The sequence below is a fragment of the Salvelinus namaycush genome, chromosome 3, assembly GCF_016432855.1.
Source record: "Salvelinus namaycush isolate Seneca chromosome 3, SaNama_1.0, whole genome shotgun sequence".
Taxonomy (NCBI): Eukaryota; Metazoa; Chordata; class Actinopteri; order Salmoniformes; family Salmonidae; genus Salvelinus; species Salvelinus namaycush.
In genome coordinates, this window is record NC_052309.1 from 92,321,078 (window position 1) to 92,391,540 (window position 70,463).

The 70,463-nt window shown below is 42.3% G+C and overlaps 6 protein-coding genes across 9 annotated transcripts; 3 read left to right on the top strand and 3 right to left on the bottom strand.

The window, feature by feature from the left end:
* Positions 1-9,419: 9,419 nt before the first annotated feature.
* Positions 9,420-21,950, bottom strand: LOC120044713 (cerebellar degeneration-related protein 2-like). Its single transcript, XM_038989391.1, has 7 exons — positions 21,737-21,950; positions 19,804-19,916; positions 14,695-14,843; positions 14,345-14,521; positions 11,116-11,421; positions 10,758-11,031; positions 9,420-10,552 (listed from the first exon to the last, which is right to left on the bottom strand). The coding sequence occupies exons 1-7, from the start codon at positions 21,816-21,818 to the stop codon at positions 10,283-10,285; spliced, it is 1,371 nt and encodes a 456-aa protein (XP_038845319.1). The 5' UTR covers positions 21,819-21,950; the 3' UTR covers positions 9,420-10,282.
* Positions 21,951-22,145: 195 nt separating this feature from the next.
* Positions 22,146-27,245, top strand: LOC120042729 (transmembrane protein 180-like). Its single transcript, XM_038987529.1, has 8 exons — positions 22,146-22,660; positions 23,109-23,423; positions 23,559-23,855; positions 23,998-24,120; positions 24,327-24,481; positions 24,711-24,794; positions 25,344-25,487; positions 26,539-27,245. The coding sequence occupies exons 1-8, from the start codon at positions 22,448-22,450 to the stop codon at positions 26,678-26,680; spliced, it is 1,473 nt and encodes a 490-aa protein (XP_038843457.1). The 5' UTR covers positions 22,146-22,447; the 3' UTR covers positions 26,681-27,245.
* Positions 27,153-30,673, bottom strand: LOC120042739 (immunoglobulin superfamily member 6-like). 2 transcript variants are annotated; one of them, XM_038987548.1, is made up of 6 exons: positions 30,558-30,673; positions 28,767-29,108; positions 28,493-28,593; positions 28,286-28,336; positions 27,839-27,949; positions 27,153-27,601 (listed from the first exon to the last, which is right to left on the bottom strand). In XM_038987548.1, the coding sequence occupies exons 2-6, from the start codon at positions 29,101-29,103 to the stop codon at positions 27,551-27,553; spliced, it is 651 nt and encodes a 216-aa protein (XP_038843476.1). In that variant the 5' UTR covers positions 29,104-29,108; positions 30,558-30,673; the 3' UTR covers positions 27,153-27,550. The 2 variants fall into 2 exon arrangements, with proteins under 2 accessions (XP_038843476.1, XP_038843468.1); XM_038987540.1 differs by lacking the exon at positions 30,558-30,673 and adding an exon at positions 29,255-29,638.
* Positions 29,697-33,822, top strand: LOC120042754 (ER lumen protein-retaining receptor 2-like). Its single transcript, XM_038987557.1, has 5 exons — positions 29,697-29,957; positions 31,293-31,393; positions 31,700-31,858; positions 31,996-32,248; positions 32,517-33,822. Exons 1-5 carry the CDS (start codon positions 29,867-29,869, stop codon positions 32,549-32,551), a joined length of 639 nt encoding a protein of 212 aa, XP_038843485.1. The 5' UTR covers positions 29,697-29,866; the 3' UTR covers positions 32,552-33,822.
* Positions 33,823-33,893: 71 nt separating this feature from the next.
* LOC120042764 (lipid droplet assembly factor 1-like) lies at positions 33,894-38,625 on the bottom strand. 3 transcript variants are annotated; one of them, XM_038987577.1, is made up of 6 exons: positions 38,570-38,625; positions 38,058-38,163; positions 37,746-37,914; positions 37,422-37,560; positions 37,256-37,321; positions 33,894-35,483 (listed from the first exon to the last, which is right to left on the bottom strand). In XM_038987577.1, the coding sequence occupies exons 2-6, from the start codon at positions 38,151-38,153 to the stop codon at positions 35,456-35,458; spliced, it is 498 nt and encodes a 165-aa protein (XP_038843505.1). In that variant the 5' UTR covers positions 38,154-38,163; positions 38,570-38,625; the 3' UTR covers positions 33,894-35,455. The 3 variants fall into 3 exon arrangements, with proteins under 3 accessions (XP_038843505.1, XP_038843497.1, XP_038843513.1); XM_038987569.1 differs by lacking the exon at positions 38,570-38,625 and adding an exon at positions 38,265-38,562; XM_038987585.1 differs by lacking the exons at positions 37,256-37,321; positions 38,570-38,625 and adding an exon at positions 38,265-38,562.
* A 14,935-nt stretch (positions 38,626-53,560) lies between these two features.
* On the top strand, positions 53,561-62,794 carry LOC120044129 (interferon-induced protein 44-like). Its single transcript, XM_038988719.1, has 9 exons — positions 53,561-53,697; positions 54,369-54,413; positions 60,401-60,434; positions 60,784-60,985; positions 61,153-61,305; positions 61,400-61,571; positions 61,715-61,815; positions 62,375-62,555; positions 62,693-62,794. The coding sequence occupies exons 1-9, from the start codon at positions 53,640-53,642 to the stop codon at positions 62,698-62,700; spliced, it is 954 nt and encodes a 317-aa protein (XP_038844647.1). The 5' UTR covers positions 53,561-53,639; the 3' UTR covers positions 62,701-62,794.
* Positions 62,795-70,463: the final 7,669 nt, after the last annotated feature.

Here is a 70,463-nt window from a genome sequence, read left to right on the forward strand (position 1 = left end):
GATTGTGCATTCAACCCGGGCACATAGTTAAAGACTGCCCGGAATTTAAGTGTTTCAAGTGTGGCAATCAAGGCCACTATGCGAGAGAATGTGTCGGAGAGAAGGAAAGGAATTTTTGTGGTGGATGCAGAAAGAGAATGGCGGAGTGCAACTGTGGAGAGGTGATGGCTGAAGAGGGGAGTCAAGCACTATTCAAGGAAGCAGGTGTATTGTCGCAAGAAGGAGAAGAAGATGGAGGAGAGGACGTGGTGGAGAGAAGGAGGAAGGAAGAAGGGAGAAGAAGGACCAGAAGATGACTAGCCTGGTTCCTCTCTAGGTTTCTTCCTAGGTTTTGGCCTTTCTAGGGAGTTTTTCCTAGCCACCGTGCTTCTACACCTGCATTGCTTGCTGTTTGGGGTTTTAGGCTGGGTTTCTGTACAGCACTTCGAGATATTAGCTGATGTACGAAGGGCTATATAAAATTAAAATAAACTTGAAAATAAACTTGATTGATTGACTGAAATTGGGAGCAGTATGGACTCAGAAATAAGAAGAGGGGGGGAGTGGACTGGGGGGGAAGCACGGGAGACTTACAGGTTTTGGGGGAAAGCACAGCACTAACAAGTACCTCGGGGGGGTGAAGAAATGGAGAGGGTTTTGGATTTGAGGACAATAATGGAGGCGGAGATGAGCACGGGGAGCACAACGATGATGGTGCCAGAGACGGCGATGAACACGGGGAGCACAACGACTATACCAGAAACGGAGATGAATACGGGGAGCACAACGGAGGTGGATGACAAGAGGGTGAGTTGGCTGGATAGCATGGACTTGGAGGAGATATCGGACACGGATGATGGGGAAAAGATGGAAAGAACGAGGGAAGGATACAGGAAGAGGAAAGCGGTGGGGAGAGGGGGAGAGAAAGGGTGGAAGAGGAAAGAAACTGGATAACAGGTAGAGGATAATGAAGTTATATTTAATAATTTTATCATTCATTAGAATGGTCAATATAATGTCAATAAATGCAAATGGTTTGAGAACAATGGGATTATTTGGAGTGGTGGGGAAATGTTTGGGTGTGAATGTGTACCTGTTGATTATTGTTTTGAGTTTTGTGAGGTATGCAATTTACTGTAGAAGGAATATGAAACATTTTGAAGGGAAAAAGTTGAATGTCTGGGTAATCTTTAAAGCAGGTTTAAGAAAGCAGATGGAAGTAATGTATAATGCAAAACTAGAGAAATTTGAAAGTATGTTCATAAAGGGAAGTACTTTAGTGTCTATGGAGGAGGGGGATTTAGGGTTAACTTCTGAAATGGTGTGATGGTGTAATTATGTTTAATTTGTTGTTTCGTTTTGTTGATTTTGTTTTTTTGTTATTAGGGTTGTTGGTGTTTTGGAAAATGTTTTTTTGCTGATGTACAAGGAATGAAATTAATTGAAGGATTGATAGTATTAATGTGATTTGGTTGTAAATTACTTTGACATTTTTATAATAAAAAAATACGCCCGATCTCGGAAGCTAAGCAGGGTCGGGCCTGGTTAGTACTTGGATGGGAGACCGCCTGGGAATACCAGGTGCTGTAAGCTTTTTGCTCCAGTAGAGGGTTCTCTTGTGTCATGCGTGTGTAGCGTGGTTCGTTCTGCGTTGTGTAATTTTAATTAGGACGCTGCCACAACTGACGGTCTGCTCGTTGAAATCTTTTTATTTGCCCTGCACACGAAGAGACAACACACATGTTACCCTTGGCGCAGTCACAGCTCTCAGGCACCTTGCTAGCCGAAGGTCAGGCAAAAGAGCGCCAAAAGGAATTAACAGGTGCTGCGTGCACACCCTCGCTGCACAACAGCACACCATACAAGTAAAACTATACAGAACATAATTCTGACAAAATAAAAGACATACCTGCACACGAAGAGACAACACACATGTTACCCTTGGCGCAGTCACAGCTCTCGGGCACCTGCGCGAGCACATGGACACTCACTCAACCACTGTCACAAGTACTCACAAGTTACAACAGATACCCCAGTCAGTGAGCTCTGTGAAACTTGTTAACATAAATTCCTACACTGTCCACACTATAACAAACTTATGGTTGCAAAACAGTACATTGTATAACCTTATGACGGTTGTATATTAAACAGTTTCAGAGCCAAGGACAACATACCTTGCTAGCCGAGGGTCAGGCAAAAGAGAACGATAAAAGGGTATGGGAATACAGATAACCCGCGATGGGCCAAACCAAAATATACAAAACTTTTACAATCACATGTATGTACAATATTGGTATGAAAAAGTGTTTGTACACCAAATAAAAACATTAGCTATGCAGCTGTAATTAAATAAAAAAATACACTGAATTATTATTATTATTATCAAATTATTAACATCCCCTCTTGACCTGGCCTATTTGAATTGGTCCTTGTGTGCAATTTGGTGCGTAATCTAGGGGAACAACATCACACTGCTACACGTGGAGCAACTGCCTTTTATTTATCGCCCTAATAATATCATCTCTTTTATAGGACTAAATGCAGTTTGTTAGTGCTTCCCTGCCCTGCCCTGATCAAATCAAATAATGGACAGTGCGTTTCCCTCAAAATGTAGGCAGTACATTCAGCATTTGTTTTTAGGCAAGGAGACTGTCAATGTCTGTAGTCCGTTAGGGCCCAGTAAAATCCCTTCAATGTTTTGCCTGATTTTGGCCCAGAGTCGTCCGGGTTAGGGGAGGGTTTGCCCGGCAGGGATGTCCTTGTCCCATCATGCACTAGCGACTCCTGTGGCGGGCAGGGCGCAGTGGTCGCTGACACTGTCGCCAGGTGCACGGCGTTTCCCCCGACACGTTGGTGCGGCTGGCTTCCGGGTTAAGTGGGTATTGTGTCAAGAAGCAGTGTGGCTTGGTTGGGTTGAGTTTTGGAGAACGCACGGCTCTCGACCTTCGCCCTCTCCCGAGTCCATACGGGAGTTGCAGCGATGAGACAAGACTGTTACTACCAATTGGATACCATGAACAAAACGGGGTAAAAAAAAATTTGGGGGAAAAAAATAAAATAAATGTTTGCTGATGACACAACAGTGGTATGCCTGATCACAGACAACGATGAGACCGTCTATAGGGAGGAGGTCAGAGACCTGACCGTGTGGTGCAAGGACAACAATCTCTGCCTCAATGTGATCAAGACATAGAGCACGTCCCCATTCTCATTGTCGTGGCTGTAGTGGAGCAGGTTGAGAGCTTCAAGTTACTTGGTGTCCACATCACCTACAAACTATCAAGGTCCAAGCACAAGAAAGTCGTGAAGAGGGCACGACAAAACCTATTCACCCTCAGGAGACTGAAAATATTTGGCATGGGTCCTCAGATACTCAAAATGTTTTACAGCTGCACCATTCCTTCGCTTATGGCCATACCAGTCTGAATTCGCCTGATCTCGGAAGCTAAGCAGGTTTGGGCTCGGGCCTGGTTAGTACGTGTATGGAGGACTGCCTGGGAATACCAGGTGCTGTAAGCTTTTTGTCCAATGAAATGCACTGCAAGCAAATAGTGTAGTTTGTGTAGGCAAATTTAGCAGGAAATAAATTACACATTTTTCCCATTCTATATTGTTTTATTTTCAATACAACTGGACTGAAATTAAAGCGCTCTCATATGCTTCTGAAATAGGCCGCATGATAGAACTTGAGATGAAATTCAGTTCTTCAAGATGAGATTACTGTTTCACCATTGTTCCTGCCAATGTGAGTGGCCTTATTGTTGATAGTGGATGAGAATAGATAAACACCAATACCTCAATCAAATCCAAACAATAGGCTATGTCCATAATGTCAAGCTGATCAATAATATATTCTCCCTATCCCAGTCTACTGTCCCCACATGTTTCAAGATGGCCACTATTGTTCCTGTGCCCAAGAAGACAAAGGTAACTGAACTAAATGACTATCGCCCCGTAGCACTCACTTCTGTCATCAGGAAGTGCTTTGAGAGACAAGTCAAGAATCGTATCACCTCCACCTTACCTGTAACCCTAGACCCACTTCAATTTGCTTACCGTCCCAATAGGTCCACAGATGATGCAATCGCCATCACACTGCCCTATCCCATCCGGACAAGAGGAATACCTATGTAAGAATGCTGTTCATTGACTATAGCGCAGTATTCAACACCATAATACCCTCCAAGCTCATCATTAAGCTTGAGGCCCTGGGTCTCAACTCCACCCTGTACAATTGGGTCCTGGACTTACTGACGGACCACCCCCATGTGGTGAAGGTAGGAAACAACATCTCCACTTTGTTGATCCTCAACACTGGGGTCCCACAAGGGTGTGTGCCTAGCCCCCTCCGGTACTCCCTGTTCACCCATGACTGTGTGGCCATGCACTCCTCCAACTCATTCATCAAGTTTGCAGACAACACAACAGTAGTAGGCTTGATTACCAACAACGACGAGACAGCCTACAGGGAGGAGGTGAGGTGTCAGGAAAACAACCTCTCACTCAATGTCAACAAAACAAAGGAGATGATTGTGGACTTCAGGAAACAGCAGAGGGAGCACCCCCCTATCCACATCGACAGGACAGCAGTGGAGAGGGTGGAAAGTTAAGTTCCTTTGCGTACACATCACAGATAAACTTAAATGGTCCACCCACACAGACAGTGTGGTGAAGAAGGTGCAACAGTGCCTCTTCAACCTCAGGAGGCTTAAGAAATGTCTTGTCTCCTAAAACCCTCAAACTTTTACAGATGCACAATTGAGAGCATCCTGTCGGGCTGTATCACCGCCTGGTACGGCAACAGCACCGCCCACAACCGCAGGGCTCTCCAGAGGGTGGTGCGGTCTGCACAACGCATCACCAGGGGCAAACTACCTGCCTTCCAGGACACCTACAACACCCGATGTCACAGGAAGACCAAAAAGATCATCAAGGACAACAACCACCCAAGCCACTGCCTGTTCACCCCGCTGCCACCCAGAAGGCAAGGTCAGTACAGGTGCATCAAAGCTGGTACCAAGAGACTGAAAAACAGCTTCTATCTCAAGGTCATCAGACTGTTAAACAACCATCACTAACGGAGAGGCTGCTGCCTACATACAACTTGAAATCATTGGCCATTTTAATAAATGGATCCCTAGACACTTTAATAATGTCACTTTAATAATGTTTACATATCTTGCGTTACTCATCTCATATGTATATACTGTATTTTATACAATCTATTGCATCTTGCCTATGCCGCTCTGTCATTGCCCATCCATCTTTTATATGTACATATTCTTATTCATTCCTTTACACTTGTGCGTGTAAGGTAGTTGTGGAATTGTTAGATATTACTGCACTGTCGGTACTAGAAGCACAAACATTTCGCTACACTCGCAATAACATCTGCTAACCATGTGTATGTGACCAATAAAATTTTATTTGATCTCTATAGATAATTAGAATAGGTAAGCCTACTGTAATGTTATAGGGTTGTCACACAGTGCAGAATTCATTAGAAATTGAAGCATGAATCACAAAAACATGTTCCTTACATTTTCCACAGTCGTGTAAATCTTGACAGGATAACCTCTGAGTGTTGTTGAGTTCCACCTGGCATACGTTCTCTGCTGAGGTCACAGAGCTGAGGAATGCAGTGTGGAGTCTATACAATGAACTGAGACATACAGCTATGCATTTGGGACAGAGGCATGAGGGCGTGCATAACATTCTGACTCCCACACCTCAGTCCAGCGAGCCAAAATATTTGAATGGAGTTCTGGCTCCAAGCTGGAATCTAATAAGACATTTTACATGTATATAGGAGCGCCATTGATAGGCTATAGCCTAGCCTACATTTCAGTCTCCACTTTGTGTTGCATTGAAGTTGTTTTAGGCCTGAAGAGAACATACGTCGCTTTTCCATTACAATCTTTTATCAGCAATCAATTTCATACGGTCTCCCAACCAAACGTAGGTCTCAATTGCAGGTTGATTTGAAAGCCAACACAAACTTCTCTCAGTGTCCACAGAGTCCAGAGTCTTTGCAAGACAGTCTCTTTATGGCCGAGATTAGCATGTAATCCCCTTTTGTGGAGGGTTAGTGGATTTGGGGGTTGTTGGGAGTAGGGCAGGAAACTAGTCGTTAAGTAAAAGCTATTAGCGGTCTGGAAGACAAAGTCCTATTATTGGCCTGAGAGGCGATCCCCAAGGACATTTGAGGACTGAGGTGCTCGTTCAGAATTAAGGGGTGGGGGACGAGATTTGTACCTTGATCAGAATGACTAATTTGTCCTATAATACATGTAAAGTAGGATATGTAATATACTGTATGACACAAAAGTCGTCATACCGGCTGTATTTCTGCCTGCTTGAACGGCGAATAGCTCAGATACACATGAAAACATTAAAATGACCCCGGGAATCGATAGAACATCGCTCAGAGATGCACAAATACGAAATAACATCAAAAATGGGTTTCCTTTAAGAGGAGGCCATTTTAAGAGTACTGTAGGTCTACATGTGTGACAGTTGTCTACCTTGTACCCTTTAGGATGGATTCTCTCACTATAGTTTGTCAGTTCACATGAATATTGAGAGAGATTAATGTACCCTATTTAATACAACAGACATTAAAACATGGAAGGAGGGCTGGCTGAGACAGCCCTCCCAGTAACTATGCAGTGACACGATGGTATCAATCTATGAAGCCTATTTTATCTAGCCAACATATAACCCAAGTTTGCTTGGGCATGTTCTCCATGAGGCTCTTGTATGGGAAAGAATGATAACACCTCTTACACAATTATTTTTTAATGGTTCACTGTAAGCATGTGTTAGTCATCATGGAGAACACTTGTAATGCTGATCTATGACATCATACTATAGGCTGCATCTATATATTAATTACAGTTGTATATTACTATGAAATTGTAATTTGTAATAGTTCTCATTTTCATTATATCAAGTATAGAATTAATAAATAGTTCAGCCATATAATATCATTTCAAGTTCTAATTTGATGTAAAACACAAAATGGAAGTCAAGTTTGAGTCTCTGTCCAGGATAAGTAACGTCATAATGGACCCTGGTCGTAGAGAGAGAAAGGGCAACTTGAAGTTCACCATTGTTGATGTACAGCTGCATTTTGAGCCCAGAGACTGTTATGGGGTTTATTCAAAACAGAACAGTCATGGAGGTAATGTAAATCTACACAACAGGTGAGGTGAAAATAAAGGTGAAATAAATAAAATAAAAAAACAGAGAACATAGAACTTGTTCTAACTGATCCCCTGGTCTATCTTCCACTGTTCTGAATAAACTCCTGAAACAAAGAAGTAGGCTATAACAGGTAATTCCTCAGCTGACCATTTGGCTACTGATCATCTAATCCAGATTGTATATTCATCTAATACACACAACTCCAGTCCTTGAAGGATGCAGTACTGCTGTTTTTATGTATCTCCTTGTCAAAATATAATTTATTTATATTCCTTATGTCTGCCCTGAGACACCAAGAAGCCAAGTATTTTGAAAGGAGCAAAAAGGATGTCAATATTGACAGGCTTTGTGTTTCTACTTTTCAGTCCATCACAAGTAAGAAACAGTAAACCCATCCGGTAAACCAGACACTGAGAAGCATTGGACTTGAGATGGAAAAGATGTCGATGTATTGATCTGACCTCTTGTTCTTGGTTATCTGAAGTGTCTCAGTGTCTGTATGACCGACTCCACTGCTCCTACCCTCATTTGTTGTGGTCTAAAGGCAGGATATTGCTGAGCAGAGAACCACCAGTCTACCATTCTTAGGGCTTTGAGATTAAGCACCTTTTGTTGAGGGATCCACAAATTAAAAGACAGCTCGCTGCAACCTTAATCATATATCTTCTTTTTTCTGTTGTGTTAAGCGTTTTGTAACACTTCCGCTTACAAAACGTAAGTTTCACATATTCAATTAAGAAGCACCTTAACATACTTTGAACCTCAGTGTCAGTCAAACTCAAAACCACTGAACTCCTCTGAATCAGCATTCGCTACCGCAACAATCACATTATAGATCTGGAATAAAGTGACAAATGACAAATATTAGCATAGGGAAATAAATACCATCTCATCGTCTAAATAATTGTCAAATAAATACATTTTTACAAAGTGTCCATCGGTCAGTGGAAAGTGCAAAGACGCGATGTGTCCTGTTGGCATAGGTAGCTATAGGGACACATTACACAAAGGACCATGAAACAGTGAGAACAGACTGGGCCTTTCCCAGTGTTCACTTATGGTTCTCTAGTATTACAGGCCAATCTATCTAGAAATCAATGTTGACTACTATAGGCCTAACCTCCATAAATACACTACATGACCAAAAGTCATGGACACCGGCTCGTCAAACATCTCATTCCAAAATCATAGGCATTATATGGAGTTGGTCCCCCCTTTGCTGCTATAACAGCCTCCACTCTTCTGTAAAGGCTTTCCACTAGATGTTAGAACATTGCTGTGGGGACTTGTTTCTATTCAGCCAAAAGAGCATTAGTGAGGTCAGGCACTGATGTTGGGCCTGGCTGTTAGTCGGCATTCTAATTCATCCCAAAGGCGTTCGATGGGCTCGGTGCAGGCCAGTCAAGTTCTTCCACACTAATCTCGACAAACCCTTTCTGTATGGACCTCACTTTGTGCACTGGGGCATTGTCATGCAGAAACAGGAAAGGGCCTTCCCCAAACTGTTGCCACAAAGTTGGAAGCACCGAATCGTCTAAAATGTAATTGTATGCTGTAGCGTTAAGATGTCCCTTCACTGAAACTGAAGGGTCTAGCCCGAACCTTGAAAACAGCCCCAGAGCATTATTCCTCTTCCAAACTTTAGTTGGCACTATACATTGGGGTAGGTAGCGTTCTCCTGGCATCCGCCAAACCCATTTTCGTCCGTCGGACTGCCAGATGGTGAAGCGTGATTCATCACACCAGAGAACGCGTTTCCACTGCTCCAGAGTCCAATGGGGTCGAGCTTTACACCACTCCAGCCAACGATTGGCAATCTTACGCTACCGTTATGGAAATTTCATGAAGCTCCCGACGAACAGTTCTTGTGCTGACGTTGCTTCCAGAGGCAGTTTGGAACTCGGTAGTGAGCATTCGGCGTTGCCGTTCTGTGAGCTTGTGTGGCCTACCACTTCGCGGCTGAACCGTTGTTGCTCCTAGATGTTTTCACTTCACAATAACAGCACTTACAGTTGACCTGGGCAGCTCTGCCAGGGCAGAAATTTGACGAACTGACCTGTTGGAAAGGTGACATCCTATGACGTTGCCACTTTGAAAGTCACGCAGCTCTTCAGTAAGGCCATTCTACTGCCAATGTGTGTCTATGGAGATTGCATGGCTGTGTGCTCGATTTTATACTGAAATAACCAAATCCACTAATTTGAAGGGGTGTCCACATACTTTGTGTGTGTGGAGATATATATATATATCTCTCCACACACACAAATATATATATATTAGTGCACCTATAAAGTACTTATTGAGTCTATAAAGTACTCCATCTAGTCCAGTACTCTTTAGTTGGCATAATAAAAAGGTACACAAATGTAGTTAAATCTATAATCTGGCAATATGTACAGTGTGCACAAAAGGTATGGCTCCCCCGACAGGCTTAACACTAAGCGGATTGAACACAGACTGCTAGATAGTCTAAGCAAGTTCAAGATCTGTACAATAGTGGTTCTGTACGTGGTATCAGCGTACAAACAAACACAGCGTAGGCCTACTCATTAAGCTGCAAGACCAAATCTATGGTACATACACATACCATTCTAATTGCTATGATTACTTGAATTTAGTAGAAAACAAAAGAATAGAAAAACCCTGGTTGTTAATATTATTGCACCCATTGACGTCAAGTGAAGAGGTGGTGCCATCTAATCGAGCTAAATGAGGCATAAGAGCAGTCGGATGCTAAGAGGTGATAGCATCAGGACTCAAACAATCCAATTATCAACATCTGACCTGGAAATGTTTGCGCCAAAAACAAACTTGTAGATAAGGATGATAAGTAGTCAAAGTGATGGACGGTAGATAATAGTGCTTATTGATGAAACCATCGGAGCGTGTCGAGGTGATAGCGTTGACAGGATTGAAGGAGACATGTTGTATAAGAGGTACAGGTGTTAGTGCACGTGCGCGCACACACACACACACACACACACAGAAAACACCCTTTGGGATCTGCTATTTGAGGCCCTCTCCTATAGCAATATCCTCTTGAGCAGTCCATTCAAAGGTGCAGAAAGAACAAATACTGCCATCACCGTCCCCAGAGTCAATGACCCTGACTCGGCCACTTGTTCTCACTTAGGTCCTCTTTGGTCTTCTGGATGCAGGTGAAGATCTCCTGGAAAAGGGCCTTGTACTCCGGCTGAGGCCCGTTGTCTTCGGGGACAGCTGGGAGCCCGATGGAGGTGGCCGAACTTGAGAGGCGCCGTCGAGGGTAACTGACAGTGCCGTGGGAACTGTGGGGTGTCTGCACGGCCTTGTGACTGAGCCCGTCTGCCCCCAGCTGGCAGCGCCGCAGAAGCTCCTCGTATTTGACCTGCAGGAGGCAAACGTTCAGTCACTCATTGGCAATTTCCACACTGTATAACAAACTCAAATTACTGTATAAAAATGTAATTTGCTTCACTTCCTAGACCTTTTGTTTGTCATTCTTATTCATAGGGCACATCGTAAACAAATTGAAATATTTCACCCTCGGTCTTTGTGTTGATTATGCAATAATGAGAAATGAAACCCTTTACCTGCAGTGCACTATACTGGGCATCCACCTCATTGAGCAGGGAAATTCCTCTCTGTTTCACCGCCTCTGCTCTTCTGATACATGTACGCTCATGCCCCCGCCGGATGTCGTCTGCTAGTGTCCCCTTCAGAACACTTTCGCTGTTGCACCTCTGCAGGCTGCGCCTCCCCTGCTCCCCCACCTCCTTCTCCTCCTCCTTTTGTACCAGACTGGGCTTCTCCTCTGGGGCGAAGAAGATTGTGTCAGGCAGCAGTAGCCGGTCAGGTCTCCTAACGCTGGTGGAGTAGAGTATTGTCTTTATTATGCTGAATATACAAACAACATGTACCAAGTATGAATAGAAAGTGTCATGATCGTACCTGTTGGCGTAGTCGGCCTGCCACAGCTGCCGTAGCTCCTCCACCTCTGTCTCCAGCTCCCTCTGCCTAGCCCGGCAGCCCTCCAGCAGGGCCAGTCGCTGCTCCAGAGCCCCGTTCTCCCTGGCAGTCAGCTCAGTCTCCTGTTCCGCTGCCTCCCGCTTCCCCCGCTCAGAGGCCAGAACAGCCTGCAGGGTCTGGATGGAGCGCTGGAGCACAGAGTTCTCCTCCTCGGGATCTGGGTCCTGACAGGACTCCTTCCTTGCTGTCCAGGAATGCTCCACACGCAGGCTCTCATAGGCCATGTACCTGGGACAGGGAAAAGGACTAAGGTTCAACAAGATGGTGAAAGTGGTTATAGAGGCCTGTTTTTTATCATGTACAGTACCAGTCAAAAGTTTGGACACCTACTCATTCAAGAGTTTCTTTATTATGACTATTTTCTACATTGTAGAATAGTGAAGACATCAAATCTATGAAATAACACATCTGGAATCATGTATTAACCAACAAAAGTGTTAATCAAATATACAGTGGCGTCAAACCTGGTCAAGAACTACAGGAAACATATGATCTCTGTAATTGCAAACAAAGGTTTCTGTACCAAATATTAAGTTCTGCTTTTCTGATGTATCAAATACTTATGTCATGCAATAAAATGCAAATTAATTACTTAAAAATCATACAATGTGATTTTCTGGATTTTTGTTTTAGATTCCGTCTCTCACAGTTGAAGTGTACCTAAGATAAAAAATGACAGACCTCTACATGCTTTGTAAGTAGGAAAACCTGCAAAATCGGCAGTGTATCAAATACTTGTTCTCCCCACTGTATATCAAATCAAGTTTATTTTATATAGCCCTTCGTACATCAGCTAATATCTCGAAGTGCTGTACATATTATATTTAAGATTCTTCAAAGTAGCAACCGTTTGCCTTGACAGCTTTGCACACTCATTCTCTCAATCAGCTTCATGAGGTAGTCACCTGGAATGCATTTAAATTATCAGGTGTAACTAGTTAAAAGTTCATTTGTGGAATTTCTTTCCTTCTTAATTAATGCGTTTGAGCCAATCAGTTGTGTTGTGACAAGGTAGGGGTGGTATACAGAAGATAACCCTATTTGGTAAAAGACTAAGTCCATATTATGGAAAGAACAGCTCAAATAAGCAAAGAGAAACGACAGTCCATCATTATTTTAAGACATCGGTTAATGTGGAAGGTCAGTCAATGTAGAAAATTAAGAACTTTGAAAGTTTCTTCAAGTGCAGTCGCAAAAACCATCAAGGGCTATGATGAAACTGGCTCTCATGAGGACCGCCACAGGAAAGACCCAGAGCTACCTCTGCTGCAGAGGATAAGTTCATTAGAGTTACCAGCCTCAGAAATTGCAGCCCAAATAAATGCTTCAGAGTTCAGTAACAGACATCTCAACATCAACTGTTCAGAGGAGACTGCGTGAATCAGGCCTTCATGGTCCAATTGCTGCTACGAAACCACTACTAAAGGACACCACTACGAAGAGACTTGCTTGGGCCAAGAAACACGAGCAATGGACATTAGACTGGTGGAAATGTGTCCTTAGGTCTGATGAGTCCATATTTTAGATTTTTGGTTCCAACCGCCTTGTCTTTATGAGATGCAGAATAGGTTAACGGATGATCTCTACATGTGTGGTTCCCAACGTGAAGCATGGAGAAGGAGGTGTGATGCTGCTTTACTTGTGACAACGTCAGTGATTTATTTAGAATTCAAGGCACACTTAACCAGAATGACTACCACAACATTCAGCAGTGATATGCCATCCCTTCTGGTTTGAGCCTAGTGGGACTATCATTTGTTTTTCAACAGGACAATGACCCAACACACCTCCAGGCCGTGTAAGGGCTATTTGACCAAGAAGGAGAGGGATGGAGTGCTGCATCAGATGACCTGGCCTCCAATCACCCGAGCTCAATCCAATTGAGATGGTTTGGGATGAGTTGGACCGCAGAGTGAAGGAAAAGCAGCCAACAAGTGCTCAGCATATGTGGAAACTTCAAGACTGTTGGAAAAGCATTCCAGGTGAAGCTGGTTGAGAAAATGCCAAGAGTGTGCAAAGCTGTCATCAAGGCAAAGGGTGGCTACTTTGAAGTATCTCAAATATATTTTGATTTGTTTAACACTTTTTTGTTTACTACATGATTCCCTGTTTGTTATTTCATAGTTTTGATGTTTTCACTATTATTCTACAATGCAGAAAATAGTACAAATAAAGAAAAACCCTTGGATAGTAGGTGTGTCCAAACTTTTGACTGGTACTGTATGTGTTTTATCAGTGGTTTTGTATTGCATGCTAAAACAGGCTACTAAACTATGTGTGTATGTTAGTGTGTGTATACAGGCTAGACTTAACCCCCTCAAAGATTTATCTGCAGGGGATTATGTCCGAAAAGCCTTGGCCCAGATTAGGTGGTCTGGGTCTGTGTGACCTGGGGACACCCAGTCAGCACATGGCTGATAATAGCGGTAATACATAGTCATTACACTATGGACCCATATCAATAGTCAAAGTGTCTCTCTGCCTGTCTCCTTTACTTAATGTGTACTGAAAGGGAATACACAGTAGGCAGATCACTATAAGGGGAAGAGATGAGAAGAGGCTCTATGACTGCTGGTTTGACACCATTGATGATCGATAGTGCAGTTTCTATAAAAACTTTCAGAAGGACCTGTAACTTGGCCAGACACACAGTTCCTGGAATGATGTACTTTAACTTGGCCAGTGACAAACATTCAGGCTAGCTGAAGTAAAACATTCCCCTCAAGGCACATGCTTGTTACTGTACTTTAAAATAACATTTACGGTAACTTCCTCTGTTTATTGTTTGTTATTGTGTTCCCTCTCTTAGCATGCACATAATCTCCAAATTGTTTAGTTACTATATCAGAGTGCAGGGAATTAGTGTTGTGACACAAAGCTCACTGTGACCATTCCCACTGGAGAATGAGAAACCAAATTAGCTGGCCTTAGAGTTGGTCTCTTGTCTCCATCTACTCTCTTCTCAGCCTAGTCTTGGTTGGCATGGTTGAGATGAGAATTAAATTGATCAACATTGATTTGAGCTGAATAAAGCTGAACACATCTGGTTCTGTGGTGGAATGGCTATGTTTTAGAGTAACAATAACATAAGCGGTTTGTTGGCACCAGGTTCAATTGCACAGCTGCAGGACACATACATGCACACACTCACTTGTCTTTCTGCAGGTCATACAGTTCCTTGAGGCAGGACACACTCTGTGCTCCGAGGTTGTGTCTCTGTTCGGCCAGTTCTCTCCTGCTCCGGTCAGACTGGGCTGTCCTCAGCTCCTCCACCTGGGTCTGCAAGTCCTCCATGTGGGTCTCAAGACTGTTGATTGTTTCTGTCAGGCTGAGAGAGAGGACGAGCATAGAAGTGGTTCGAATTACTGAGCTTTGTGGAGAAAATTAATTTAGCCAAAACCTTGCCTCTTAATAAATTTGGGGTCTAAGTATTTATACTGGGGGGGGGAAATGTTTGCAGTTACTATTTTCAGAAAGGAATCACAAAGTCCTGAGTCTCACCAGTTGATCCTCTGCTGGGCGACGCGGTTGTCCAGAATCAGCCTGTGGTTGCCCTGCTCCAGGTCTCTGGCCGCCACATCTAGCTGCTCGTATACCTTAGCATGCTGGTCATTCATGTGCCTCAGCAAATCCACCTGCTTAGTCAGGTACTGGGAGGAGGTCAAAGGTAATTGCCATTGAAATAGGATGGATAGAACAGTTTTTGGGTCCACTAATAGGGTCCAGCGTTTGTCAGGTGATAGAGTTTATACTGTATGTAAGTATTGATCAAGCATTTAATTATGGTTCCATTATGACTGTTACAGTATGCGAGTCCTCTCATTCTTGCAATTCAATTCTCAGAACAATGATCCATTACGAAACAGGTCAGTGCGTCTTCTGAAGAGGACCAGAAGCACCGAACACACTTTTGGACTGGCAAAACACTGTGGCTTTGTGACCGGAATACTTTATGCAAGCATAGGGCTGGGACATATACCACTTAGCATTATCAGGATGGGTCACTGCCACTTGTTAAAGGACTCCTAAGTGATCCCCCTGTGTGCCCTCGAACCATCATGACTAATTCAAATCATTAGATTTTGATATTAACTGACTGACAGACGAGGCATAGGAGGATAAATCACTAACCCACATCACTCAGTGATCTCCTTCAGAGAGACACACTTCAGTTGAAAAATACGTCAATGGAACTTTGAGCTGGTTCAATTACATGTGAAAGATACCTTACTGATCTTGCAGTCAAAAATGTACAAAGACCTTAAGAGTCCAAAGTGAAAAAAATAGCAGTGTCACAATACTGACAGATGAGTAACACTGTCACAGTAGTTGCATAGGTGACAATAGTACCTTGAACTTTACATATCTATCTAACCGTTACCTGAAAATAAAAAGCATATATTCCTCTGTTAAAGGATCCAACCCTTTTTTTTCCAATTTTCACCTAAAATGACATACCCAAATCTAACTGCCTGTAGCTCAGGACCTGAAGCAAGGATATGCATATTCTTGAAACTATTTGAAAGGAAAAACTTTAAAGTTTGTGGAAATGTGAAATTAATGTAGGAGAATATAACACATTAGATCTGGTAAAAGATAATACAAATAAAAAAAACATGTGTTTTCTCTTTTTGTTCCATCATCTTTGAAATGCAAGAATAAGGCGATTACATGACTTAGAACTCTAAGCGTAATTTCGATTTTGGCCACTAGATGGCAGCAGTATCTGTGCAAAGTTTTAGACTGATCCAATGAACTGTTGCATTACTGTTCAAAATGTTGTATCAAGTCTGCCCAAATATTCCCTAAATCGGTTAATTGAAACATTTAAGTTTATAACTGTGCACTCTCCTCAAACAATAGCAATGGTATTATTTCACTGTATTAGCTACTGTAAATTGGAAAGTGCAGTTGGATTAACAAGAATTTAAGTTTTCTGCCCATATAAGACATAGCTATGTCCTGGAAAATGTTCTTGTTACTTACGTCATGCTAATCACATTAGCGCACGTTAGCTCAACCGTCCAGCGGGGGGACACCGATCCTGTAGAGGTTTTAACCCTCTAGTCTAAGACCTCTGTCTTGACGTTTAACCCCAGGATGTCCGACTATACCAACTGTCCCGTTCTATTTGAATTACTGGAGAGACCATCTTACTGACAGCAAGTCAACAAAGGACCTTAAAATTCTTTACAGTGCTTATTATGAGGCCAATGCCTTCAGTGCTTAGAGTTGTAATCCCATGTATCTGACCATCTCTATATGTGGTGTCTGTACCTGGTCTTAGGCTACTCTTGGGCTATTCCACGGTAACAGAATGATGCAAAGTTTGGTAACAGAATGATGGTCTGTGCTGTTTGTGCCGTCATTCTGTTACCAAACGTTGCCTCTGCACTGTTCTTCAAGTAAGCGTGTTTTGGGTAAAATTTTCTGTGGAAATTGTTAAAAGTAGTCCTTGTACATGAAGTTGTATGTTTTAATTTTTTCACTTTGCGATCATTGGTTTTTATTTTACGTACATTTGAAAGTGGAAAATTGGGAGTCTCAGCATCATTCTGTTACTGTGGAATTGCCATTTTTCGTTAATGTTAAAATCCCCTGTGATTGGTTGTGTGCTGAACGAACACGTTGCGCCTGAACACCGTTTGAATGTATCACCTGTTTGTGTGAACTCGTTGAGACTGCTCACCGGACACATACTGCTTGTTCCACCATGGTCACCCAAAGCTAGCACCTGCGCAGTGCACATATTTGCTAATCTTTGTACAGATCTGTTGTTCATGCTTATTTGTTTGGAAATGAAGTGATTTATTGTACAAATCAGACCTGTTCCGCATGCCCGGCACCTATAGCTCAAGTCGACCCTTGTGAACCAGCAAGGAGTTCATACTTAAGAAGTGGTCACTAGTCAGGATGATGGAGGAAAGGCAGAAAGGTCTGATACGAAAATGTCATGTTGTTTGTACCACTACCCTAACTGAGAACATGTGTGTTTGAGTACTCAGCAGGATACATCCCATGAATATAGTGAGGGTACTATTAGGGAACCCCAAAATGTTGGTCGTTAAACACACCATCATATATCATGAGGTGCGAGGCAGGAAAGAGCATTTGCACACCAAGTTCTCTTAGGCTATGCTGTCTAAACACAGCCTTAGATACCCTGTGTTGAGAGGCAGGATAACATCAGTAGTAACTATGTGAAAGTTCACTACCTTGACTAAGCCTTTGGCTACTGAAGGAAGCATAAAGCCGTTGGCCACTGCTCTCCTTATAGAGAGGTGAAAGGTGTCCTAAAGGTTCCTTAAAGATAGTAAGACAAATACCTGTCCTTGCATTGCACCATGCCAAGGACCAATTAAGTCATGAGCTAATCCAGACAGGCTTTCACTTTATCCCATTTAACGAGAGGAAACTAACGATCGGAAGAGCCTGACAAGAAAAGAGATTTGGGGGAGAGATTTGTCAACGTGGACTTTCGGCTCCCATTGATGGACTTGTTGGTCTGTGCGTAGGGTTTTTTCCTAATGACGTCATACAGTTGAGCTAAGCTTCTTATTGCTTTTGAACACCGAAGCCCTGTTTTTGTTTACATACAGGACAGGTGCAATTCCTTCGGAAAGTATTCAGACCCCTTGACTTTTTCCACATTTTGTTACGTTACAGCTTTATTCTAAAAAGATTCTCAGCAATCTACACAGAATACCCCATAATGACAAAGTGAAAACAGGTTTAGAAATTTTTGCAAATTGATTCAAATAAAAAAACAGAAATACCTTATTTACATAAGTATTCAGACCCTTTGCTATGAGACTCGAAATTGAGCTCAGGCGCATCCTGTTTCCATTGATCATCCTTGAGATGTTTCTACAACCACAGTCCACCTGTGGTAAATTAAATTGATTGGACATGATTTGGAAAGGCACACATCTGTATATATAAAGGTCCCACAGTTGACAGGGCATGTTCGAGGCACAGATCTGAGGAAGGGTACCAAAAACAATTCTGCAGCATTGAAGGTCCCCAAGAAAACGGTGGCCTCCATCCTTAAATGGAAGAAGTTTGGAACCACCAAGACTCTTCCTAGAGCTGGCCGCCCGGCCAAACTGAGCAATCGGGGGGGAGAAGGGCCTTGGTCAGGGAGGTGACCAAGAACCCAATGGTCACTGACAGTAAAAGGAACATGACAGCCTGCTTAGAGTTTGCCAAAAGGCACCTAAAGGACTCAGACCATGAGAAACAATATTCTCTGGTCTGATGAAACCAAGATTCAACTCTTTGACCTGAATGCCAAGCATCACGTCTGGAGGAAACCTGGCACCATCCCTACGGTGAAGCATGGTGGTGGCAGCATCATGCTGTGGGGGTGTTTTTCAGCAGCAGAGACTGGGAGACTAGTCAGTATCAAGAGAAAGTACAGAGAGATCTGAAACCCTGCTCCAGAGTGCTCAGGACCTCAGACTGGGGCAAAGGTTCACCTTCCAACAGGACAATGCACACAGCCAAGACAACGCAGGATTGGCTTTAGGACAAGTCTCTGAATGTCCTTGAGTGGCCCAGCCAGAGCCCGGACTTTAACATCTCTGGAGTGACCTGAAAATGTGCAGCAGCGCTCCCAATCCAACCTGACAGAGCTGAAGAAACTCCCCAAATACAGGTGTGCCAATCTTGTAGCATCATACCAAAGAAGACTCAAGGCTGTAATTGCTGCCAAAGGTGATTCAACAAAGTACTGTAATGAAACAGTCAGGGAGCAAGTCTCGAACCCTCGACCTTCTAGCCCGAAGTCCAGCACGCTAGCGACTGTGCCGCAAAAGCATGCTTGTGCGGCAGAGTCGATATCCGTGCTTATAAACCCAGGGTCGTTACACTACTTCCTCCTTTCAAAGAGCGCGTCCTCGCGCTAGCTTGCGACTCTACGTCTTACAGGAACGCGCTCACCGGCCAAGCACACTCACTGCCGTGGATGCAAGGTCCGATCACTTCTGACACCAATGTAATGAAACAGGCAGAGAGCAGGTCTCGAACCCTCGACCTTCTAGCCCAAAGTCCAGTGCGCTATCGACTGTGCCACAAAAGCATGCTCATGCGGAAGAGTCAATATTAGCGCTTATAAACCCAGGGTCGTTACACTACTGTGAAAAGAGTCTGAATACTTATGTAAACGTGATGTTTTTTAGTTTTTTTATTAATTAGCAAAAATTGAAAAAACTGTTTTTGCTGTCATTATGGGGTATTGTGTATAGACTGATGAGGGGGAAAAAAACAATAATACATTTTAGAATAAGGCTGTACCCTAACAAAATGTGTAAAACGTTGTGGGGTCTGAATACTTTCCGAAGGACAGGTTAGCTAAGACTAAGTCAGTTTGGTGAATGAATGTAGGGCTACTCCAGTGGTACAGTATCTGCAAAATTATAATTTATTAATAAGCAATATTCCAGCCATAGTGACCTTCAGAGCAAGGTTTAAAAAGTGATTCATTCATATTACACATCTTATGTTGCCGACTGATTCTAAATCATTGGGGGAAAAAATTAGCCTACAATGTGGTGTGCGTGTTTGTATTTGCTCTCAGTGACCTAGTATGATCATATTTAGACTAGCTACCTCAATCTCCTGCAGCTGCTCCTGGTTGGTGGAGTACATCTGCTGCAGCCCCTGCTCCAACTCATGGTTCCGGTCCAGCAGGGTCTTACCCAGCTGAGCCGCCAAATGGAGATCTGTAAATAGATACACGCAAACAAAACACATTCATTGTATATGTAACAGGGTTGGTTATGTTTCCAACTTGCCTCTAAAGAAAGGTGTATTTAAAGTTCAAGCATTCTTATTGGTTAGTTCAATTCCGATGAAAATAAGGCAGAAAGGGGGAGATCGCGAACGTCAGGTCTCCCCAGTATGAAAATGTGACGCAATGGGTAGGTCACGTTCTGAATACTGTTTTCTGTTTTTATATTTTACAATGTGTACATTGCTGATTTATACATGTGTGGGTATATGGTACCTGTTAGGGATTAAGTGGCTTTCTGGGATATGCTTTGGTATATCATTGCTGTATATAAGTGTGTTAGCTAGCATGCACCGATGTAATGGTCACATAAGCCCACTGCTAACACAGATGTTTTCATGCTACAGATTTTACCATCGACAGCCATCAACATCATTAAGCCCTGCACAACTAACGTGATGTTTCCTATTTAACAAATAATAAATAATGCTCAACTGGGACCACTGGCTGGGGTGATTTATTTGGACAAAACACAACGCAAGGAGAGTACGATTATCACTGTTGCATATACACACTAAACATGGATCAATTCACACTTTCACAAATGTGTACACACAGTATGTTAGGCTCCTTTAGTCCAATATTGGGCTAACATTACTCCTTTTAGTCCAAGGACCTTACATGTTCTGTTTAAAGGTGAATTGGCTCTGGAAGCCTAAACTCCATCTAAATCGATTCTCAATTGCGGTATGGTTCTAGAAACATAAATCCCTCTACTTTCATATCACATCAATATTATTTCCAAATGCAAAATACACACTTCCTGTACACAGATTTAAGCGGTTTTAACACAGTTGCAGCCGACAGTATTTTTCAGTGACAACACGTTTGTGGCGTCTGACTTCCGTTTACACACGTGTTCAGAGACGCAGATAGCTAATTTGCACAGGTAGTCAACCTGTTTTCTGGAAACAAGCACTGTAACATGGAAATATGGCTGTGTGGGAACCATAACAAAATAAAGGTGTATCAATTTAACCTTTTGTTTTGTATAACGAGAACGTCTAGCAACCCAAAGGTTGCGAGTTCGAATCGCATTGCGGATAACTTTTGTATTTTAGCAACTTTTTCAACTACTTACTACTTTAAGCTACTTTGCATGTTAGCTAACCCTTAACCCTTTTAGCCAACCCTTCCTTTAAACTAACCCCCTAGCCTAGCTAACGCTAGCATCCTAGCCACCTAGCTAGAATTCGTAACATATTATATTGCAAAATCGTAACATATTCTAATTTCATAACATTACAAATTATAATTCAGAACATATCATACAAAATGGGTGATGGACATCCACAAATTAATACATAATATACGAAACTTATCATACTAAATGGAGTGTATTGGATTTACATACAGAATAATACAAAATGCTCTGAGACCAGGTTGCAGCCAGCCACGTAATGAGTGTCATGATCAACAACATACAGGTGCACAATAATCATGTAGTACACATATACATGCAAATAGTGCCCAAACAAACTACAAAAACTGTAGCCTACACACACACGACACAACAATCAACACATGGGAAGTGACAGCCTCAGGATATCCTGGCAACAAGAAGGCTCTCAGTAATTCTCAATATAGACCCCACTACCTTGTAATTATTTTCCAATCTGTAACCTCAGATGACTGTATAATAGTGGAGTCGTATTGCAATAAGAGGCTGGTGATTGTTCTCTCTCAGCTGCGGCTGTTTAGGGCGCAACCGAGCTATCCCTCCCTTCAACGCCCGCAACACAAGTATCTTACCGTGCTCAAGGTCCTGTTTGCCATACCATGGCTCCTCATCCTTGAGCTCAAACTCTTCCTCCACTATCATATCGGTCAGCATTTTCCACTTTACAATTGTATCCCAATAGAGAGTGCACGCTCCACCCGGCAGAATCCTAAAACACCGGTGTGATAAACAGCCTGGAGTGACCAGACAATATCCTCTGGTGTCGTAGTCTGGTGTCTTTCTGCGGCAACGTGGCAATCTGCGCAGCCGGAGAACGAACTCAGCCCCTAAGTAAAAAGCAACACTACTTTTTTTAATGACAGTTCATTGACCAATAATTAGAAAGTAGGTGGGACCAGAGCACCTTTTTGTCCAATGTTTGTTTGTTATGGTTCGGTCACATGGATTATTGCCCCGCCTATTTCCGCATTTACAGAAACGGGTTTGATAGCTGCAAGCGAGGAGAGGCGCATAATGTTATTATTTTATATTAACATATAGTTGTGATTGTGTATTCGTCAGTGAGGTTATCTTAATTAGTATTTGTAAAGTCTGTTTGCTGACCAAGCCGAAATAGTAGAAATCCTGCGCGCGACTGCAGCACTTTTGCCATGGAATATGAATAGCTGTGAACTCCGTTTCTATAAACTCACCTTTTGCTCAAGTGACACTCGACTCACTTTGCAAATCTGTGGTAATTAGATCAAAGTGAGTAGCCTGGAGAAATTAAACCACCACCAGGCATGACCGTGGAGAAACCAGCCGCAGGTGTTCGCACCTTCGGCGGCCTGAACATCCTGAGGCACCTGGCGAGTCTGGGGGCTCACCCCGCCTCCGTGGCTTACTCCATGACCACGCTGGGAGCAGGCATGATGAACAGCATATTCAGCTTCTACTATGTCAAGCTGTTCCTCAACAAATACAAGATATCAGAGGGAGCTTTCCATCAGTCACAAGTGAGTACTGTACTACAGTAACAGATACTATAAACTATATAAGAGGCAGGTAGCCCAGTGGTTAGAGTGTTGGGAGAATAACCGAAACAAATTATTATTTATTAAACAGCGACTGTAGCCTTCGGGCCCTATGACTATGGTGCGCTTGTATAATAATAGGCCTACATTGTGCACTGCCCAATAATAATATGTCAATTCAAAATGGGAATAACTGGCTTGATATGTCAATACTCAATGGTAGTGAGGAATGTACATACAATGGTATTATTGGCCATGCAGCTTGCTCACACTTTATTAAGTGGAACGAACAACACATGACAGCATATACAGTCCTTTGACATGTGTAATTTGTGCAATTGTGCAATATTAGCAACTTTGAGATACACGTTTCTATGCAAACAAGACAATAATTATGTCATCCCTCTTTGTCATCTCTTCATCCTGACAGGTGGTGTACATGGTGTGGAACGCAGTGAACGACCCTCTGTTCGGCTACCTGCAGGATAACTCCCGCGTACCGTGCTGCTCTCAACGTCGTCTCTCCATCCTGTATGGTGCTCCCTTCTACGCAATCGCCTTCCTGCTCGCCTGGTTTCCATGGCGAGAGTATGCCCCCGGCGACTGGATGAGCGGCGTCCACCTGATGGTGGCGTTGTGTGCGTTCGACGGGATGCTGACGTTTGTGTTGCTGGCGCAGTGCGCCCTCTTTGCAGAGATATCAGGCCACCACCAGAGCAGGCTGAGACTCATCAAATACAACCAGGTAGGAAAGGGAGGTGTTTTGTGTAGTGTTTCTTTTTTACCCGTTTCATTTTAGGCTGTATATGGTATTTATTTTGTTGTCTGAAGTCAGTAAAGTGTTCTCACCTTTGTTTCCTCTTCCCCCTCCTCTCCCCAGGTGGCGTCACTTATAGGTTCCTCCAGTGTTCTATTCTGCGGCCTCCTCTCCCAGAACATGGATGACTTCCCATCCTTCCAGGGCTTCACTGTCCTGGTGGCCGTTCTGGCTTGTGGCTGCATGATCTACACAGGCCTACACAGCGAGAGCCGCTTTGACACCAAAGGGTCAGCACCGGGGTCAAACTACCAAGGTTCTGGCCAATCAACTCTTTCCTTCTCCTTGGTGACCTCTATGACCTTGCAGATCCTGACCAATAGGGACTTCCAGCTCTTTGTGCTCATGAACTTCTTTCAGGTCAGAAAAAAAGACTGGGATACAGCCACTCAATGGGGCCACAGAATGTGGTTTGTTCTGTTAATGGGGATATGTGTGTATATGAGTGTGTACCACAGCTGACCATTACATTTATATTTCCTATCCATTGCACTTTTTCCAGGTCTTCATGGTGGCATTCTGTAATAACTTCACTATGATCTTCGCGGAGCATCTGATACCCCCCAACGTGCTTCCGTCACTGGCCAAGAGCTTCATGTATGGAGCTGGATTCATCTGTCCTCAGGTAACATACCGCAGCTCAAAACACTTTATACTGAGTGGAGGGAGTCACTAACCTCACTCTTCATCACCAATGTATTGCATTGAGTGTCTTGCAAAGTGCTGACCACACACTAGACCACCTATTTTATAGCATTGCCTCATTGATTTATTCCCATAGTGTTACTTACTGTATCTTATTGTCATCTCTCTGTGGTGCGTCTCTCTCAGTTGGTTGTGCTGAGCAGTCAGAGCCTGCTCCACGACCTAGGCTACTACAAGATCATCCTGCTCACCTTCTACGTGGAAGCTGGCATGGCTGCTGTCATGCTGGTGCTGGGGCCACATCACTACTACATCCTGGCATTCTTCCTGACCGCTAACATGTAAGAAGTTATGTTATGGTATTGTCATTGTAATGTTATTATATCATCTATTTATATGTTATTGTAGCCACTGGCATTAATGACAGTAAGTTTCCGTTATTTCCGTCAGTTATGTAATTCAGTAACATGATTTGCTCCAGTGCCATTTTCCAACTGTTTGCTTTATCATACAAACACTATTTAATTGTAAAAAAATATATATATATATATTCTCTTTGTCGCCATTAAGGGTCCTTGTCCAGGCAGCCTTCAGTCTGTTTAACCTGCCTCTGGCTGACATTATCGACTCAGATCTTCAGAGACACAAGCGCAGGTAAATCCAGGTCTGCTGTGTGACAGCACAGTTATAATAGTGCCACATCAGCACACGGTGACCTCCACCCGCCCAGCCATCCATTACAGATAGACAGAAATAGAACACTACTCTCTCAGGTGTGTTCTGTAGGCTAACACTGAGCTTCATTGGCAGTGCTACAGTACCTAACAGCCTCCCTTGGAAGGGCACCTACCTAACATTACAAAAGCAACAGAGGCTGTATGTACTTTTTAGGGCACATTAAGTATGTATTGATATTAACCCACCAAAGTAAGTGTGGAAGAGGAAGTTATTTGAACTTCAAATGCAAAAGGTTACAATCAATGTGCATCTCTGTAAGTCACGTACAGTACACAGACAGGAATGTAAACACAGTGACGGAGATAAACACTAGCAAGGGTATGGCTAAAAGCGCTTTGAGCCCTTGATGGAAAATATAAATCCAATCCATGATTATTATTGTCATTGTTATATCCTTATGACGTCAAAGTAAGTGGATCAAGTATTAAAGCCTTGTTGTGTCCTTTCCCTCTGTGTCCTCTACAGCTCCCCCCTCTCCTCCATGGTGTTTGGGACCAATGCTCTGTTCACTAAACCAGCCCAGTCACTGGCTCCTATGCTGGTGGTCTCCATCCTAAACCAGTTTGGCTATGAGAACCTGAAGGACGCTGGGAGGGATGCAAACCCCAGGTAAGGGCTGCAAACCCCAGGTAGGGGCTGCTGGGGGGATGCAAACCCCAGGTAAGGGCTGCTGGGAGGGATGCAAACCCCAGGTAAGGGCTGCTGGGAGGGATGCAAACCCCAGGTAAGGGCTGCTGGGAGGGATGCAAACCCCAGGTAAGGGCTGCTGGGAGGGATGCAAACCCCAGGTGAGGGATGCAAACCCCAGGTAAAGGCTGCTGGGAGGGATGCAAACCCCAGGTAAAGGCTGCTGGGAGGGATGCAAACCCCAGGTAAGGGCTGCTGGGAGGGATGCAAACCCCAGGTAAGGGCTGCGTCTCAATAGTCTTAAATGTCCACTCCTTATCTCCTTTTTGCTAATTGTATTATTGTGGTGAGTACTGAAAAAGTGAAAGTGAATTCCCTGTAGACATCCATTTTGCTTGTATCTGATCTGTGTCTTCAGATAAGTGAGGCGAGGAAGGCACTTTAGACTATCAAGGACGACCATTTAAGATCCTGTTCTGTGTTTTGCATTATTAGCTATAATCCATGTTTGCTCTGCCAGCATGCAAATTAACTTTAGCCTGACCAAACCAGTCTTACTGTTACGGCCTGGTGTATTTTGGGGCTGTAGGAGTAGGAATGATCTAGGATTGGTTCACTGCCAGCGAGTCACCTGCTGAATTAAAGTAGCATTTGATTCATTTCAGGTGCCGATATCACACATTGTTGTCCATAGATGTAGTGTTTGACAACTTGCTGGGGTTAAAGCTTGAAATCTAATGTTACGCTTACTGAGAACTGCTTACTCCCCCTAGTGGTGAAATAGCTGCATTGACATGTTACATTAATTGTGTCAGTGAACCCATGGAAAGCAACTGCATCTATTCTACGACATGGTAGTTAATTATACGTTACTTTAATGCATCTCTATCATAGCATTATTAGATGTAATTTTTATGAATTGTCTTGATACAGACATACTGGTTGAATTCATGACAACACATTTCCAGTATCTCCTCTATATCTTGTAACATACCCTGTACTGTCTGAATAATGTCCTACTCCTCCCCTGCAGTGACTTGGAGGCCCTCCACACCACCATGTTCTACCTGGTGTGTGTGGTGCCCATGTGTGTCGCCGCCCTGCAAGTCTTCGCCTGGAAGCCCTTCTCAATACGCAACAGTCACACCGTGGACACCATGTATATCGACGGTTGAGTCACTCAATTTATGCTGTTTATGAGTCACTGTCTATGCTGTTTTCTAAGACTTGATAGGTTGCTGCAGCACTCCTAAAGGGAACATGGGGGTGTAATGGCCAGAGGGTACTGCAGAAGAAAACACTCCATCTGTATATGTTTGTCGGTGAACTTGTCTGGTGGTGATGAAGGAAATGGTACTGACCCTAACTCTGGTAGCAGGAGCACAGTACCTGAGTCTGCTATTACTCTATGCAATACTATTATGTTAGTTACTGTGAAAACTGTATGACTTAACCAAGTTTGAGGGTTATTGTAGCATCAGATTACTTTCACATAATTTCTTAGTTTGCAGACTTTGTTCTCCAAACAAATTGAATGTAAAACAGATATTTTCTTTGACATTGTGTATACTACATACTGTTATCATGGGACCTGAACCATTGTGATGTTGTGCCTTTGTCTAAATAGTTAATACCAAACAAATATGCTGTTCATTCAAATGATTTGCATTAATTTGTTGGAATGTTTTCTACAAGTCCTTTTACACCGTTTCAATTTTAATTAAAAACAATAAGCCTTCATTCAAATAACTTGCACGTGTTATTTACGTTGACTTTTGAACCTGAAACATGGACCAAGAAATTGGATATTCAAATAGGTGAACTTCAGATTCAGTAGAGGGACTTTTTCTTTCTGATTAATTTGAACTTCATCAAATCGGGATTGTTTTTGTCTTGTTACTCTTTGGTTAAGGTAAGGGTCAGTTTTAGATTTTGGTTAGTCGTTTTGCAGGTCAGCAGTGTCCTTATAGTTTATAGTCTCTCCCGCCTGAAGATCAGTCTGTGTAGGGAAGTAGCTGTCATTAGCGGTTCTCCTTTTTGTTGAGTCACTGGTTTTGGTAAATGTCCTCTGGATGGTTGGAGTGGGGGCTTTCAACCTGCAAGACGATTCAGTTGAGTTTATCAGCTGTAGAGTCAACATGGTGTAGATTAGATGTGTTGATAGAGAAGAGTGCTTAAGAACAAGGTGTGATAATTTAGTCAATTGAAAACAGGTTGATATATCTGAGTCATAACATAAACATAACAAATCTAAGCACTTTCCTAGCCTCTCTCATACTTATTAGGAAAGCCAATAAGCCATATTAGGAAAATGCAATGTGACCATCCCGTACCTTGTTTAGAGCAGGGCTACTGTGGTTGGGGTTTTTCTTGTTACTTCGTAAGTTCCTCTTGCCGTACAGCTCTTGCACAACAGCACCAAACTGTACTCGAACTTTATTCTTCTGTAAGAGAGAATGAACAGCAAACAAATTGGTTACATCGCAGTGGTAAATAACTAAAACGTGTTGTATTTCCTTGTCTTTCTGCAATGTAAACATACATTAAAGTCTCAACATTGTGAGACTGAGGATTATACTAGGAATTTACTGAAGAGGAATAACCCCTCTTACAAAACAATGATAGCAAGGGCTTAGAAATCTAGCTGTTCCTTGTTTAAGACATTGGGCTTTCCACAACATGGTGAAACTAAATATTGTGAGCACATTGTGGTGGTATCAAGTATTCTTTAAGACATCATGAACAACTTCAGTGAGGCAGTAGAAAAGAGAAGACTGCACCTGGATGTCACCCTTCTGTGTGCCTCTGCAAACGGCAATGTCTTTCCCAGTCTAGTGTAGAATGAGCAGGTTAGAATCCAATGTAGACTAGATGATTATGATGGTTGCATGATTGGTCAATATATTTTATGCACTGTTACGTCTCAAACAACAACCAATTCATAATGATCATTATATGTATGTATCTAGAGTAATACAATAGCTTACCTTCTTACGAATGATCAGAATCAGTATTGCCAGACTGTACAAGGCCAACAGGACAAACAGCAGCCACAGCAAAACATGCCAGGCCATCTGCATGCCCCTCTCTGAAAGCACACAGGAGAACTGGCACTTGGTTTTCATATGGTTGTAACGGCAAAACTTGAGTAGAACTGAAAAGTCCCCCTTGCTACCCCAAACACTCTTACCCATAGAGATACATTAAATGATGAGTAATAAATTCAAATGACACATGTTCTATTTAATTCTATGCTCTTACCTCTCACCACCAGCGTGGTGCCCTGCCCTATCTCCTGTGCCCCGCGGCATACCACGTCTCTAAACAGGGCAGCACAGTGGTACACCCCGCTGTCATTGGCCTGGAGTGAGTTGATATTTAGGCTGTTTCTCTCCAGGCTGTATTTGTGTTGCTGGGTCATCAGATCGACCGAGTGGTGAGCGTCCTGCTTGAAGACGAACCAGAGGAAATCAATGTTCCTATTGGTATCATATGCGATGTTACAGGGGAGAGAGGCTGACTGACCCCCTATCCGCCAAATGATATCGTCTGGTTGGTGTAACGATAACCCTTGGGGGCAGTTTTCCCTGTTCTCCATGAAGTCTGGAGTAAAAACAGATACAGGTACAATCATAAAGTTGTACTCTCAATCGTTATAAGTGAAGCTAATATGGAATCAAACCAGTTTTAATCTGATATTTGATCATACTGACATAAAGATACATTTAATTTAGCTGATATGTCCTTACCGGCTGTCGAGATGAATTCGCGTGATAGAGGAAAACACTGGTAAATCCGTTCTGATGAAAACAATGTTGTGTGTGAATGCGCGCTGTGATCTCATGACTAAGTGTGCTATAGACAGAACAGGAAGATGGATGTTTTCACTTCTCTCAGTTTTCCATCCTGTTAACCAAGTATCTCATCATTATGTGTTTGGTGTTGTAATCCCAAACAAATTCTCTCACAGTTGTCAGTCAAAGCTGTCTTCTCGTAGTAATGTTGCAACATCAGCGAGATGTGAGAATCAATCTGTTCGCCGTTCTTCAAATTCAAGGGCCTGGCATGACTGTCACATTGCGTATTATTCAACTAGAAATTCTTACCAATGGATGCTGCTGGGCGTGTTTAGCACAGGTCTCACTCAAACCACTGTATCCAATCCGAACCCAACTTGCTTTGTAATTTACGTTTTTCTTACGCCCCCTTCCACGTCGACTTGCCCTATCGCCATATTTCAACTCGTTGCATCAAAAAAGGGATTTATGAAGCCGGTTAAATAAGTTAGTTTAAACCAGAAAATTTAACAGTAGACTTTAAGTCATTTTCACCGGTGTCAAAAGAAGGCATCAGCTCTAGCAATGAACATCTTCAGGTTAACGGGAGACCTCTCTCACTTGGCAGCTATCATCATTCTCCTGCTCAAAATATGGAAAACCAGGTCGTGTGCTGGTGAGTATATTAGCTACTAAAATGTATATTTCTTCAAATGACTTATTGGCTATGTGCTGTCTACTTATGTATTTAGTTAGCCGTCTGCCCATATTCCAACCCATCTAGTTAGCTGTAGTTTAGATCCCTGTAGACAGCTAGCTAACACGGATAGTTAACGTTAGCGTTATATCCCGAACCCACTAATATTTAGTTACAGAACAAACAAGCAACGAATGGCATTAAGTGCTGATCAGTGTATATATAATGCATCATGAAACAATTATATGCAGATCCTGTTGTGTTCGCTAGTTGGTGAGCTTGAATTGGTTGAACGTTCGCTACTTCACCACAGTAGCATGCCAACTTGCTAGCTGTCTATTCTAGAGCGGCAACTTGGATTGCTCTGATTTTAAAGTTAACTACTAGTTTAACGGATTACTGTTTAATCAAAGCCTTCATTGAATATCTGGTTTGCCACCTATGTAACTGGTAGCTAGCTAACTTGATATGCAAAACATGTTAGCTACGGTATCTAATTAGCTAGCTACGTGTAACAGCCAAAAGTCGATTTAAAAAAAATCGATTGCTCATAAAGTGATGCAGGTTTGGACACTCTACCTTGCTTTCAGATGAGGTATTTATTTATAACTTCTGTTTAAACATCCCGTCTAGTGTCACCTTGTTTTCTGCAACAGTCTGGCATGCGAGTTCACTCAATGTAGCCCGGCGTTTGATTGTTAGATCTGGACTCTGACGTGGCATTCTTGAAAGTCTCACGAAATTAAATTAGTTGGCAAGGAATCAATACATTCTCACTCAAAAGTAGTCGACACTATTACATTTATGTCTCAAATTAGCTGAACACATCCCATATTCTAAACACTCGCACACGTTTCTCTCATTGACCTTGTTTGCATCGGATTAATTTGTCTTTGAGGCATTAGGCTCTGCTGTCTTTTTCTAATACCAGTCACTGTAATATATGGAATAAATAAGATTTATTGTGCACATTACGATTAGGCCTACATGGAGATGCATTAGTTGCTGGGTGAACACCCTGGTCTTGAGATGCTGCTGCATTTCTTGATGTAGTTTCAGCAAACAGATACAGTTAATTTACCCTCTAGTCAGACATGGGTTTCTCTCATTCAAAATTCTGTTAATAAGATACTATCACACTTGCAGCTCTGACCGGGCAGGGGCTTGCAAAGGAAGACTATTTCAGAAGTTGTGAAGGACTTGCTTTTCTTCCAGAACTTGTTCTTGAAGTGATGCAAAACTAGAAGAAGAATTTCTTATTTCATTCCCAGGTATTATCTGTCCTACTGTTGTAAAACTGGTTGTCCCTTCCAGGTATCTCCGGGAAGAGCCAGATCCTATTTGCTTTGGTCTTCACTACTCGCTACCTGGACCTCCTCACCTCCTTCATTTCCCTCTACAACACCACCATGAAGGTAAGAGGATGGCTGGGCCTTAATAATGAGCCTTCCTTTCCTTCACTCCATACCTCCAAACCACTGATAGTATTGAGTAAGTGTTATGAGTTAGACCAGGCGGAATCTGTGGAATCTCTTAGAGTTGTCTGCATAAGCAATTGACAACGTCCTCACCAAATCTCTCTGGGGCTTCAGATAAGTTCTATCTGTAGATTTCTTCTGGCACAAGTCCTTATGAGAGACGGTCTAGACTGCGCTACTATTTTCTTCTCAGCACCATTAATATGGGATACGTTCATTTTCTCCCTCTACTCTTCCCTGCAGGTTATCTACATTGGTTGTGCCTACGCCACTGTCTACCTGATCTACATGAAGTTCAAGGCCACCTATGATGGGAACCATGACAGCTTTCGAATGGAGTTCCTGGTGGTTCCTGTAGGGGGCCTCGCCTGCCTGGTCAACCATGACTTCTCTTTCCTAGAGGTTAGAGACATTTACATTACATATGAAGGAGAAACCCTTAGTTGATGGCTACTTAACCTATTCCGCATGGTCAGTTGTGAGAGAGCTGGCGGATGAGATTAATGGCTAATATACATTGTTGTTTGTCTTTCTATCAGATCCTGTGGACATTCTCCATCTACCTGGAGTCGGTGGCCATCCTGCCCCAGCTCTTCATGATCAGTAAGACGGGCGAGGCGGAGACAATCACCACCCACTACCTGTTCTTCCTGGGTCTCTACCGGGCCCTGTACCTCTTCAACTGGATCTGGCGCTTTTACTTCGAGGGTTTCTTTGACATGATCGCCATCGTGGCCGGCATGGTGCAGACCATCCTCTACTGCGACTTCTTCTACCTTTATGTCACCAAAGGTGAGTGTCCACCTAAATGCCCACCTCTGATTTATGTTCTGCCATCTGTGTATTCGCTGTTTGACCTTCTGGTATTTTATGTGTGCGTAAGTAAGCATTGTTGGAGTAATTGATGGTTGCGTTTGTAGGACTACATCATATTCTAAATGAGTTATACTCTATCTAGATACAGTTTGAATGTTGTAGTGCACAGGAATCAGCACATTGCAAGGGAAATGCATTTAAAAAAATCATTGGACCCTCTGACATGTATCTCTATAATCCTCAGTGCTGAAAGGAAAGAAGCTGAGCCTGCCAGCATGAGAGGTTCAGACGGAGACCCCGTGTCTCCCAGCAGACTCAGGGTGCGTGGAGATGACATCACGGGAACCCCGCTGAGCAAGCACAAGATGCCTGAGAGACAGAGCGACTCAAGGGGGGGAAACACTAGTCTTCTTCATGAATAACTTTGAACTGGTAAACAACGGCTCCAAAACTGAATGAGAGGTCATCCCAGGTCTTCACACAGTCATCAGATATCTATTTTTAGCATCTTGCCTTACCTTTTCTCATTGCTGTTCAAAATAGAAAGAAAACATGTTTTTTTTTTCGACATGTGAGGTGTGCTCTTTGATGGCTCAATATGCATTGTATTGATTAGGGTTGACTCAATACAAAGTACCATGCCAAACTTCAAAATGAAATGCAAAAATGTAGTCTTTGATTAAGATGGAAACGATGTGTCAAGGAGTATTATGTAATGATGATTTTATGTCTTGTTTTTTTCATAGTTTTTTACATGACTGTACCCCCGTGGCCAATTTTATTATTCACAACTACATTTACTTATGTTTTGTAGGTGCTCTTTCATTTGGATATCCCAGTTTGCACTCCTCTCTTGAAAAAGTGATCCTGCAAAGCCCACTTCTGGGTTCTTGTTTATAGAACCCTTTGCCCAATATATTTTTTTCCAGTTGCCCTTTTGACATTTTTGGCAAAATTTGCTTCAATGCAGTTGTCAAATTTGAAAAGCATAAATTCTTCATCTTGGTGTCCTCCATTTATGTACATACTTGTCATTCTAAGATGAAGTTCCCCTCTTAACATGATACATATCACCGTTCACATCACCAACCAAAATAAGAGTTTATTGCATTACTTAGGCCCAGCATCAGCTTGTTCAACATTGGATGATTGTAAGTAATTTAGGGGTCCATATCAGTAAATGTGCTTTCCGATAGGGCTATTTGGTTTGTTTTCAATGCAGTCATAGACTAAGGTTAATTTGATTGAATACTGTAATCGCCTTACATGGTCAGTTTGTTTAGCTGTTTAAATAAAGATGCAGTCATTTGTCACAGGTAAAAGACCCATTGAAATATACATGATATTCTAGAACAGGGTTGAGGAGGATTGTGTGAGATATGGTGTTTGGTATGTATGCATTTGAGTAACATGTTGAGATTTGACCCATTTTCCCAGCTAAGTAAACCTCCATAGTCTTAATTTGAGTCATTCCTATAGCTTCTTTTGTTTTAAGTTGCATGATAACTGTGATACCACCTCACCTCCAATAAACTTTTTATGAAAAAGCACAATTTTACCTTGTTAATGTGAAAAAACACCTATGTACAGACAGCTAGAAAAAGATTAGCCAAAAAATGGTAATTACTTGTATTTTATTAGAATCCCCATTAGCTGTTGTGAAAGCAGCAGCTACTCTTCCTGGGGTCCACCTTAAACATGACAATACAGAACATTTAACAAGAACAGCCCAAGGCCTGAACTACAAATCTGTGAAGGGTCAATCATTACAAATGGGCACACTTTTGTACATTAGAAAAATGTCTTACAATACTGAGACACTGGCTTTCTAGAGCAAATCAATTTAGTGCAGTTGAAGTGATTTACTTTAAACATTCCATCAAAGTAACATCTCACCACTAACCTTCAGAGAAAAGGTACATTCAATTGAATACATATAAAAACACTATTTTTTATACAAATCATCAGTCACTATCATCTCTATTAGTGCATACTTTACATGTCTGGTTTACAAAAACAGACATGACCTTAGTCACAGAAACTAGCTCCCACTGTTCAAATGGACCACAGATTTTAAACGTAAAAGACTGACCTGTTATTAATCCTATGTGGATCAAAACTAGATTAACACATTTAATGAAATCTTTGGCAAATGTACACATTGTTTACAGAATACACAGATTATTGTCAAATACAATGTAGTAGTAACATGTATATTATTTGCACTGCTACCTGGTCATCTGTCATGTTCTAAATGGGCTTTGTTTAACAAATCATTTCTACCATTACAGGTTCTTAGTCCCCTCTCCATTGCAAATGATGAGGACAATAAAAACCAAGGTACATTCATTGCATGTAACATCTGACAATCAGACTAGCAACTGATTGCAGCTTGAATTTCAACTGTTTATGTATAAAATATACATATTTGTACTCTTAACCCTTAGAAAGATCAAGAAAATAGAGATATTAGTACAAATGCTATAATGCAATAAAATAAATCAACAATCAATGTGCCTACATTGTCAGGTGAAATTATACAACCTCCAGAATCATATAAAGAAATATTAATACTTGTATCAATGGTGATGATTCCATTGGGCTGTTTGGATAATAGATTTTTCTAGTTAAAGGCCCAGGGCAGTCAAAGACATGATTTTTCTGTTTTATAAATATTTCCAGACTATGATGTTGGAATAATACTGTGCAATTGTGAAAATGATGCCCTTTCAGTGCAAGAGCTGTTTGAAAAGACCACCTGAAATTTCAGCCTGCTTTGGTGGGTTGCCTGTTGACATCACCTGGCGGTAAATTAGTTAATAGACCAATAAGAAAGTGAGTTCCAAACATCTCTGACAATAACAGATATTGTTCAGTTTTTCCCTCGCCACTTAGACCTAAACAATTATTGCATGAGAACATGCTCTTTGCTAAGAAGCAATTTTTGTTTGTTTTAATTTAAAACAAATCACAGTAAGGTACTTAATTATTAGCCAGAAATGATTTGATATTGAGATAAAAACAGCTGCATTGGCCTTTAATGAAAAGTCAACCTGAGGTTTTACTCTATCTAGTTCTCGAGTCTAGAGGAACCCCTATCTGCCAGTGAGAGGACTGCAGTGCAGTGATCAGTATACGATTGTGTCTGTAGAAGGCCATCTCCATCACTGACGCTGCAGCTCCTTATACCTCCGGCTTCCCATCTTCTTCTCTGCCAGATTTTAAAGTAGGGGAGAGAACAAACAACTTGAGTATTAAATTAAAGGGACACTTTAAACTTATGAGAAACAACATTGTATGATAGAGTTAAAGTACACCTTAGCCAAATACCTTTAAACTCAGTATTTCACAATTCCTGACATTTAATCGTAGTAAAAATTCCCTGTCTTAGGTCAGTTAGGATCACCACTTTATTTTAAGAATGTGAAATGTCAGAATAATAGTAGAGAGAATGATTTATTTCAGCTTTTATTTCTTTCATCACATTCCCATTTGGTCCGAAGTTTACATACACTCAATTCGTATTTGGTAGCATTGCCTTTAAATTGTAAAACTTGGGTCAAACGTTTTGGGTAGCTTTCCACAAGCTTCCCACAATAAGTTGGGTGAATTTTGGCCTATTCCTCCTGACACAGCTAGTGTAACCGAGTCAGGTTTGTAGGCCTCTTTGCTTGCACGTGCTTTCTCAGTTCTGCCCACAAATTTTCTATGGGATTGAGGTCAGGGCTTTGTGATGGCCACTTCAATACCTTGACTTTGTTGTTCTTAAGCCATTTTGCCACAACTTTGGAAGTATGCTTGGGGTCATTGTCCATTTGAAAGACCCATTTGCGACCAAGCTTTAACTTCCTGACTGATGTCTTGAAATGTTGCTTCAATATATTCACATAATTTTCCTTCCTCATGATGCAATCTATTTTGTGAAGTGCACCAGTCACTCCTGCAGCAAAGCACCCCCACAACATGATGCTGCCACCCCCGTGCTTCACGGTTGGGATGGTGTTCTTCGGCTTGCAAGCCTCCCCCTTTTTACTCCAAACATAACGATGGTCATTATGGCCAAACAGTTCTATTTTTGTTTCATCAGACCAGAGGACATTTCTCCAAAAAGTACAATCTTTGTCCCCATGTGCAGTTGCAAACCGTCTGGCTTTTTTATGGCGGTTTTGGAGCAGTGGCTTCTTCCTTGCCGAGCGGCCTTTCAGGTTATGTCGATACAGGACTCGTTTTACTGTGGATATAGATACTTTTGTACCTTTTTCCTCCAGCATCTTCACAAGGTCCTTTGCCGTTGTTCTGGGATTGATTTGCACTTTCAGCAACAAAGTACGTTCATCTCTAGGAGACAGAACGCGTCTCCTTCCTGAGCGGTATGACAACTGCGTGGTCCCATGGTGTTTATACTTGCGTACCATTGTTTGTACAGATGAACGTGGTACCTTCAGGCGTTTGGAAATTGCTCCCGAGAATGAACCAGACTTGTGGAAGTCTACAATTCTTTTTCTGAGGTCTTGGCTGATTTCTTTTGATTTTCCCATGATGTCAAGCAAAGAGGCACTGAGTTTGAAGGTAGGCCTTGAAATACATCCACAGGTACCCCTCCAATTGACTCAAATGATGTCAACTAGCCTATCAGAAGCTTCTAAAGCCATGACATAATTTTCTGGAATTTTCCAAGCTGTGCAAAGGCACAGTCAATTTAGTGTATGTAAACTTCTGACCCACTGGAATTGTGATACAGTGAATTATAAGTGAAATAATCTGTCTGTAAATAATTGTTGGAAAAATGACTTGTGTCATGCACAAAGTAGATGTCCTAACCGACTTGCCAAAACTATAGTTTGTATACAAGAAATTTGTGGAGTGTTTGAAAAACGACTTTTAATGACTCCAACCTAAGCGTATGTAAACTTCCATCTTCAACTGTATGTCTAGAAAGGCGTTTTTGTTCATCAACCAAATAATGTGTTAAGTTGAACACACCCATCTTGTTCCATGACTGTTATATTTGTCGCAGACTCCAACCTAGTGACTCGGTACCTACTGACACTGGGTGAAAGAGAGAAAGAAAGAGGGAGAGAATGAGAATCTCAAATGAAGGGCCTCTGTGTGTGTGTGTGTGTTCACTCCAGGCTGTGTGTTTTGATACCGCTGGCTGTAGTAGAAGTTGAGCACATTGTAAGAGGTAATGTAACAGGCACCGAGGACCAAGGAGACCAGGATGGAGAGGATGGCCAGAGCAGAGAGCACACACAGCAGACTGACCCCTCCCAGGGATAGCAGAAACACTGGAGGGAGAAGGTAGGAATAATGAGGAAAAACAAGAGAGTGAGAAAGGGTTTCAGTATTAGCCACCATCATTGTCCCTGATAGACAGGCATTCAGGCTAGTTGTTATACTACACAGATGGGAAGAGTGTATTGGCACTGTAGTAGTGGACAGTAGGTATTGTATAGGTAGCGTAGGGACTTACCCTCCAATAAAACTAAACCCACAGTGGCACCAATGAATGTAACAGTGGCAAAGGTCAGGAAAATCCCAATGGGTACAGTGGCCATGGCGCCAAATACCAACACAGCCATGGCTAAGAATGGGTGGCCATTGAGGTACTGCCCCATTGATGTGTTCATCAGCTCTGCCACCTAGTGAGGAGAGAGAAGGGTCGTGAACATGCTTCACATGACCTATTGTCCTATTAAGAAGTAATAGGTCCCTACATGCCTGTTACTGTTAGACCAAGAGTTTGTAACAGTGTTGCTGAAGAGGAGACAGGGTGCACTGTTACCTTGGGGTTATAGTACAGGCTGTCCATCATGCTACTCAAACTGCCTCGAAGCTGCAGTAGCCCTTTGGGGATAGTTGTCACATTGTTGCACTGCATTGTTTGGTTTCTGTCATGCACAGAAGAAGTGGAAGAAGAGGAGATAAGGCGAGGGGATGAGGGATACATTTACAAATAAATAAATGTTGCTATGTCACATAGTTTAGCTACCTCTCATGGATACACACACATATGAATACCGAGTATCTAGCTAGCTCACTTATAAGTATATTTCAGCAAAGCGCCTTGATGACACATCAGCTAACGTTTGTAGTAACAGTTAGCTGGGTTTCTTGGTTTGTTTACTTTCACTAACGTTAGCCTAGCTGAATAGCTAAAGCGATTTCCAACGACTTGCTAGCTAAAAAAGCAAGCAACACATTGAGTTACTCCTCAATTCCACACGACTTTAATTTTAACACAGCAAATCGTGTAGTTCGCTACTAATCCAAACGTTTTGCAAAACTGTTCGTTACCTTCTTCTTCTATAATATTATGGCGGTCCGCAAACAAACGTTATCGTTGAATGCCGCCACCTACTGTACTGGAGTGTCTAGTCAATCATAGTTTACGGACTAAAGAACCAAACATTAAGAACAACTAAATCCTCCTATCTAATCCTGTACTACTCTGTTCGTTACCTACCTGTCAGTAAGTGTGCCGACTGGTTTGAAGCTGCGTGTGAACTATCGCGATGTTAACAAAAAGGTGTAAAATGCATAGAACAAAAATTACTAGGACTGAAAAGCATATCTGACTGATACATAGAAATAGAACCTATAGAACAAAAAACCCATTCAAGAAGTTTGCATCCAAATTATCTACCCTTCTCCCCAAGTGTACACAGAGAGGAATAGGCAGTGGTCAGTCTAAAAAAATACAACAAAAAAATCTTATACAAAGGACAACAGACAGAATCAAGGCTTGGACTGGCAACCCTGCAGTCTCAAGGCAAATACTACATCCCTTTCTTCACAGATAAAATTACATAACTGGTGATGAGAACTGCACCTGTATCTGGGAAATCATATGATACTGTAATACGAAAGTAAAATATCTAGGTTATGTAAGAGCCCAGGCAGCCAATAGATAACAACATGGAAGATCTCTATGCTGAGTGTGTTCACTGTGTGTGATATATCCCCTTCAGTGAGAGTGAGGGTAGTCTGGACAAAAAAATTATTCTAACATTTCCCTAGGTGTGGGCAGTGGGCTGTGCCTTCTCAAAAAGTAATCTGCAATAGTTTGGATCTCAGTACAATATGTGAGACACATTGAAATATAATTAATAGAACTGAAAAAACACAGACACATAGAAGACACATAGAAATGGAATATAACTGGCATCCCCATTCAAGAAGGTTACGTTCCAATTCTCTACCCTTCCCCCCAAGTGTACACAGAGACAGATAGGCAGTGGTCAGTCAAATAAATATTTGCTTACTGGTCATGAAAAACTAAAACAGAAAAGCAACAAAACAAGATGATGCAAAATAACTTGTCTGTACTTCATGACAGAGAAAATAACCAGAGCCTGCCCACTGGTCATTCTCAAGCATGCCTCTCTCCTTTGCGCTCTTGCGACCAGGGAAACACTGTGAGACATCTCACTCCTATTATCATAGCACCGGGGTTACACAAGTAGCCCTAAGTTCTATTTCAAATACTTGTTTCTATGTCTCACATTGGGATATAGCCAAGTCCCATATCGCAGACATGCTATCTGAAGCCAGGGTAGTCCCAACAGTATCACCCCTCAAAGGCTCCGACACTGAGAACAGTATGTGCCAATGAAGTTGTAATGACTTCCAGTCGGTAAAACCTCAAAAGTATGAGTGGTGGCCCAACATGCCATCTCACAAATCTCTTATAAAGAGATGCCTTTGAACAGAGTTGACCCCCCTTACAGGAGGGCACCCAAGACACTAAAGAGTTGGTCACTGTTACGTCATGCGCAAAGCACGTACTGTACAAAAAAAGTGGAGACACTTCTTCCATAGAAGTGAAGGGAGGCGGTTGTAAAGCCATAAACTTTAAGGCGAGACAATTGCAATTGCAGCTGACCTTAGGCATAAATGCTGGGTTAGGCATTATCCATGTTACCTTGGATAACACCAGGTCAAACTGTAGGCATAACTGGTGGACTTTATTCAGAAAAGCCACCTTTAAGGAGGGATATTTCAACTCCACACTTTCCAGCGGCTCAAACGGTTGCTGTGAAATCAGCTCAAGCACAATAGACATATACCAAGACGGGGCTAAAGGCTTGGAGACTGGGCGTAAGCAGCGCGCTCCCTTCATGAAACGACATAACAGAGGGTGTTTCCTTACTGTGTTGTTAAACCCTATCGACAGGCCGGCTAGATAGACCTTAACAGTGGAGAAAGCCTTCCCTCTGTCCAAAAGGTCCTGTAAAAACCATACAAATTTGGATACAGAGCGATTGGTAAGGAATTATCTATTTTAGATCACACCATGTCTCAAAACACACCACTTGTTTCCATACAGTGAGCTTGTAGAAGGGGCTCTGGCACTTTGGATAGTCTCAATGACTCCAAGAAGCAAGCCTGTCGCATTTATCTTCTCAAGAGCCAGGCCAAGAGGGCCATGGTTAATGTGTGAGGGTGGAACCTCTCTCTATTCACCTGGGTCAAGAGATCCCTGCGTAGCACTAGTTGCCAAGGCTCGTTGTAAAGAAGGAGAATCTCCACTGACAACAGTGTAGAGAGGTGTAGGCAGGAGGCAGTTGCAGGTTTGGAACTAGTGAATTTATTAAAGCACCATATATTAAAGCAAAACCCAAAGTGCAAAATAATAAAGTACTCAGGAAATAGGAGATTCCTCTCAGGAAAACAAGCAACATTTACAATGAACGACAAAGACAAATGACAGAGGGAGTATATATACAGTGATAGGGTGGGGATTGAAACCAGGTGTGTGTAATGATGACAAGACAAGTCCAGGGTTGATGAGTGAAGGGTGTTTGCCAGCAGCAGGTTCGGCAGCAGCTAGAAGGCCGGCGATGGCGAACGCCGGAGCTGGACAGGAGGGGGAGCAAAAGCGAAGGATGGTGTGAAAAAGAGCTCCCCTGGCCATCAAGGGGCTACAAAAATGAGAAATAATCCTACCCACATCCATATATTTTTTATTTAACTAGGCAAGTCAGTTAAGAACAAATTCTTATTTACAATGATGGCCTACCAAAAGCCAAAAGGCCTCCTGCGGGGACGGGGCCTGGGATTAAAAAAAGAAATTCATACAATATGACAAAACACACATCACAACAAGAGAGACACAACACTACATAAAGAGAGACCTAACACGGAACCCAAACCGGCTGCGCTCGTGCGCCATCGTGCGCTATCGTGCATAAATGTATTTTGCCCCCCCACACCAAACGTGATCACGACACGCAGGTTAAAATATCAAAACAAACTTTGAACCAATGACATTAATTTGGGGACAGGTAGAAAAGCATTAAACATGTATGGCAATTTAGCTTGCACTTGCTAGCTAACGTTAATTAGTCCTATTTAGCTAGCTTGCTGTTGCTAGCTAATTTGTCCTGGGATATAAACATTGAGTTGTTATTTTACCTGAAATGCACAAGGACCTCTACGCCGACAATTAATCCACACATAAAACGGCCAACCGAATCGTTTCTAGTCATCTCTCCTCCTTCCAGGCTTTTTCATCTTTGAACTTATATGGTGATCACATCTAAACTTTCATTGTATTACCACGACAACCGGCAACAAAGTTAATCTTTCAATCACCCACGTGTGTATAACCAATGAGGAAATGGCACGTGGGTACCTGCTTCTATAAACCAATGAGGAGATGACTTTCAGCGCGATCTGCGTCAGAAATAGGAACGACTTCTATTTTAGCCCTTGGCGTCGCAGACGCTCGTTGGCACGCGCGAGCAGTGTAGGTGCAATAATTGAATAACATGGATTTCTAAATTTATTTTGCGACGCTCGCGCACGCGACGTGTCTGGTCAGCATGTTAGACAACAACATAACAAGGCAGCAAAACATGAAAACACAGCATGGTAGCAACACAACATGACAACAACATGGTAGCAACACAACATGGTAGAAGCACAAAAACATGGTACAAACATTATTGGGCAAAGTCAACAGCACAAAGGTCAAGAAGGTAGAGACAACAATACATCATATAAAGCAGCCACAACTGCCTGTAAGAGTGTTCATGATTGAGGCTTTGAATGAAGATATTGAGACAAAACTGTCCAGTTTGAGTGTTTGTTGCAGCTCTTTCCAGTCGCTAGCTGCAGCGAACTGAAAAGAGGAGCGATCCAGGGATGTGTGTGCTTTGGGGACGTTTAACAGAATGTGACTGGCAGAACGGGTGTTGTATGTAGAGAATGAGGGCTGCAGTAGATATCTCAGATAGGGGGGAGTGAGGCCTAAGAGGGTTTTATAAATAAGCATCAACCAGTGGGTCTTGCGACGGGTATACAGAGATGACCAGTTTACAGAGGAGTATAGTGTGCAGTGATGTGTCCTATAAGGAGCATTGGTGGAAAATCTGATGGCCGAATGGTAAAGAACATCTAGCCGCTCGAGAGCACCCTTACCTACCAATCTATAAATTATGTCTCCGTAATTTAGCATGGGTAGGATGGTCATCTGAATAGTTTGGCAGCTGGGGTGAAAGAGGAGTGATAACAATAGAGGAAACCAAGTCTTGATTTAACTTTAGCCTGCAGCTTTGATATGTGCTGAGAGAAGGACAGTGCACCATCTAGCAATACTCCCAATTACTTGTATTTTTTTAACCTTTATTTAACTAGGCTGCCCAGGAACAGTCTTATACTGCCCAGGAACAGTGGTTTAACCTCCTTGTTCAGGAGCAGAATGACAGATTTGTACCTTGTCAGCTCGGGGATTCGAACTTGCAACCTTTCGGTTACTAGTCCAACGCTCTAACCACTAGGCTTCCCTGCCTCCCCAAGGTATGAGGTAACTACCTCTAAACCCTCAGAGGTAGTAATAACACCTGTGGGAAGAGGGGCATTCTTCTTACCAAACCACATGACCTTTGTTTTGGAGGTGTTCAGAACAATGATAAGGGTAGAGAAAGCTTGTTGCTCTACAACAAAGATTTCTTAGTGTACATTTAACACAACAGCTGGGGAGGGGCCAGCTGAGTATAAGACTGTATCATCTGCTTATAAATGGATGAGAGTTTCCTACTGCCTGAGGTATGTTGTTGATGTAAATTGAGAAGAGCGTGGGGCCTATGATTGAGCCTTGGGGTACTCCTTTGGTGATAGGCAGTGGCTGAGACAGCAGATTTTCGGACTTTATACACTGTACTCTTTGAGAGAGGTAGTTAGCAAAGCAGGCCAAAGACCGCTCAGAGACACCAATACTCCTTAGTATGTCAGATCTCTTCAAAAGGAGATGTGGGTGTGGAGTCAGGCGCAAGAGAAAGTAAGTTTCCGAAAAGGGCATTTAATAAAAAGGGTCCAAAGAACAGGAAAAACAGGACTACAACGGTAGCCTCAAAACACCTGTACAACAGAACCTAAAAAAACGCAACCCAAAACTGAACAACAGAAAACGCAACAATCCCGCACAAACCCAGAGGAAATGGCGAGATTTAAATACCCCCCCCTAATTACCCAAATAGAACACAGGTGAAACACAAGACAGACATAACCAAAAGAAAAGGAAAAAGGATCGGTGGCAGCTAGTAGACCGGCGACGACGACCGCAGAGCGCCGCCCGAACAGGGAGAGGAGCCACCTTCGGTGGAAGTCGTGACAGGCCCACAAGAATGGAATGGTCTGCCATATCAAAAGTCAATAAAAATAGCAGCACAATATTGCTTAGAATCAAGGGCAAATGGTGACATCATTGAGGACCTTTAAGGATGCAGTGACACATCCATAACCTGAGTGGAAACCAGATTGCATACCCGAGAGAATACTATAGACATCAAGAAAGCCAGTCAGTTGATTATTGACAAGTTTTTCCAACACTTTTGATAAACAGGGCAAAATAGAAATAGGCCTATAACAGTTAGGATTAGCTTGATCTCCCACTTTAAAGAAAGGACGAACTGTGGCTGCCTTCCAAGCAATGGGAACCTGCCCAGAAAGGAGAGACAGGTTAAAAAGGTTAGAGATAGGCTTTGCGATGATAGGGGCAGCAACCTTAAAGAAGAAAGGGTCTAAACCATCTGACCCAGATGTGTTTTTGGGGTCAAGTTTAAGGAGCTCCTTTAGCACCTCGGACTCAGTGACTGCCTGAAGGGAGAAACTTTGTAGTGCGGCAGGGGAAAAAGAGGGAGAAGCATCGGGGATAGTTGCATAAGAAGGGGTGGGAGATGAGGAAATGTTGGATGGGCAAGGAGGCATGGCTGAGTCAAATAGGAGTCCTGACTTAATGAAGTGGTGATTAACTTCTTGCGACTACAGGGGGTGCTGTTCCGAATTAGCATTTTGTCGTCTCCAAATTAAACTGCCTAGTACTCAATTCTTGCTCGTACAATATGCATATTATTAATTCTATTGGAAAGAAAACACTTTCTAGTTTCATACAAAGTTGGAATGATGTCTGTGGGTGACCCAGAACTCTTTCTACAGCGAAATCCATGACAGACAGTGAAAGGTCTGAGAGCGAAGCTCTGGTTTCAGATCAGTTTTTAAGGTCTCTGTCTATCCTATGGAACGACACGAACTGCACCCGCCTTCCCCTGGATGTCAGTAACCAATGAGAAGTGGAATGGGCCTTCTCCGTAGCTCTCAGAGGTTATAAAAGACCAAGGAGTGAGAGTAGCCCCCCTTTCGACGCTCGCCCTTACGCAGGAAGGGACCTCCGGACGCCATTTTCACAGGCTCGGTTATCAACTTGAAATGTATCCGTCTGTAATTTAATTCGATATAGGACTTAGAAACATCATAAGGTAGTTAATTTAAACCGTTTTATAGGAAATTATATCCGTTTAGTGCGATTTTGAGGAATTTCTTTGTTGTGCACTCTGAAACTTTGGACACGTTTTGTGGTCCCGTTCGATCGTTAGTGGATATTTCGAAGGACAGAGGACATCTATCGACCAAAAGACGTTTATAACATAGAAAGGATACATTGCCCAAGAATATGATGGAAGAACAGCTCATAGTAAGCAATATTTAATATGATAAATTGTTGTTCTGTCGAAATATTTTAAACGCATATTTCGCCATTTTGTTTGGTGTAGCTTCACTTGGCGAACCCTGTATTGAAAAGTAAGGATAATTTTACAAATGTAAATCAGCGGTTGCATTAAGAACTAATTTGTCTTTCGATTCCTGTCAACCCTGTATTTTTTAGTCAAGTATATGATTAGCTTTCAATTAAACTAGATCACTCTGATAGATGACGTCAGACATATTGAGGCTTGATTTCCTAGTATTTTTATTGTGTAACCACGGTTTTGTATGGCTAAATATGCACCTTTTCGAACAAACTGTATATGTATGTTGTAAAATGATGTTACAGGAGTGTCATCGGAAGAATTCTGAGAAGGTTAGTGAAAAAATTAATATCTTTTGGCGATGTTGACGTTATAGCGCTCTTTGGCTGGAATCGATGCTCTGGTAACGTTTGCACATGTAGTATGCTAACTTATCGATTTATTGTGTTTTCGCTGAAAAACGCTTAGAAAATCTGAAATATGGTCTGAAATCACAAGAACTGGGTCTTTCCATTGCTATGCTTTGTCTATTTTTATGAAATGTTTTATGATGAGTAAATTGGTCATACACGTTGCTCTATCTAGTAATTCTAGTCGATTTGTGATGGTCGGTGCAATTGTAAACTGTGATTTCTACCTGAAATATGCACTTTTTTCTAACAAAAACTATCCTATACCATGAATATGTTATCAGACTGTCATCTGATGGCTTTTTTTATAGGTTATTGGCTATCAATATCTTAGTTGAGCCGAATTGGTGATAGCACCTGAAGGAGTAAGAAACTGATGGAGTTAGAATAGTGGTGTATTTTGCTAACGTGTTTAGCTAATAGATTTACATATTTTGTCTTCCCTGTAAAACATTTTAAAAATCTGAAATGGTGGCTTTATTCACAAGATCTGTATCTTTCATCTGGTGTCTTGGACTTGTGATTTAATGATATTTAGATGCTACTATCTACTTGTGAAGCTATGCTAGCTATGCTAATCAGTGTGTGGGGGGTGGGGGGTGATCCCGGATACGGGGTTGAGGTTCGGTAAAGGTTTAAAGAGCTCAGCCATGTGCTTCTTGTCAGTAACAACCAGATCATCAACATTAAGGGACATGGGCAGCTGTGAGGAGGGTTTATTCTCCAGGTCTTTAACTGTTTTCCAGAACTTCTTGGGGTTAGACCCACAGAGAGAGAACTGCTCCGTAAAGTAATTAACTTTGGCCTTCCGGATAGCCTGAGTGCACTTATTTATCATTTGCCTGAACGATAGCCAGTCAGCCTGAGTATGTGTGTGCCAAGCCTTTCACCAAATGGTGTTCTTGAGGTGGGGTAACTCTGCCAGATCACGGTCGAACCAGGGGTTGAACCTGTTTTTATTTGTCATTTTCTTTATGAGGGCGTGTTTGTTAACAATACCACTGAAAATATAAAAAAAAGAAGGTCCAAGCGTCTTCGACAGCTGATTCTGTATCATTTTACAGAGGCCAGATTTTACATGAAGGAAGGCCATTAAAGTTTTTTAGCAAGCGTCTATGACATCAGGACATCTCGTTTCACTGAGCAGCCATTACGAACGCAGGCTGTAAAACAGTGATCACTAAGGCCATTACAGAAAACACCAGACTGATACCTATCAGGATTATTTGTGAGGATAACATCAAGGAGAGTAGCCTTTTTCTGGGTGTTTGGTGTCATACATTGTGGGATTGTTGATAATCTGAGAAATATTTAGGGAGTCTCATTGCTTTAGGACTTGGTCAGGTGGTTTAAGCATGTCCCCGTTTAGGTCACCTAGCAGGACAAATTCAGACCTAGTCTAAGGGGCCAGGAGAGAGCTTAGGGAAGATAGGATACAAGCCGATGGAGGACGATAGCACCCAGCAACAGTCAACAAAGAGCTATTTGAAAGTTGAATGCTTAAAACCAGCAAATCATATTGTTTGGGGACAGACTTGGTAGAGACAACCGAGCACTGAAGGTGATCCTTGGTAAAGATTCACTCCCCCACCTTTGGAAGATCTGTCTTGCCGAAAAGGGTTATAACCAAAAAGGTTAACATCAGTATTTAAAACACTTCCTTAACCACGTCTCAGTAATGACCAACACATCTGGATTGATCAGGTAAGATGAATACAAAGCTGGCGAGAGGTGGTTAGAATAGGATTGGAGGCCAAAAGTCTGTGTAACCAATAGAGAGTCAGAGTCCCGAGTGTGGGAACAAACATAGTCTGTCCCACAGTTGGATAAAGAAAGTTTGTAGTCAAAGTACGCAGGAGTCATGAGGCAAACAGCAAAATGCACAATATTTAAAAAAATTATATATAACGACTTGGGGCTAGCCATTATAAGTTCACAGTTACTCGCCCCAACAGTGCGTCTGTGCTGTTGGCGAGCGAGCGAGAGCGAGCGAGAGAGCGAGAGAGCGAGAGAGAGAGAGAGAGAGAGAGAGAGAGAGAGAGAGAGAGAGAGGGGTGAGTGTGGTGGAGGTACCTGTACCAGACAGGGGGAGACAGGCCAGGGCAGACGGTGAATAGATCGCCAGGTGGAATCCAAGCAGCAGTGCAGCAGGCAATGGGAGAAGGTGTGTGTCACACCCACTTGGAAGAAGCCTTTATTTCTGGAGGCAGATTTCTTGTAGAAAATGCCAGTGAATGGTCTTTGAACAGCAGGAAGGGGCTTCAGAGGATGCTTCAAAGACTCCTGACACTGGTTGGGACAAAAGCCCTTTTACTTCACACCTTAGTGCTAATTGAATTTGTATCTGGTCTGTCCTTTCAAGCCTGGGAGCTCAGTTCCAGGTTGGAATGGTGTCCTCAGGTCTCTGTTTGTTTGCTAGAGCACCCTCTGTGTAGCTTGGAAAAAGAAAACCTTGGAAGCAGTAATCTCTACGGTTAATTGTGGTCAAAATCTGGAGTGAAGGCCATGCTGTGGAGAGTAGCATCCTGCATATGTACCTGCCGAAAAATCCAAGTTCATCTAACTCCAAATCTATCTTTTTGTAAAAAACATGTTAAAAGATGTTAGAGTTCACATTAAGCTGTGTCTCTCTCTCTCTCTCTGAGGGGGGCGTGTCCTCTACAATCCTACAAATCCTTACCCACATACGCAGTCAGGCACTAGCCTTTTGGGGGTCCTAAGCCCAAAATGTTGACGTTCATTTCCTGCAATCTTACACATTTTGCCATGGATCATAGAGATAATGTTTCAGTTTTATAGCAAGGGCACATTTTGCAGTTTTACAGGTAATGCCTTGCAATTCTACACATTTTGCCATAGGGTGCAGAGAAATGTTTGCCGTTTTTAAGCTAATTTCCTTAAATTCTACACATTTTGCCTTGACTTATGGTATGTTAATATGATATCTGAGTGAGAGTTACTTACCAGAGCTGGCTAGGCTAACTTGCTGACATGGGCTAATTGAGTGACTGCCAGTGACCCCAACTGAATTCCTAATATTTGGAAAGTGATCTGCGGGCCGTGCCGCCTGTTACCCAATTCCTTGCATAGAGCATTACCTTTGGCCAAGGGTGTGCTGGTATATGCAATCTCAGTGGTACATCTCCTGCTATCGCAAAGAACAATGGGCAGTGCGTATTTTTGTGCGATGTGAAAAGATCTATGCTGGCTAGACCGTATCTCTCCCAGTCTTGGTTCACCACCTCGGGATGGAACCTCCAATCCCTGTATAGGGGATTCCCTCTGGACAACAAGTTCGCTCTCACATTCAGTACGCCTGGGACATGACTCACGTGTAGTGAAAGTAGGTGTGCCCTGCTCCACAAAATAATCCTGACAGCTATTCTGTGTAGATGCAGAGAGCGAGTGCCACCCTGGCAGTTGATGTATGCCACCCCAGTAGTATTGTCTGTCCCAACAAGCTCTTACAGTCTCACTGCAGAATTAGACATTCATCCACGTTCTCCAAATGTCAAATTTCAAAGTTGTTCCAAACGCCAAATTTCAACGTTATTTAGTTAGTCTTACTGCTCTGTATCGTTCCATTTCTCCAAACATCACATTTTGAAGCTAAGGGTTAAGTTTAGGCACTCATTACGAATGGTTAGCGTAAGGGTTAAGGTTTGGGATAGTGGGATCAGTAGTGGGATCAGACACACAACCTTCTGATCCAGAGTTGCAGTCATTCCAATGGGTAACGGTTAAGGTTAGGGATATGGTTGAACAGGGAGAGGCACTGTTGGAACAACATGATGTGGCTGTCCGATAGCGTAGCCCGATAAGAGAGAGATCCCAGTATTCTATTTTATGTGTGGGCATCAAAGAGCTCTTTTTCTGGTTGATCTTGAACCATAACTCTTTGAGGTGGGTTACAAGGGAAGCCGTGTCTCATACCGCTTGCTTGGGTGCTATAGCCTCCACACACTTGCTGAATGTACGGGAAGATAGGGCTAGCCCGAAGGGAACAGCAAGGTATTCGTAGGCTGTGTCTTCAATGGCGAACCTGAGAAGCTTCCTGTGAGCAGGCAGAATATTTATGTGAAAATAAGCATCCTGAGGTCGACTGGTGAACCAGTTGCCTTGACAAATAGAGCAAGACAGCACATTGATAGTAAGCATATGGAACGTGAACTTCCTCAAGAAGCTGTTGAGGACCCGTATGTCCAAAAGGGAACCAGGAAGTACCGGGAGTATAAGCCTAGATTGTTACAATGAGCGAAGGGGGGGAACATAAGAGCGGACTCAGAAGAGGAAGCCGGGATGAATGCACAAAAAGGTTTATTGATCACAGAGAAATGGGGAGTGCAGAACCGGGGTAGCTCAGAAAAACCAGGAGGGTGGACTGAGGTTGGAGTTGGCTGAGTAGAACAGGTCCTGAGAGGAATCCAAGGTGGTGGTGGTGAGTGATATACAGAGCAAGGTGGTTGGTGGTGAGATGTGGAACAGGAGACAGGAGCCAGAGACAGAGCGGTAACTGCAAGGAGAGGACACAAATGGTGTAAGGCAGGAAAACGAGCAAAGCAGCACAAAAGGCTAGAATGATAACTGACTGAGCAGAGATTACGATCTGGCAGAGTGGAGGTGGCAGGAATGAGTATGTGGAGGTGGCAGGAATGAGTATATGTAGAGGTCTTGATTTATGGGACGATTTGCAGCTGGTAGGGATCTGCTCTGACTCCAGCACACCTGTCTCCAACCACACAATCACAACTGCAGGTTAAGACAATACCGGATGAACACCAGAGGGCGTAGTGGGCGCAGATGTGACATAGATGGCTCTCTGCCACTGATATTACTCTGCCCCTTTGATTAGTAGAGAGGAAATTGTCTGCTCTAGTATGCAGTCTGAGTCGCCATTTGCTATTGAAACCAAAACTCTGTTGAAAATGGGTGGCTTCATAGAGAACTGCAGTCTGTACCCCTTTATGACTGTGGACAAGACCCAGGGCTGGACTGCCAGCTCCCTGCTCTTGCGGTGAGTCGCCCACAAGTCTGATGACTCTCGCACACCAGTGTCATATTTTTGCTCTGTACCCTAGGCAAGGCGCCTGGATGCAACAAACTTTTGTATTACAAAGCACAGTGTTAAAACACTGGGCAATTTGTCTTCCTGCCTCTCTTGCTTGTGAAAGCGCCAATGAGAGAGTTATGGCACAGGGGGTGAGGCCCCTCCCATCTTCCCTGTGAGCGGATGCATAGAGATTAGCTGCTCTATATGAGCAGCAGGGTTTTAGGACAAGGACAAGGAGTGAACTGTTGGATGCTCCTCAGAAGCCCTTCTTTCCCCCAAGGGATTCAGGGTGCAGGACCCTGATGCGGTAGCAGCGAAAGACCGCTTCCCCTACTGTTAGCCTCTGTTAGGAGAGCCGAACTGTGGGTTAGCTGCCTGCTGCATTTCTGTGGGTTTTGAGTTACGTTAAACCCTGAAGCCCTGGCTCGTGGAAGGGGAGACCGGGTTACCACAGTACCCAGGTCTACAGGGCAAGCAGAAGTTGAAGGCTTCACCTTCATTCTTGCAGAGTTTGTACTTCTGCTGCATGGTTAATTCGGCACTATAGGAGCATCAAGGAAATCTGCCTATTCTTTGTACGAGAGGTTGGACAAGTTGAACCACACCGCTCTCTCCCCCGCGCGCCATAAGACTCATGGTGCACCCACAGCCTCTGGAGGCTCGGAAGTTGAGATCTGCAATGACGCAGATCTTGTCCCATTGGTCCTGGTTGGCTGTACCTTTGACTTAGAGAATGCTCATCTCTTGTAACAAATCGACCTGGTAAGCCAACAGTAGAGACGTTACGTTCAATGCCCGTACTGAACATGCCACAGACACGTATACCTTTTGGAATATGGAGGCGGTGAAGCACTCCATCTTCCCAGGGAGATCAGTGCTGTTCATACTTTCCTCCCATTGAACCAGTCCCTCTTGGCACTGCCACCCCCCATGGGTGCAGGCCATGTATTTGTCATTGCGTGCTGATGTGCGCTGAGGGAGGAAGAGTACCTCGAGCCAATGGTCTTGAATCTCCTTTTCCTCCTCTCCCTACTTTCACTTCTCGTCCTCCTTGCTGTTTCATCTTGATACAGCAAATCGAGGACCCCGTATTCCATAAGGTATGTGGGGTAGCCTCAAGACAAGTTGTTTGGGGGCTGCTCTGCACACTCGCCGATGGAGGGAGTTTGCAGGCAGTGCCCTACAATGTACACAGTAAATCCAAGACACTCAATTTAGAATGTATGTTACGTTTCGTATGGTATGTATTAATTTGTGGATGTCCATCACCCATTTTGTATGATATGTTAGGAATAACAATTTGTATTATATGTTACGAATTTGCAAATCATACAATATGTTATGAATTTGCTAAATTTACAATATGTTACAAAATCTGCAAAACTTATGTTATGTTATGAATTCTAGCTAGGTGGCTAGGATAATAACGTTAGCTAGCTGGCTAGGATGCTAATGTTAGCTAGCTGGTTAACGTTAGCTAGTCAGCTAGCTTGCTAAATAGTGATTTTCGTAAATTAACTTTGTCTCTACATTAACTAACATATTCCTCTCAACTGTACATTTTTTTGCATGATTCGTTTTAATTACTTACATTTGCTTCCATCCTAGTATTTTTGTCAGCCATCTTTGCTGAAGAATATCTCCAGCACAGGGTCGCATACCGTCAAATTAGTCATGAGAACCACTCGATATGATTGGTCATAGCCCAGTGGTCGTCGCAGGGGATTTGCATAAAGTTGGGACATTTTTAACTTTTTTACATCCTCCCACGCCACGTTTATGCCACCCAACGGTCCCCCGCTCTCCGCTTCCCAAGGCTTTTCTTCCATTGAAAATAAATGGGAAGCGGTGTTTCAATGCACGGCACCACATGCTAGTGTACACGGCAGGGCAAAAGAGCTTTCATTGTCTGCTTATATACCCCCTTTATTTATTTATCCTATAGTTCAGGGAGAATACTGTAAGAACAGCCCATGTTCTGAATTCTGTCCTCTACATTTCAAAAGTCTTAGCTTGCTCATTAATGTCTTAATTGAAATTACGTATTGCCTCTTATCCGCTCGTCATTCCCTTATGCCATAGTTTGTACATCGCAATTTTAAGTAGAAACCACATTAGTTTAAGCAAGTCAGCCATATCCACTATATTTCTTAAAAATGCAGTAAATGAGGTTGAATATCTGTTTCGTTGCCAGACAAGACTCCGCTGATAGCCAGGTGTAGCTGTGGTAAGGATTTACTCCATGGTGCTGAAAAGAAAGCTCTGCTGTTGGGACAGCTTTATGTAGGCCCTAACAGTTTGTGGACACTGTTTGTCACTGTTATAGTGCAATTAATGTATTGTTTAATGTTGTGTTGTGTAGTGGCTTTGCTTGCACACATCTAAAACATTCTTTGGGAGTTTGCCCCACCACGATTTACATGCTAAAATCACCACTGAGAACAGGGTTTCCCAAACTCAGTACTGGAGCACTACACAGCTGATTAAAATAATAAACTCATCATTTTTATTTATTTTATTTCACCTTTTTTTAACCTGGTAGGCCAGTTGAGAACAAATTCTCATTTACAACTGCGACCTGGCCAAGATAAAGCAAAGCAGTGCGACACAAACAACAACACAGAGTTACACATCTAACTGAGGAGTGTGAGGTCTGAAGAAGTCATGTGATTTATTAGCTCAGCCTGGATGTGGTCTTTTTCCTGTTTTTCCAGTTGAGCATTTTTCCTCAAGCACCTTCATTCATTGGTTTAAAGAAGTCATGTGATTTACCAGAAGCGCACAGTATAAATAAAGATGGACATGCATGACGCAGACACAAAAAAACGAAACTAAAATATTATCAGAGGGGTGTGAAAAGTAGTGTCAATATAACCATGACACTTATTTGGGACATCATTGAATACTTGAGAAATCTTATTCTTTGGATAACAGGTATAGACCATTTTTTGTCAATTTGTTTATTTTATATTATAATAATTGTATCATTGATGTTATGTTTACAAATTAGGCATACATTATATAGTTACTTATTTTGATACAGTGTTTCTTATTTTAAAGGGTTATTTAGGGATCTTTTAGTGTTATCTTAATTTGTCCAATGTTGATATGGTCCCAGAATTGTGCATCAGCAGTAATATTTTAAGATAACGGTAGAGCACTTTCAGTAAAAATCAAAAAATGTGATTAAGATGCATTTTGCATCCTAGGATGCATTTTGCACACAACACTCACATAGTCTGAGCAGACCTGGGTAAAAAATATCAGCTACATAAAATGCACTAATAAAAATAATACAAACTCCAGCACACAGGTTATCTTGATTCCAACAAATTAATGGATCTTTTAACTATTGTTTCAGTCTTGGTCGACCTTCATCAGGGTAGCTAAATAAAGTGCCCCTGAAATATTTGAAGTATTGGACAGTATGTATTTGACCCCAGGTCTGAGTCTGTGATACAGTCAGGGTTAGTTAGAGTCACACCTGTTTACAGAAATTGTGGCAGACAAGACAGAAGTGTAAGTAAAAGTAGGAGACTAATCGGTGTGTGTGTGTGGGTAGTCTGTTTTATGTACAGTAATTCCATTGGACTTTGTCTTTAAAGGGATGTGGCTGTTTAAATCAACTACACCACCTATGCCTACTGCAGGTAAGTTGTAGTTAATCAGAAACAAAGGCACATTCACTCTGTACCGTCCTACTGTAATGTACAGTGTGCTGTCTCTGTTCCTGTATTGGTTGAACTCAGTTCACGTCCTATGTGTCTGGTGCATCATAGCAGCTCGGCACATGATTTTATGCCAACCTCTTCATTAGCCCACCACAGGACCATTTACTTATAGAAGTACAAAAAATATAAACCATCAAATTCACAGAAACTTTTTCATAACACATCAGAACGAGCTATACGCACACACAAAAGTGTGATGTGAAGGTTGATGGTTCTATGTGGAATCATAATGACTCAAAGAACCCTTGGAGCTCTTCAATGTTTTTTTGCAGTTCACAAAAGGGTTCTTTGCTCTTTTAGTGATAATTAAAATGTAGGGGAGGTAGCTTATTCAAATATTTTGGGGTGTGGTGTTATAAGGGATTTGCGTCAATTCAATCTGGTATCAGGACAAAATGTGATTCAGAGTCACCGAATATACTTTAAGTATTTTTATTAAACTCAAGCGATAAATGGTAAATGCAATTTTCGTATATACGGGTTCTCTGTATCACCTCGCAGGATAGAACAGAGAACTGGCAGGATGTAAGTAAACAGCTGTTCTTATACGGTGACAGACGTAGTTCCAACCCGTCTGTTGGCCTATCACAGTAGAGGCTGAGCATGGTTTAAACTTTGCTCAGCCTATCGCCGGCGCTCAGGCTAGTCCCAGCCTCTTGGTGCTCCTTGGTGTCCGGCGCTGTTGCTGTGTAGATTACGCTCTCACACCCTAGAGACTGGGGCCAGACAGTTCTGTAACATTGTCTGAGCTATTTGCACCTGCATAGAAAGCATACTGTTCTTGCACAAGGTTAACCACAGCTTCTCAGCACACTATCTGGAGCACAATGTTACTTTCAGCACACACACACAGACGCCCAGGCTAACAGTTGCTAATATTATATCACATGTGATATAGCATTGGGTTATAGTGCAATAAACACAAATCCTAACAGTGTGCTCACAGCTCTTTCTGTGCAACTGGGAGTGTTGTGTGTACCTAATTTGTTGTGTTTTGCCATTACATATTATATGACTATGGCCAGTGACAGTGTCGTGTGAAAGAGTCGCATAACCTTGTGTCAATTGAGAACAGTTGTGGATGAAACAAGGTTTGGCTCATTAATCGATATGGTCCAAATCAGGATGATCCATACTTCTTTGAAAATATTTATACCAATTTATTGAACTTACAGGCAACAAACGATCAAATCACTATTGTGGGAAACCATAACACAGTGTTAAGTACCTGAATGAACCGTAAGGGAAATCACTCTATAAACTATCATCACCGTGCCCTTAAGGAAATCACAAATAGTATGGACACATTAGAAATAGTGGATATTTGGAGACTAGTGAGGTATACATGAAGGAGACTTAATCAAGCTAGTCGTCTTGACTACTTTCGTGTCTTTTTCTCTCTTGCATCAAAGGTTAAAAAAGTTTTAATAGTAGACAGAATGTGATCGGATCATTATCTAATTGGCCTTCACATAACTCTCATAGAATTTTCACGTGGACAAGGATATTGGAAATTTACTGAAAGTTTACTGGAGGACAATTTATTTTTAACTAAGCCAAAATAATTTATAACAGAATTTTTCCAGTACAATATACAATACCAGTCAAAAGTTTGGTTCACCTACTCATTCCAGGGTTTTTCTTTATTTGTACTATTTTTACTATCTTCTCTACACCACCCTACCTTGTCACAACACAACTGATTGTCTCAAACGCATTAAGAAGGAAAGAAATTCCAAATTAACTTTGAACAAGATACACCTGTTAATTGAAATGCAATCCAGGTGACTACCTCATGAAGCTGGTTGAGAGAATGCCAAAATTGTGCAAAGCTGTCATCAAGGCAATGGGTGGCTACTTTCAAGAATCTGTATTTAAAAATAGATTTGGATTTGTTTAACACATTTTTGGTTACTACATGATTCCATATGTGTTATTTCATAGTTTTGATGTCTTGACTATTATTCTACAATGTAGAAAATAGTTTAAAAAAAATAAAAAACTTGAATGAGTAGGTGTGTCGAAACGTTTGACTGGTACTGTAGGTTCAGCAAATCCATTATTGTTTGGTATACCTTTAAATGTACCTTCAGAGGTCATTCACTTTTCATCAATAATACAAAAGCAGTTTCTGTCTAAGGAGACAAGACTAACAAGGGAAATACATTAACTAATAGTACAGGTAGATAGCAATAAAAACGATACTACACAATATAAGTTAGAGAAAAAACAAAAAGAACTGGAGGATATTATTCAAGAAAGATCTAATGTAATCTATTACAAAAATAAAGCAAACTGGATGGCAAATGGAGAAATTCACCAAATTCTTCCTGAATCTCCAAAAATAATTTGCAGAAACTTGTTACTAAAGACGGAGTCATCTATGATTCTCTGAATTATAAACTCAGCAAAAGAGTAAACGTCCTCTCACTGTCAACTGCGTTTATTTTCAGCAAACTTAACATGTGGAAATATTTGTATGAACATAACAAGATTCAACAACTGAGACATAAAATGAACAAGTTCCACAGACATGTGACTAACAGAAATGGAATAATGTGTCCCTGAACAAAGGGGGTGGTTCAAAATCAAAAGTCACAGTCAGTATCTGGTGTGGCCACCAGCTGCATTAAGTACTGTACCAGAGTTGCCAGTTCTTGCTGTGAGATGTTACCCCACTCCACCAAGGCACCTGCAAGTTCCCGGAAATTTCTGGGGGGAATGGCCCTAGCCCCCACCCTCCAACCCAACAGGTCCCAGACTTGCTCAATGGGATTGAGATCCGGGCTCTTCGCTGGCCATGGCAGAACACTGACATTCCTGTCTTGCAGGAAATCACGCACAGAACGAGCAGTATGGCTGGTGGCATTGTCATGCTGGAGGGTCATGTCAGGATGAGCCTGCAGGAAGGGTACCACATGAGGGAGGAGGATGTCTTCCCTGTAACGCACAGCGTTGAGATTGCCTGCAATGACAACAAGCTCAGTTCGATGATGCTGTGACACACAGCCCCAGACCATGACGGACCCCCCACCTCCAAATCGATCCCGCTCCAGAGTACAGGCCCCGGTGTAATGCTCATTCCTTCAACGATAAACCCGAATCTGACCATCACCCCTAGTGAGAAAAAAAACACGACTCGTCAGTGAAGAGCACTTTTTTCCAGTCCTGTCTGGTCCAGCGACAGTGGGTTTGTGCCCATAGGCAACGTTGTTGCCGGTGAGGACCTGCCTTACAACAGGCCTACAAGCCCTCAGTCCAGCCTCTCTCAGCCTATTGCGGACAGTCTGAGCACTGATGGAGGGATTGTGCGTTCCTGGTGTAAGTCGGGCAGTTGTGGTTGCCATCCTGTACTTGTCCCACAGGTGTGATGTTCGGATGTCCTGATCCTGTGCAGGTGTTGTTACACGTGGTCTGCCACTGCGAGGACGATCAGCTATCCGTCCTGTCTCCCTGTAGCGCTGTCTTTGGCGTCTCACAGTACGGACATTGTAATTTATTGCCCTTTCCACATCTGCAGTCCTCATGCCTCCTTGCAGCATGCCTCAGGCACGTTCACACAGATGAGCAGGGACCCTGGGCATCTTTCTTTTGGTGTTTTTCAGAGTCAGTAGAAAGGCCTCTTTAGTGTCCTAAGTTTTCACAACTGTGACCTTAATTGCCTACCGTCCGTAAGCTGTTAGTGTCTTAACGACCGTTCCACAGGTTCATGGTCATTAATTGTTTATGGTTCATTGCACAAGCATGGGAAACAGTGTTTAAACCCTTTACAATGAAGATCTGTGAAGTGAAGCCCAGCAACTCCACTCACACTTGTCTCCAATTCCACATCCCAACCCTCAGCTTCCCTCATCCCATCCCACCTATCTCTGCCATCCACCCTCTTCGGATTTCTATGCACCATATATCTTTCAACTATTCTGTGATATTTAACATACAATTTGAATCTATCTAATCAATTAGAATCCACAGATTGCGAGATGACGATAAGTACTTTTACTAAGAGTGTCACATTCGTCGTCGTGGAAATGACAGGACCAAAGCGCAGCGTGGTCAGCGTACATTTTCCTTTATTTGATGAAATGTCGCCAACAAAACAAGAAACAAAGAAACGACCGCGAAGGTTACTATTGCAAAAGTGCCCCTTAACAAAGTTAACTACTGTCGTGTCTTTGGTAGGTTGGATTAAGTGTTATGACACGCCATTCTATAAAATACTTTCTCCGTAATTAATATTACCTGATTGAACTAATCATGTAAATGTAATTAACTAGAGAGTCGGGCACCACAAAATAATATTTATAGAGCTGTTATCTTCCGAATAAACTCTTAAAGATTTAGCAATATTTTACATCAATAGCAGTCAACATTAATCGTCATCTTACTTCAGTCTCATCTGAAAGTTGTAAATTCTTGGTTATCTTCACGAACCCTGGCTAACAAGTTGAATCAGCAATACAAAATTGGGTTTAATTATTTATTTACTAAATACCTAACTAATCACACAGAATCACACATACACAATTAAATCATAACTTGATTACAAATTGCCGTCATAGGAAAATGTCCCTAGCGGGCGGAACAGATATGACAGCTTGTTACACAAAGGAAAGGGGGCTGGGTTTTAGTGAAAGAGCGGGAGACTGGAACAGAGGCGAAGCTGTGCTATCGTAAATACAGTATCTTATGCATTCTAAATTACCGCCCATTTGGAAAAGGAAAATGCAATAAATATTTACTCTGTGCTGCGCTTCAGTAGGTTGGTGGTAGATGGAAGACCGTGTTGCCAAACCGAGTCCTCGGTCCTTTGAAGAATGTCTCTGGTGGTCACTGGATACGTTGTAGTAACGTCGTTGTGTAGTAGACGGGATACTCTGACTGTCCTTCCTAACCTGCATTTGTAGCAACTGTTGCTAACTCAACGGCTAGAAGGTATCACTTCTGTAGTGAATAAGATTTCAAAGTTCATACCAGTCGCAACCAAAGCTCATGCTGATGTTGGCTTCGTCCTGTAGTTTTATCTGAACCATTCTGACATGGGATCGTCACCCTCATATCCTCGGAACAGAAAGTTATATTTTCGTCAATGACTTATATAGTGGAGGGAGAGGGGTGTGTCTGAAAAGTTTATAACCCATGTCTCTTCACAGGGGCGGGCCACTGGTTGAGCAGAGGCCCAAACATATGAAAACCCAAATCTCTCATTTGGAAGCTAAAATTACATTTCATCTCTTCACAAATAATTTCATATTCAAACATTTGAATTAAACAACAATTCCATGTGAATCCGATACCTCTGAAGTTTAGACTTTCCACAGTAGAGTTTATGTCATTCTATCATTGATGAGAATGTATCAGAGGGCAACCGAACTGACATAATATACCTTAAGTACCACCGCATATGTTCAGTTGGTCGGATTACCAGAATATAGTTCATTTCCCCCCAACTTCTGATGTTCCCAGAATCTCTATGTTAACCAAAGGGGCTTTCTAATGTCACATCAGTAGAGTAGGGAGAGGAACGGGGGGGGGGGGGGGGGAGGTATTTATGACTGTCATAAACCTACCCCCAGGCCAACATCATGACACTACCCACACTGAAAGAATAAAAACCCTGTATAACCATGGATCAAATGGATCTACAAAGAACATTGCAGATTGAGAATGGTTCTATAAATAACCTTTCACCATAAAAGTTATATAAATAAGCATAAAACCATAGCAGAACCCTTTGTTGGTGCTATGTAGCTTCTTTATATAACCTTCAAAAAGGGTTTTGCAATGGTTATAAGCAAAAGAACCCCTGTCTGGTACTATTTAGAATTAGTTTTGTGTGTGTATGATCCAAGATCATAGTAGTATATCATAGTATATTGCATTTATATCAACATATGTTTGTTTAACAGTTTTTGAAAAGGAATGGAGGATCACACCCTGGGGGTACGTTTGAAAATACTGTGTACACTGTTCACCTCCCATTTAAACCTAACATTTAACTAAATGGCATCATTCCAAGTGCGTCTATTTGTTTAAAAGGTACACTCGGTGATATGACAGCATCATACAAATGGGGCGACTTCCTGCTTACAGACATACAGTAACAACAATAAAACAACAGATTGCAAACCAACCAAAACAGCCACTTCTGGCTCTTCACAAATTATGCCTTACCAATTTATGTGGCAGTCTTGGCACATGCTGTTGATTTCTGTAAGCAGGAAACTGCCTGCTGTGTCATGTCATATCGCTGAGTCTACCTCTAAACGTGTTCTCTACTCCCCTATGACAGTCAGAAAGAGGTAATACTGCAGAAATTGAAAGACTATGTTCCTGGAAACCCTGATATTAAGAGTATCCGAGTCTTGCTCCATGGACCAGTCGGAGCGGGCAAGTCCAGCCTTATCAACTTCATCAACAGTGTCTTTCAGGGTCACATTACCAGCATCGCACTAGCTGACAGTGCTATTGCAGGTGAAAGCTTCACCGTAAAAGTAAGTTATTTACCAAGTGTTATATGAAACCCATTTATTGAAACCACAACATATTACCACAAATGCCTGTGAACTATTCTGAATTATTACTGCAAACTCAAATTGCAATGCTTTCAAATCTGCATTCTGTGTATAATTCATGAGAAATGTCACATCCTATTTTACAGTACCAAACCCACAAAATTGAAACAGGGAAACATGGAATCTACTACCCCATCGTCTTCAATGATGTCATGGGTCTGGAGGAAAGCAGTGGCAAAGGTGTGCATAAGGATGACATCATCAACGCCCTAAAGGGCCATGTAAAAGAGGGCCACAAGGTAACGTGAATAAAGTAAAACACAATATCACCAAGGAATCTCTGTTTCAGTCAGTATTGATTAAAACACATTTTTATTCCTCATCCTTGGCTAGTTTAATCCCATGTCACCATTATCAGAAAAGGATCCTGGCTACATAAAGATCCCCAGTTCAGAAGACAGAGTTCACTGTCTAGTCAGTGTCATGCCAGCTGATAAAATGGCTTTCTTGAGAGAAAGTGTAATCCAGAAGATGAGGGACATCAGACTAGCTGCCGCCGATATGGGTAAGAGGGCAAAATGTTATTTAGTAGTACTTGTTGGCTATACAAACTAATAGTATGATAGGTGTACTATGTCTGAGTATGAACATCATTGCATTGCCTGGAGAGAAAAAGGACTGCTGGATTAAATCAGTTTGCTCTGGCAGGGATTCCCCAAATGGTTATTCTCACCAGAGTGGATGAAGCCTGTCCATCAGTAAGGAAAGACGTGAAGAACATCTATCTGAGCAAGTACATAAAGGAGAAGGTGAGCAAAAAAAAAGTGCTTCTACACTAGAATTCTTTATTATAAGACAATCAGCCATAGACACACACATATAGATAGGCTACTGTCACGCTGGTATAAAGGATTTGGAGACAGGTGCAGGAATACATAATAGTTTTTTTTAATATACCCAAAACAAACACGTATACAAAACACTGGGATGTACCCAAACAAAAGAGCGAGGGTAAACCTCGTAGAACGACATGGGACGAGACCCGTAATACACGCAGCACAAAACACGCAGCACAAAGCTGAACCAACGCATAGTTACTCACACAACCAACGGACATGGGAACAATAACCAACAAGACAATGGTGAACAGAGGGCACATATATACAATTACTAATCAGGGGGAAATAGGAAACAGGTGTGCGTAATTAGACAGTCTGTGGTTGGTGGTAATAAACCAGTTCAGTGAAGCCTAGAAGGCCAGTGACGTCGACCTCCGGAACTGGTGAACAGAATGAGCAGCAGTACCGGGGGGATCCATGACAGCTACAGCTCATCCCATTGCATTCCAACTGTATTCTTTCATTGCAGATGGAGCAGTGCAGTGCCAAACTGGGAGTACCAGTGAACTGCATCCTGCCTGTGAAGAACTACCATGAGGAAATTGACTTGAATGAAGACATGGATGTGCTGCTATTGAGAGCACTGAGGCAGATGGTGGACTTTGCAGATGACTTCATCAAAAATATCCCTCTCAAAATAACCCCAAAAGGTAACTGAGGATGCATGTACAGTATATTAGGGCTGACCCCATTTAGTCGACTGGTCGATTAATTGGTCGTTGAATTGTTAAGTCCAGCAGTTGCAAACAAATTTTTTATGGCATATCTTGATTGACGCCTGTTTCAGAGGACTAATCTATTGCGGAGGCCGCGGGGATGTCACGTTCGTTCTCCTCGTCTGAGGAGGAGCATGGATCGGACCAAAACGCAGAGTGATATGAATACATCTTCTTTTATTAGATACGAAGACGAAACGAACACTATACAAACTAATACAATAAACCACGAACGTGAAGCTACAAACAAAAGTGCACACACAAGCTACTAACGTTAGACATAGACAATTACCCACAAATCCCCAACACAAAACAAGCCACCTATATATGATTCTCAATCAGGGACAACGATAGACAGCTGCCTCTGATTGAGAACCATATTAGGCTGAACATAGAAACAGACAAACTAGACACACAACATAGAATTCCCACCCAGCTCACGTCCTGACCAACACTAAACAAGCAAAACACACAAGAACTATGGTCAGGACGTGACAACACCAGTAGTACATTTACCATTAATTCCCAGAATTTCTAATCAACAATGTTTGTTTGGTGACCATAATTTCTGTTAATGTATTCAATTAATTATTATTAGTCTTTTACAGTTCTCATTGTGGAGTGGACACATTATTTGTCATAAAATAGGCCTCCCTGATTACGTCTTATTCCTTGTACAAATAGCCTACAGCTGTGTCTGTCCAGAGCTCACTGGTGCCGGAAATTCTGAGGGTCCAGAATATTTTATACAATGTTTTTATTTGTTGGCTTTAATTATTTTGCATAATTGGTAAATGCAATAGAAGTTACTTAAATATTTGAATAATTTATTAATTATTAATTATTAATTTCATTTTTATTAATCACATGACAATGATTGAGATATGACGACTTTATTATAAAATAAATGAAACTGTTCCACGAAAATGTGCATATTAAAATCATAACTGGCACGCAGATAGGTAGAAATGGTAAGATGAACAGGTACTCCAATTGGAAAAGGTTGCCGACCCCCTGGTGTAGCATATTACCGACAACGGAGCATAATGGCAGGATCTGCAAAGGCCAGCAGCAGTGGGAGGAGGTGGTTCGGGAACAGGTTTTCACTTTGTAACACAATAAAATGTGAAGAAATCCAAGGGGTATGATTACTTTTGCAAGGCAGTGTATATAAATCATTGTCTCAGACGATTGTTTTTGTTTGGTTTTGGTTTTGGAGAGATGTCCCCCTCTCACAATGCTCTTTTAGTAAATCACATGATCACATCAAACTTCTCAGTTAGAGACCTCAGACATCTCTAATCTGTGCTTCCTGTTCACATGAACATGGAATCAAGTAACAGAAAGAAATGTTAGAAGATAAATCTTGATGAAGGTCATTTGACTGAAACCTGGATTAAACAGGACCAATTTATTAAATTGTTTTTTCCCCCTCATCAATCTACAAACAATACCCCATAATGACAAAACAAAAACAGGTTTTTCGAAATTTGTGGTTATTTATAATTTTTAAAAACTGAAATATTACATTTTTCTAAAGTATTCAGAACCTTTACTCAGTACTTTGTTGAAGCACCTTTGGCAGCGATTACAGCGGTTACGTTCTTGGGTATGACGCTACAAGCTTGGCACACCTGTATTTGGGGAGTTTCTCCCATTCTTCTCTGCAGATCCTCTCAAGCTCAGTCAGGTTGGATGGGGAGCGTTGCTGCACAGTTATTTTCAGGTCTCTCCAGCGATGTTCGATCAGGTTTAAGTCCGGGTTCTGGCTGGGCCACTCAAGGACATTCAGAGACTTGTCCCAAAGGCCCTCCTGCGTTGTCTTCGCTGTGTGTTTAGTGTAGTTGTCCTGTTGGAAGGTGAACCTTCGCCACATTCTGAGGTCCTGAGAGTTCTGGAGCAGGTTTTCATCAAGGATCTCTCTGTGCTTTGCTCCGTTTATGCTTTCGTTAAAAAAATAATGATAAAAATACTCTTTCAAAATGCAATGTTGATTTAGTTATGGATCCATAACGAATTACTATGGGAATAAATATCACTGATTTACAGAAATATTGGAACAAAGTTGTCTAATGAAGGCAAACAGTTTAGAATCCTCCAATCCACTTGTGCTGAAGTCTACTCCCGACCGTCACGTTGTACAGCGCCATATTTTCCATTCCATCCTAACGGAAACCCTGAGAAACACCATAATATTAATCAAATTGGCTTCTCAAATGGCTTCTCAAATGACTACCTTGCCTGGTTCACCAACTTCTTCTCAGATAGAGTTCAGTGTGTCAAATCTGAGGGCCTGTTGTCCGGACCTCTGGCAGTCTCTATAGGGGTGCCACATCATTCAATTCTCGGGCCAACTCTTTTTTCTGTATATATCAATGATGTCGCTCTTGCTGCTGGTGATTCTCTGATCCACCTCTACGCAGACGACACCATTCTGTATACATCTGGCCCTTCTTTCGACACTGTGCTAACAAACCTCCAAACGAGCTTCAACGCCATACAACACTCCTTCCATGGCCTCCATCTGCTTTTAAACGCTAGTAAAACTAAGTGCATGTGTAACAATGTGAAATGGCTAGGTAGTTAGCGGGTGCGCGCTAATAGCGTTTCAATCGGTGATGTCACTGAGACCTTGAAGTAGTTGTTCCCCTTGTCGATGTGTGCAGAGGGTCCCTGGTTCGAGCCCACTTCGGTGATGTCATTTAAAAAATTGCCTCCAACACTCTACTCAACAAATTGGATGTAGTCTATCACAGTGCCATCCGTTTTATCACCAAAGCCCCATATACTACCCACCACTGCGACCTGTATGCTCTCGTTGGCTGGCCCTCACTACATATCCGTCGCCAAACCCACTGGCTCCAGGTCATCTATAAGTCTTTGCTAGGTAAAGCCCCGCCTTATCTCAGCTCACTGGTCACCATAGCAACACCCACCCATAACACGCGCTCCAGCATGTATATTGCACTGGTCACCCCCAAAGGCAACACTTCCTTTGGCCGCCTTTCCTTTCAGTTCTCTGCTGCCAATGACTGGAACGAACTGCAAAAATCTCTGAAGCTGGAGTCTTATATCTCCCTCTCTCACTTTAAGCATCAGCTGTCAGAGCAGCTTACCGATCACTGCACCTGTACACAGCCAATCTGTAAATAGCACACCCGACTAGCACATCCTCATTTTATTACTTACCCTCTTGCTCATTTGCACCCCAGTATCTCTACTGGCACATCATCATCTGCACATCTATCACTCCAGTATTAATGCTAAATTGTAATTATTTTCACCTCTAGGGCCTATTTATTGCCTATCTCCCTGCTCTTCTACATTTGCACACACTGTACATAGATCTTTCTATTTTTCTTTTCTTTTGTGTTATTGACTGTTTACATTTCTCCAAAAAGTATGATATTTGTCCCCAGCCAGACTACGGTTTGCAACTGCACATGGGGACAAAGATCATACTTTTTGGAGAAATGTCCTCTGGTCTGATGAAACAAAAATAGAACTGTTTGGTCATAATGACCATCGTTATGTTTGGTGGAAAAAGGGGGATGCTTGCAAGCCGAAGAACACCATCCCAACCGTGAAGCACGGGGGTGGCAGCATCATGTTGTGGGGGTGCTTTGCTGCAGGAGGGACTGGTACACTTCACAAAATAGATGGCTCATGAGGAAGGAAAATTATGTGGATATATTGAAGCAACATTTCAAGACATCAGTCAGGAAGTTAAAGCTTGGTCGCAAATGGGTCTTCCAAATGGACAATGACCCCAAGCATACTTCCAATGTTGTGGCAAAATGGCTTAAGGACAACAAAGTCAAGGTATTGGAGTGGCCATCACAAAGCCCTGACCTCAATCCTATAGAAAATGTGTGCAGAACTGAAAAAGTGTGTGCGAGCAAGGAGGCTTACACCCTGACTCAGTTACACCAGCTCTGTCAGGAGGAATGGTCCAAAATTCACCCAACTTATTGTGGGAAGCTTGTGGAAGGCTACCCGAAATGTTTGACCCAGGTTAAACAATTTAATGGCAATGCTACCAAATACTAATTGAGTGTATGTAAACTTCTGACCCACTGGGAATGTGATGAAATAAATAAAACCTGTTAATAAATCATTCTCTCTACTATTATTCTGACATTTCACTTTCTTAAAATAAAGTGGTGATCCACACTGACCTAAGACAGGGAATTTTTACTTGGATTAAATGTCAGGAATTGTGAAAACTGAGTTTAAATGTATTTGGCTAAGTTGTATGTAAACTTCCGACTTCAACTGTATGTTCTGTTCCAAATCTGTAACCACTCTGTTTTCATATTTATACTGCCATTTATACATGTGGGAATGTATTCTCTTTTATTGGAGTTGGACAGCTGTGTACTGAATTACTAAGAACATTTGTAGCTAAAGGATTTTCAGCACATATCCAATTTCAGATTTGTAAACATGTATATCATTTTTCTTAGTACTTGTCTAATGGCTTTGTATTTTACAGGTGTTTCTCAGCAGTGTTTGTATCAGGGGTTATCAACATTTCTCTTGACGATCCACAAGTCCAGTGGTACCACACATTTCTACACCATGATAAAGTTGGTTTGAGATTTGATGTTCGCCTTACATTCGGATCTTCAATAGCTTGCAAACGATTTGAGCTACACACCTCAGGTTCTTTATGAAGGAAAAAAAGTGTACACCATTACACAGGTCTTATTTTCCCGATGCCGACGCGAGTTTCTTAGTCACAAGGCAACAGTGTAGGCTGCCTGGAGCACCTTCAATGCAACTAGTTAGGGACCATCAGCAAAGTGCATGATCATGATATTCACATTTTAATAGCTCTTCAACCATATGATTTAGCGACCTCATTTCAACTGCCCATTATTCCTTATATAGAGAAGAATTTTGCACAACATTTAGTTCTCATAATATATATAAACTCGGCAAAAAAAGAAACGTCCTCTCACTGTCAACTATTATTTTCAGCAAACTTAACATGTGTAAATATTTGTATGAACATAATTTCCAACAACTGAGACATAAACTGAACAAGTTCCACAGACATGTGACTAACAGAAATGGAATAATGTGTCTCTGAACAAAGGGGGGGGGGGGGAAATAAAAAATAACTGTCAGTATCTGGTGTGGCCACCAGCTGCATTAAGTACTGCAGTGCATCTCCTCCTCATGGACTGCACCAGATTTGCCAGTTCTTGCTGTGAGATGTTACCCCACTCTTCCACCAAGGCACCTGCAAGTTCCTGGACCTTTCTGGGGGGAATGGCCCTAGCCCTCACCCTCCGATCCAACAGGTCCCAGACGTGCTCAATGGGATTGAGATCCAGGCATTTCGCTGGCCATGGCAGAACACTGACATTCCTGTCTTGCAGGAAATCACGCACAGAATGAGCAGTATGGCTGGTGGCATTGTCATGTCAGGATGAGCCTGCAGGAAGGATACCACATCAGGAAGGAGGATGTCTTCCCTGTAACACACAGCGTTGAGATTGCCTGCAATGACAACAAGCTCAGTCCGATGATGCTGTGGCACACAACCCCAGACCATGACGGACCCTCCACCTCCAAATCGATCCCATTCCAGAGTACAGGCCTCGGTGTAACGCTCATTCCTTCGACAATATGTGCAACTTCGACCATCACCCCTGGTGAGACAAAACCGGGACTCGTCAGTGAAGAGCACGTTTTTCCAGTCCTGTCTGGTCCAGCGGCGGTGGGTTTGTGCCCATAGGCGACGTTGCCGGTGATGTCTGGTGAGGACCTGCCTTACAACAGGCCTACAAGCCCTCAGTCCAGCCTCTCTCAGCCTATTGCAGACAGTCTGAGCACTGATGGAGGGATTGTGCGTGTGTAACTCGGGCAGTTGTTGTTGCAATCCTGTACCTGTCCCGCAGGTGTGATGTTCGGATGTACCGATCCTGTGCAGGTGTTGTTACATGTGGTCTGCCACTGCGAGGACGATCAGCTGTCCGTCTTGTCTCCCTGTAACGCTGTCTTAGGCGTCTCACAGTACGGACATTGAAATTTATTGCCCTGGCCACATCTGCAGTCCTCATGCCTCCTTGCAGCATGCCTAAGGCACATTCACGCAAATGAGCAGGGACCCTGGACATCTTTCTTTTGGTGTTTTTTAGTCAGTAGAAAGGCCTCTTTAGTGTCCTAAGTTTTCATAACTGTGACCTTAATTGCCTACCGTCTGTAGGCTGTTAGTGTCTTAACGACCGTTCCACAGGTGCATGTTCATTAATTGTTTATGGTTCATTGAACAAGCATGGGAAACAGTGTTTAAACCTTTACAATGAAGATCTGTGAAGTTATTTGGATTTTTACGAATTATCTTTGAAAGACAGGGTCCTGGAAAAAGGGACATTTCTATTTTTGCTGAGTTAATATAATATATATACGTATATAAGCTGATTATACAGCATGATCATTACACAGATGCACCATGATCATTACACAGATGCTGGGGACAATAATAGTTATTGTGCTGACATTGCATCCAGAGGCAGTTTGGAACTCGGTTGTGAGTGTTGCAACCGAGGACAGACGATTTTTACGCGCTATGTGCTTCAGCACTCGGAGGTCCCGTTCTGTGAGTTTGTGTGGCCTACCATTTCGCGGCTGAGCCGTTGTTGTTCCTAGACGTTTCCACTTCACAATAACAGCACTTACAGTTGACCGGGGCAGCTCTAGCAAGGTGGAAATTTGACAAACTGACTTGTTGGAAAGGTGGCATCCTATGACGGTGCCACGTTGAAAGTCACTGAGCTCTTTATTAGGGGCCATTCTACGTCCAATGTTTGTCTTTGGAGATTGCATGACTGTGTGCTCGATTTTATACACCTGTCAGCAATGGGTGTGGCTGAAAAAGCTGAATCCAGTAATTTGATGGGGTGTCCACATACTTTTATATTAGTGTATCTCTCAGATACAGGACAGACACTTCAGGACAAGCTTCCTTTTGATTTTTTGGGGGGGACTATCTGTTGTTCCATGTAGTGAATCTGTAATTCCATGTGTTTGTATGGGCTAATAGCAGTAAGGCCAAATCAACATTTTCATCAAATAATTTGGATACTTAAAGGGGTCTTAAAATTCGAAATCAAATAGCAAATGATCTTTGGTACGACCTTAAAACAATTCCATACAGCTTAGTAGCCACAGGTAAACTAACAGTTACATAAATCAGGAATGCAGACAGGAGTTTATCAATCTGAGTTACTGTGTCCAACACATCACCACCTGTTGTTATGTTGGTTACCTACTGATCAAAAAAGGATGTTATTATGATTCAAATTTTTTTCAAAGACATGTATTGCTAAACTAAAGGTTTACGGAAATACAGGCATGTACCACGTTACTACAAGACAAAGCAGCTCAATCAAGCCTGATGGTCTTATAAAAGCAAAGCTTGCTTTCAATAAATAAAAACAGCATGACTGTTCTGACTTTCAAAATTATGAATAAAAATATCAGATTTCTCTGTTGGGGCAGCATTTCCCAATTCTCTTAACACGGGGCACCAACTGTTGGCCTTCAAATCCAAACTAAATCACCCAACATTTCATTAAATGCTTCACTTCACATATTGTTGCCCCTGCATTCACATAGAAAAAAACTGAGTGAGAGACAAACCACCACAATTGCATTAAAGTGAATATGCCTTATTATCTTTGCTCTTATGGATATAAGTATAATAATTGTTTCAATTGTATTTACTAGGTTCATCATCTTTAACACTGTCCTTCCCATAATAACGTTTCAGAAGCATTTCTCTTAAGTGGGAAGGAAAAACATCCTGTATTTATAGTAGACTGGAACTTG

Coding starts and splice junctions, on each gene's coding strand:
- LOC120042754 (XM_038987557.1), top strand. CDS start 29,867: ATGAACATCTTCAGGTTAACGGGAGACCTCTCTCACTTGGCAGCTATC. Junction 31,394..31,699: donor TCTACAACACCACCATGAAG/GTAAGAGGATGG, acceptor TCTTCCCTGCAG/GTTATCTACATTGGTTGTGC. Junction 31,859..31,995: donor ATGACTTCTCTTTCCTAGAG/GTTAGAGACATT, acceptor TCTTTCTATCAG/ATCCTGTGGACATTCTCCAT.
- LOC120042764 (XM_038987577.1), bottom strand. CDS start 38,153: ATGCAGTGCAACAATGTGACAACTATCCCCAAAGGGCTACTGCAGCTT. Junction 37,915..38,057: donor GCCTGTACTATAACCCCAAG/GTAACAGTGCAC, acceptor TCTCCTCACTAG/GTGGCAGAGCTGATGAACAC. Junction 35,484..37,255: donor ACAGTCATGGAACAAGATGG/GTGTGTTCAACT, acceptor AAAATCTGGCAG/AGAAGAAGATGGGAAGCCGG.
- LOC120042739 (XM_038987548.1), bottom strand. CDS start 29,103: ATGGAGAACAGGGAAAACTGCCCCCAAGGGTTATCGTTACACCAACCA. Junction 28,337..28,492: donor TTCTGATCATTCGTAAGAAG/GTAAGCTATTGT, acceptor ATTCTACACTAG/ACTGGGAAAGACATTGCCGT. Junction 27,602..27,838: donor GTAGCCCTGCTCTAAACAAG/GTACGGGATGGT, acceptor ATCGTCTTGCAG/GTTGAAAGCCCCCACTCCAA.
- LOC120042729 (XM_038987529.1), top strand. CDS start 22,448: ATGACCGTGGAGAAACCAGCCGCAGGTGTTCGCACCTTCGGCGGCCTG. Junction 23,856..23,997: donor TGCTCATGAACTTCTTTCAG/GTCAGAAAAAAA, acceptor CACTTTTTCCAG/GTCTTCATGGTGGCATTCTG. Junction 24,121..24,326: donor CTGGATTCATCTGTCCTCAG/GTAACATACCGC, acceptor CGTCTCTCTCAG/TTGGTTGTGCTGAGCAGTCA.
- LOC120044713 (XM_038989391.1), bottom strand. CDS start 21,818: ATGCTGACCGATATGATAGTGGAGGAAGAGTTTGAGCTCAAGGATGAG. Junction 11,422..14,344: donor TATGACCTGCAGAAAGACAA/GTGAGTGTGTGC, acceptor TCCCTGTCCCAG/GTACATGGCCTATGAGAGCC. Junction 11,032..11,115: donor CAGGCCGACTACGCCAACAG/GTACGATCATGA, acceptor CTACTCCACCAG/CGTTAGGAGACCTGACCGGC.
- LOC120044129 (XM_038988719.1), top strand. CDS start 53,640: ATGACACTTATTTGGGACATCATTGAATACTTGAGAAATCTTATTCTT. Junction 53,698..54,368: donor TCTTATTCTTTGGATAACAG/GTATAGACCATT, acceptor TTGTCTTTAAAG/GGATGTGGCTGTTTAAATCA. Junction 61,306..61,399: donor ATGTAAAAGAGGGCCACAAG/GTAACGTGAATA, acceptor ATCCTTGGCTAG/TTTAATCCCATGTCACCATT.